The sequence below is a fragment of the Carya illinoinensis genome, chromosome 10, assembly GCF_018687715.1.
Source record: "Carya illinoinensis cultivar Pawnee chromosome 10, C.illinoinensisPawnee_v1, whole genome shotgun sequence".
In the NCBI taxonomy this organism is placed as follows: domain Eukaryota; kingdom Viridiplantae; phylum Streptophyta; class Magnoliopsida; order Fagales; family Juglandaceae; genus Carya; species Carya illinoinensis.
In genome coordinates, this window is record NC_056761.1 from 23,488,561 (window position 1) to 23,560,649 (window position 72,089).

Here is a 72,089-nt window from a genome sequence, read left to right on the forward strand (position 1 = left end):
AACAGGTTGGCCAGGGCCTCTCTCTCAAGCTTGGTTGGTGCAAGGGATTTCTCCCACCTCGGAACCATTCAGGTTCGGGCACATCCTCTCTAGCCAAAGAGGAGGAAAAGGGTGCCTAGGTCTAGGGTCCATGTTGGGCCCTACTCGATCTTGACACATCGCTAACATCCTTGATAGTGACGATGATTGTGCTCTAGGGGTCCTTTATAAGGCTGGCTCACCCTATTGACCCTCATACTTGGTGAGAGGGGGTCAAGAGCATGTAAGGGTTGGCTCACCTTGTTGACTCTCGCACTTGGCAAGAGAGGGTCGAGTGGCATGTAAGGGTAAGCTTGCCGAAATACTTCAGTGGAGGTTGAGCAGCACTTAAGCATGAACTTGCCTCTTTGATTCTTGTGCTTGGCAAGAGGGGGTTGAGCGGCATGTAAGGTCAGGCTCGCCCAAATACTCCTATGGAGGTCGAGCTGCATTTAGGCATGAACTCGCCTCGTTGACCATCACGCTTGGCAAGAGGGGGTTGAGAGGCATGTAAAACCAGGCTTGTCCAAATACTCTTGTGGAGGCTAAGCGGCATGTAAGGCTAGGCTTGCCTTATTGACCCTTGCACTTGACTAGAGGGGGTTGAGTGGCATGTAAGGCTGGGCTTGCCCAAATACTCCTATGGAGGCTTGAGTATGCTGTAGAAATCAAACCATTGTATAAATAATCATTGACATTCGCTAAATTGAGCTGTTTGGCTGATGCGTGGTGAAGCTTTAAGTTGTTATCCATCAGAGAAGACGACCTTTCTAAAGTTTTGTTGGGTAGTCTTGGGATTGGCCCACACTTCGTCTAGGGAGGGTTAGGGGTGCCTCAAACCACACCCTCCGCTTTGGCCCCTTGGGAGAGGTAATTAGTCGATAGCCTTAGAGCTAAATTACTCTTCATCGTGGTGAGATGAGGTAAGTTATTCGATCAGTCGCAGGACCGGACCCACTCTCCTCTATGGAGAGGTCAAACTGAGTCGGGGCTAAGTCTACCAATCCCTTATGTGGAGATAGTATGTTTGGGCAGTGTGCGACTAGACCCGTTCTCGTTTGTTGGCACCAAGGGAAAGGTAGGTGAGGGCCAAGCTGGTGTTGTGCCCACTCTTTATCATGGTAGAGGTCGAGATAAGTATTCGGGAGGTCATAGGGCCTAACATGCTCTCCCCTATAGGAGGGTCGAGATAGCCTTTGGCTTATTATGCCCTTTGGTGCCCTGCGGAGAGGTAAGGATTAGGCAGTTTGCGACTTTACCTGCTCTCGCTTGTCAATCCCCACGAGGAAGGTAAGTTGTCAGGCAGCTGAGGACTAGCCTGCACTTCATTGCAAGAGAGATCAAGCAACCTTAGGCATTGCATCCATCCCTTTGGTACCCTACGAGGAAGGTAATGTCGGACAGTTGAGTAGCTAGTATGCAATTCAGCCGTGATGGGATAGGGTAATTCATTCGAGCGGCTGAGAAGCCCAGCCCGCTCTCTTCCGTGGGGGAGGATGGGTCATCGGGAGGGCTGACCCACCTGTTGACTCTCGCATATAGGTAGTCTGTTCAAGCAGTATGTGACTGGATCCGTTCCCATCCGTTGACGCCACAGAGAAGGTAAGTGAGGGCAGGCTAGTGCTATACTCACTCTTCATCATGATGAGATGGGGTAGTTCATTCAGGCAGCTGAGAAGCTAGTCGCTCTCCTCCTTGGAGGAGGCTGGGTTGCCAGGGGGCTAGACGTACCTTGTCGACATTCACAAAGAAGGTAAATGTCGAGCAGTCGAGGGCTGGCCTGCACTCTGCTGCGGGAGGGATAAAGCAGTTACACCTATCCCTTTGGTACCGTGTAGGGAGGTAAGCAGTTGGTGAGGATTAACATTGTGGAGACATTCATCGTCGAGGATTAATGCTGGTGGAGACATTGATCTTACACATTGAATTCTTGGAAAAAAAAATTAACACCTTTTATTAATAGGGTTCATAGTGCAGAAAATGAATTTTACACATTTGTTAGGGGGCTAGTTTGCTCCTTGCTTTTTGTGACGCCCCCAAATTTTGTTTGGGATCTGACAGATATTTGAAGCGTTAAAACATGCAACACAAGGTTATTTGCCCATGTTTATGACATATAAGATGCAATATTCATAACATGTATATAGCATTATGAATTAATCGCAACGTATAATTATTTTTTTCTTGAACAATACTATGCACTAAACTGAAAATATCACAAATATTTGAAATATACGTCACACATATTGACATGATAAACAACCATGATCACAACACTAGTATAAAATGGCTGTAATCAAATAGTACTGGAGATTGAACTCCATAAGTATAAGTAGTAAACTAAGATAACTACTATATGATATCCATTGACATCATATTGTCATCTAGTTGACCGTTTTTAGTTGGTTGATTCATAGTTTGCCTTTAGATCCTTAGATAAGCTCTATCATTTGGTGGGAAAAGTAATTGGAACTACCACGGTAAAATTTGATTATAAATTTCAGTAAGTTAACAAAAAACTTCTACAGTTAATGATGCATGCATGCAGTAAAAGCATGAATGCATAATCAAAGTCATAAGTATGCATAGTATAACTTAACATATAATATGGCATAACTGACATAACTTGAACTAAAACGTGAACTAAAATTGACTTGCCATGATATGAACATGAACATAACATGAATGTGAACTTGAACGTAACATGAACGTGAACTTGAAACATAGCATAAACGTGAGCTTGAACATAACATAGATTTGAAACATAGCATGAACGTGAACTTAATACATAACATGAACTTGAACTCGAACATAATATGGACTTGAAACATAACATGAACTTGAAATATAGCATGAATCTGAACTTGAAACATAACATAGACTTGAAACATAATATGGAATTGAAACATAGCATGAACGTGAACTTAAAATATAACATGGATTTGCATGAACGTGAACTTAAAATATAACATGAATGTGAACCTAACATAACATAACATAAACGTGAACTTGAAATATAGCATGAACGTGAATATAAAATAACATGAATGTGAACTTGAAACATAGCATGAACGTGAACTTGAATATAATATGAACGTGAACATAATATAACATGAACGTGAAATTGAAATATAGCATGAACGTGAACATAATATAACATGAACGTAAAATTGAAATATAGCATGAATGTGAACATAACATAACTTGAACATAAACTTGAAATATAGCATGAACGTGAACATAATATAATATGGACTTGAAACATAACATAACATGAACGTGAATTTAAAACATAGCATAAACGTGAACAAACCACAACATGAATGTAAACTTGAACATAACATAGACTTGAAACATATTCTTGTCCCATGAAATTACCACAATGTTCTTGTCTTGTGGGTTTACCATGATAGCATAGTCTTATTTCATGGGGTTACTGCGATAACGTAGTCTTATCTCATGGAGTTACCATGATAGCGTAGTCTTATCTCATGAGATTACCAATATTTAATAATGAAAATGAACTAAATCATAACTTAATTGCATGAGAAAGTACATGAACATGAAATATGTGAACATGAATATAACATGAACGTGAACTTGAACATAATATGAATGTGAACTTAAAACATAGCATGAACATGAACTTGAAACATAGCATGGATGTGAACTTGAAACATAACGTGGACTTGAAACATAGCATGAACTTGAACTTAAAACATAACATGGACTTGAATTTGAACATAATATGGACTTGAAATATAGCATGAATGTGAACTTGAAATATAGCATGGACTTGAAACATAGCATGAACGTGAACTTATAACATAACATAATATGAACGTGAACTCGAAATATAGCATGAACATAAACATAACATAATATAAATGTAAACTTGAAACATAGCATGAACGTGAATTTAAAACATAACATGAATGTGAACATAACATAACATGAATGTGAATGTGAAATATATCATGAACATAAACATAACATAACATGAACATAAACTTGAAACATAGCATAAACGTGAACATAATATAACATGAGCATGAACTTGAACATAACATGACATGAACATGAACTTGAAATATAGCATGAATGTGAACATAACACAACTTGAAGGTGAACTCGAAACATAACATAAACATGAACATTACATAACATGGGCTTGAAATATAACATGAACGTGAACATAACATAACATGAATGTGAACTTGAAACATAGCATGAACGTGAACATACCATAACATGAATGTGAACTTGATCATAACATGGAGTTGAAACATATTCTTGTCTCATGGAATTACCACTATATTCTTGTCTTGTGGTGTTACTATGATAGCATAATCTTATTTCATAGGGTTACCATGATAGTATAGTCATATCTCATGGGGTTTCCATGATAGCATAGTCTTATCTCATGGGGTTACCAGGATTTAATAATGAAAATGAACTTAATCATAACTTAACTGCATGAGGATGTACATGAACGTGAAAAACATGAACTTGGAATCTTGTTCATTTAATAGAATAAATGTGACCATATTGATGCCTTAAGCCATGCATCCCTACCAATTATCATATCACAATACAACTATCTACACTAGCTATGAGTGCGTTAACACATGTGCCTTAATTGTTGTGGAACACACGTATTATATGGGTGGAGAAAACTATTTAGGGTTTTGGTTTCAACCATGCTTTTGGAGTTTCAATTGAACTCCAACCAGTTAGGGTTTTACTAAGGTTGAAATCCTCTTTGGTTCGGCATAATCTGGTCGGTCGAATGGAATAGGGTTTTGCTTTGGTGGGATGATCTCACGCTTTGATTCCTTCACAATCCATCCAATGGTTCCTCTTTGTGTCAAGTATAAAATACTATTCACCATGTCTAGCTAAGATTTTGCCAAATGTCCAAATAAAACTTCTCTAACCTAATTTGAACATTTTACATTATGATTTTGAAAACACTGCACTTGGTGCGATTACTAAGGTTACTATTTAGTGCAAAGTGAAGAATAAATTTTGCACTGTAAAATCTTAAATATTCATACAAACTTAACAGTGAAATTCATTTATCAAAATTCAATTTTGAAGTGCTCCTAAAAATAAAAACACAATTTTGAATAGGCGTTTTGTCCAAAAATATGAAAATATGATTATTACGCCATAAACTCTTAAATAATCAACTAAGTTTAATGGCGTAGACCATAACGCCTTTTGACACTTCTAACTATCTTAATTAATTAAAATTTCATTTTTGACGCCATAATGAGTGATAACACTAACTATGTTAACAGACTAAAACCTACGAGAATGGTTGATTAATGAAAATTTACAGAGTTTTCACGAGATTCCTAAAACTTATAGAAATTATACCATTGAATTCCTAACAGGCTGTTACACTTTTCCTATATACGCTTTCCTCTCCTTCTCTAGCCATCGCAGGTTGAGTTTCCGACAAAAGCTAGCTGTGGCTTCATGTGTGGCACATACCTGCATTGCTTGTTGGTCTTAATGGGTTGAGGGGGTGCATCGTGGGCAACCCCACCATCCTTCAGCTTCAACTTTTGCATGTAGCACTCTCACGCCAGGACCTGTTCTCTGTAGATTTCTCCTACCCCTTGAGTAGTCGAGAACTTCATCTTCAGGTGGTAAGTGGAAGTGATCACCTTGAACTTGCTGAGGGTTAGTCGGCTGATGATAGCATTGTAAGAGGATGGGACCTTCACAACTAGGAAGTTGACCATAATGAGAGCCGTGTAGGAAGCACTACCTGTCAGGACAGATAGGTTGATCATCCAAGCATGCTTGATTGTCTCTCCAGAGAAGTCTTTGAGCAACATTGGTGCTGGTTGGAGTCAGGTAGTGTCTATTCCCATGCATATAAACGCTTCCCAGAACAGTATGTCTGCAGAGCTGCCATTGTTGATGAGAATTCTCCTCGTGATGACGTTGGTGATTAACATGGTCACCACTAGAGCGTTGTCGTGCGGGTAGAGGACTCCCTCCTCATCATCCTCCCTAAAGAAGATTATGGGTGCAGGTTTGCTTCTCCTGTACTTTGTTCGGCGGTATGCTGCCGAGTACACCTCTCGGTATCGGGCCTTCCTAATGTGTGCCTTCCTCCTAGAGGAGATCGCTCCTCTACTGATGACTCCCCCCGCTATGGTTCTGATTTTCCCTATTAGGGGTATTTCTAGGCACAACAATTAGGGGAACCACGTGGAGGTCTTCGCTCGGCTTCCCTTCTTGCAGGCTTTCCACTCTCCTTTGCCTATAGCCCTTATCGGGGCTCCTTTCTCCTGACCGCCTCCTCCACACTTGTTCCTCTTGTCGGAAAGGGGGATATCTTGGTGCTGCCCAATCTATCTAGTTTCCTTTTTCCCGCATGGAAGGGCAGTCGTTTGTGTTGTGGGTGGTCGATTGGTGGTAGGTGCAGTAGCAGCCTGTTGACCGGTTGTCCTTCTCGGTGGGTTGGCGCTCATCCTTTTGGATGGCGATGGTTGAATGGTCTAGTTGGTACCCTACACTCTTCGAGGAGGGCTCCTCCTTTCGTTTGTCACGCGGCATCCTTTCTTCCTTCTCGCGAGTAGGACCCCTAGTTGAGGCTTTCCCTTCTCGTCCACATGCTTTAACTCCTTCTTCCTTGGCTTGGTCAAGCCAGGGAGCATGTCCTTAGAGTTGTTGAAGTTATCAGCTTCATCCATGAACTTCCACTGGGTGGTGGGGTTCTCTTGGCCAGCTTTGCCATGAATGGGGACCAGGGCCACACTCCCCATAGGAGCGTTGCCTGGGTGATCTTCTCATCCTAGTCCTCCACCGTCATGGGCTCCTTGTTGAACTTGGTCAAGTACGCTTTTAGGCTCTCATCCTCTCCGTACTTGATGGTGAGTAGGAATGCTGCATGGTGCCTTCTTCTCCTACTCTCCGTGAACTACGTGAGGTATAGACAGGTTAGCTCCCCAAAAACTTTTATAGAGTCAGGTGCCAAGGAGTCGAACCACACCCTTGCTAGTCCCTTAAGTCCCTTCAAGGTTAACAGGAAGGCTCTACAGGCCACTTCTCCTGGGAAACCATGTAAAGTCATGTCTACCTTGAAGGTTTCAAATTGCTTAATCAGGTCCCGAGTCCCTTCATACATCTCCATAGGGCGGACCCAAAACTTTGGCAGTAGGGGTACCGCCATTACTTCGGCACTTTACGGCAAGCCTGTGTTGAGGAGCAGCTAGTCTACTGACGTCGAGGTGCCCATTTTCCTCACCATCTCCTCATAATTCCCCTTAAGGTTGCGTAGTTCATTCTACATGTTCTTCCCTTCTTCATCTTTGTCGTCGTCTCCCCTAGCGTTTCTAGACCCATGATACTTACTGTTATTGGGTTCTTCATCCTACAATGGTTCTTGGGCGTTATTCTAGAGAGCCTAGTTTTCTCCTTGGAGGACACTCACCTTAGTGGTCAGCCTCTCTACCAGCTATTCAATTGCTGCTAGTCTAGCTTCTATGTTTGTTGATGTTGCCTCATCTTGGTCTTGAACTGTATGAAAACGGTTTCTCATAGGCATACAAAGGACATGCAAAAATTTCTAAGATCCCATAGATAGCACCACTGTTAATGTTGTATTTCGTATGCCTTTGGACCGATCCCTTGGCAGTCTAGGTCTTCAGTCTTGGGCCTGTAAACACAGAGAGGGGTGGTGGCCCTTGGGTGGCTGAGGGAGCCTCCAATGTCAAAGTTAGTAATACTCGTAGCAAATGTGCAAGAGAGTAGTAAGAGCATAAAGAATTTAGAGTGTAACGAGTACGTAGAGCGTAACCCCCTTTCGATACCTGGGGTTCCCTTTTATACCTAGTTTCAAGGGTCAAGCAGCCATGCCCTGCAGCTAGAGGGAGGGGTGTCCTTTCGAAGTCCCATTCACCATACTCATTTAATGCCGTGTGGCCCTCTAGGGAATGCATTTAATATGGTGTGATCCTCTGCTGAGTGCATTTAATGCAGCGTAACCCTCGTCTTTGTCTTAGAGTTTAGTCATGTCGAGATGGCATGTTCTTCTTCCTTTTTCGTAGGGGCAGATTTTCTGTGCTTCCTTGGTAGTGGATTTCCCTTTGCTCCAAGGCCTCGAATTTGGTTTATACTGGTCGAGAGCCCTCTAGTTGGGTTAATAGGTGGCTCGATTGGTAAGGCCCCTGGGTATTGGGCTGGGCCACTGGGCCTTTTGGGACTAGGGGAAAAACTCCATAATAGTTACCCCTCCAATTCTCATCGAGTTAGGCCAATGGAAATTTTTCCTTCTTCCCTTTCTTCCCATCGCTACTTGTAGCATCATACTTGGCTGGCTGAGGTGTGATGACACCATTGCCCCTTGATCCTTCCATGTGTTGTGTCTCTATGCCCGTTCTTGCCACACGATTCAACATGTCATACTCCACTTCCTAATTTCTCTGACGCAGTTCTCGAAGATTGGATCTCGATACTCGATGATGTGGCAATCCTAGCCCTTGCTTGGGATCGGAAGATGACTGAAATGCCAAGACATGTAACATAAGGCTACATACTTCTCGTACATGATAGATAACATGCAATGCTCCTAGTTATACTAGCAGTATGCAATAAACATGCAGTGAAAAATAATAATAGGTATATTATGCAATGCCGTAGGCAATTGCATAGCACATGGTACTATACCTTAAAACTTTTTCCCAAACATTATCAAATCATCCATAAGAAACATAGTCATCAAAATATAGCAACGAGTTTTAATCTCCCAAAAACACGGGACCTTCTTCCAAAATACGTTAAGTCTCAAAATATCAAAACATTTCCTCTTATGGGAAATGGGGTTCCAAATTCTCTCTTTTTTTTTTTCCATCATCATGAGGGCTCATCTTTCACTTGCTTCTCCAATGCACGATCCTTGTCCCTATTATTGAGTCGCCAAGACTCCTCAACAAACTGAAGTATCCAAGTGATCTCCCAATCTATAGCCTCAAGATGCTCCAAAATGGAGGGCTCGATCCTACTTATGTCCCTCTTAGGCACGATCCTTTCTGGAGGAGGTGCTGCTCTCTTTCGCTTGGCCGTCCGCGTCTCCTTCAAATCTTACTACAGCTTTTACCATTCTAGAAGGGGAATTGTAGTGAAAACTACCACAATGAGATTTCAAAAAATCTCAACAAGTAAACACACATCATACAATAGTTAGCACAAGCATACAAAGGTATATTATGCAATGCGTGCATGGACATGTACTTGACATATGACTCAAAACTGAACTTTGACTTATACACTGACCCCTTTCAAAGTGGACAGAAGAGTTCCACTAGGACACTCTCCCGCCCTAGCACTTGTGGGCGTGATAAAACTTTTAGACTCATTTTATCTCAAAACATTTTTAAAAACACATCTCTTTTGAAAAACATTTCTCTCAAATGCATATGACATGAGACTTAAGATATGCATGCTTATACTTGACATATGAGATATTAGATACCATGCATGAAATAACCAAGCATAACATGTTCAATTCATGGCATGATAACATAGAACTCACAAGATGTTAAAACACAAACATGTAGCTATGAAATCTAGCTTTGGCCAAAACTTAGAGGTGCAAGAACATGGAAGATCATCACTTAAACGTACTCTAAACTCAACCATACTGCTTAGAAATCAAAGCATAGTAAATCAAAATATAAAATCATAGCATTTGAACAAGATCAAAAACTACCAAGACATGATATAGCCGAAACTCCAAGTTCCTCAAATTAACAACATTATTTTTCTTAAAACCAAAACATGCAAAGGACATTCTTGCCATTTTTATCTTGCACCGAATCATGTTATTCCTTCCATATTCGTATTCCAAGTTCATGTAAAAGTATTCAACAAACAAACAAGAAATAACAACCAAATAATAGAAACAAACAAAAGGATCTACATAAGTATATATGTGTATTAACCAAGAACAAGTTGAGTGTATACTTACAAAAAGCCACAAAATGAATTGAAAAGCAAGCTGTAATTTAAAATAAAACCCATTAGAAAGAGTATCTCAAGACCCTAATTCATGTTCTTGAGTGTGTGAGGGTTTTTCTAGGGTTACAAATTTTGGCCTCTAGGGTTTTTAGTCAAGAAACCCTTTGCCTCACTTATAAATTCATACAAGACTCAAAATAGGATAAGAATACATGTTGGGGGTCGAAAATAGGAAGGCTGAACACCTTCCACCAATTGACTTCACGTGTGTGTTTCACAATTTTTGAACTCTTTTGAGATTTGAATCTCATCTTTGAGTTAGAATGATGAAGAGCTAGTGCAAGAACTAAGAGAAACCGTGTCTTACCTTGGTCTCTCTCTTGAAGGTGCCAAAACTACTTCTTGAATAAACTTCCCTCATTTGGTCTGAGAGAACACGTGAAAAAGCGTGGGAACCTTCAATTGAAAGTGTGAGAATGGTTTGGAAAGGATGAGGGCATATGAAAATTCGAAAATGGGCAAGAGGAAAAGCCCATAGGCGTGTACTTCTTTGCTTTTATACTTGGTCCCTTCATCTTCCCTCTTGTTTGCCTCCAAAACCCTAGCATGAGTGCCAAGTGCATAGATTTCTTCTTCCCTCTTCTCCATTGCTGAGTTAGCATCTTGGTACTCCTTCATTGGAGTGCATTGGGAATGGGCAAGCATGGGTGGCGTGTAGATGTCCCCTTTTTGGCCAAAATCCACTTCTTTCCTTTTATGCCCTTCCCTCTTCTAAAACATATGAATATTCTTCAAGGGTATTTGTGTAAAATGACTTATGCCTCTTCCTTTTCCCAACAAGTAATCTCTTGGCATGAGTGACAAGTGGCATACGCGTGTGCCTTACCTATGCTGCCCACTCTCTCTCTCTCCCCTTTCTTCTTGTTGCTTCATCTTCTCAAGATGACTCTTCATGTTCCATTGTCCAAATTAGAAACTTAGTGACAAGTGGCAAGTGATGGTTGTGCTTAGACTAGTGGTGGCCAAAATTACAAGGGTAAATTAGTCCATTGTCCAAATGTCTCTTCATCAAATATTCTAGAAACTCATGGCATGGTTGACACTTAGCAAAATCTGACAATATCTTGAGTGAAAGATAAGAAATTCAAAATCCCCTTATGTCCCTTCAGTTTTTCCATGCAAATCACCTAGAAAATCTACTTTTAATCTTTCTTAGACTCTCTTCTCCATCGCATCAACATGGAAAGTAAAAATTGTGTCAAACCAAAATGTGTAGGCGTGTGGCTGGGGTTTGGCCGATTGTCCCTTAGTCTTCCCTAGGTCATCTTGTCATTTCCTTCTTTTAGAAGCCTCATGCATGTAGGACAAGTGTCAATCCCACTAGGGTAGGCATGCAAGCCATCCCTTGGCTTTCCCATACTTTTCTCCCCCCCCCCCCCCCCCCCCTAATCCACTAACCTGACTAGATACATAGTGCCTCATATTCAAAACACATGGCACTAGTGACAAAGGGTTGGGTCATGGGTTTTGGACTATTGGACTTAGGCTTTCTTGTAGGGCCTAATTACACTAGCATTCTAGGGCTAGTTCTCTCTTGGGCTTAAGTTTCACACTAAAATTTCAAAGGCTTCTTCTTCACTTAAAACACTAAGGCCCTTAAAATGATATGGCCACTATAAATAACGATGAACCATGCTTAGCCAAGTTCGGGTTATTATAGGTGATGATCATTTTTTCTATTCTACAATGATGGTTGTCAGATGGTTTCTTCTTCTTCACGCTATGCCGTGCGTACGCATAGTGGAATTTGAATTGTTTCACCTTTCACATTAGCTTACAGAAGTTGGAGAGTCAACCATTGCTCCTCTTATATAAATTCAGAGTCATTTGGCACAGTTGTGGGAAAAACTCAGAGAAGTAAAAAGTCTAGGTAAGCGGGTTCCTATACTAGACTTTACATAAAAGAAAAGGATTGAGGTTGATTTTGAAAATATGAATGTTTGTTTTAAAAAGAAATGTAAAAATAATCTCAGTAATGTGTTCTGCATTACTCATAAAACTTTATATAAGAAGGTAGTATTTTTCTGTCATGATTGTGTAGACATGAGCCTATTTTATCATTCTCTTTCTAAACTGTGAAAAAGAGCAAATATGAGATTTGAATAGTTTTGTGTTGATTAAGTGAAGACGTTTTGAATCTATTTTTGAATAAGTGAAATGATCTAAATCTATTTAGTACTCTATTTTGATTTAATGTGGCATTTGAAAACCTTTGACATGACTTTATGATTCTATATCTGTATTTCATTCTATTTTGTTTATGATCTGTTTCTATTAAGGCCTTGCCACAGGTATAATAGTGCTTTATAACCCAACCATGGGATTTAAACATGGTCTCCATTCTGATGTGATGCTCTGATATGATATGAAGATAATGTCTTAGATTATGATATGCTAAAGGATTTTTGAATAAGAATGTTTTCTAAAAATTTCACACTAATAATTTGATAACATGTTTCTGATTCTGCATTTTGAGAGTAAAAGTGATGGGCCCTAAGGTGGACCAAACCTTAGAGATCATTTGCAAATTCCAGATGAGGCAATCATAGGATCGATAACTAGGAAGAGCAAGGAAGCAATGCAAACATTGGTGCAATCCACTTGGGATGTGTCTAGTAAGAGCCCAACATTCAAGATGGGCTTAAAGGAAGAAAATCCATTTTCATTCATGTGATACAACAAGCTATGAAAGACATGACTTGGACATATTGTTATTGAAGGCTTTAGACTTGTTTATTTCATTAAAATTGCTTATTTTTTACTCATATGAATTAGTCTAGAATAATTGGGTTTGAAGATGTCCAGCCCATACATGTCTTATTTCTAATGAACTAGAGTTTTTGAGAAGGCCTTGTATTTTGGCCAAGGGGTTATTTGGAAAGTTATTATTTTATTTGAATTAGAGTTTTAAAAGTTACTGTAGCACAACACTGTTCACGCTACAGTATGAGTGACACTATTCGCTAGGATTTTTTGGGATAGTTTATTTAAATCACTTGTAGCCTCATTTGAGAAAGGCAGACGATATGAAATTTTCATTGTGAGTTGAGTTATCTCCTCTTGTTTTTCTTAAATCACAAGTTTTGTGGCGTTCCTCCTTTGTAGTCTGGGTTCTTGAGATGGTTCTTTAACAGGTCTAGATTTAATATAATTTAGGTTCTTGAAATGAGTTCTCAACGGGTCTAGATTCTCCATCCATAGACTTGAGTTTGGCTTTCTTGTGTGAGTTTTCAAATTGATTGTGGGTTCAAGAGATTCTCTTCCTGCGGGTTCACATCATTTGGTATTTAGAACTCGGTTTCCAATCAGGTCTGATTCTATCTTTTAATTTTTGCATTACTTATCAAAAAAAAAAAATTGCAGAAATTCCATCTTATTAGGGCTGCTGTGTTCTTCCTCATCTGGGGTTTCATTATTCCCTTGTCAATGTTTACGTGTTTGAATTCAATTGTTTGATATCACAATTGAAGATTGTTGTTTGTGATTGAATTGGTAGCAAAAGAAAAGAAAAGAAAAGAAAGGAAAATAAAAAAAATTCAAAAAAAAAAAAAAAGAAAGAAGAGAAAGAAAAGGATTTTGGATATAGTTGTTTGAAATACTTACAATCTGAAAATTGAGTATTTGGCATTGATTGAAATTTATCATCAAATGGGCCGAATACATCTTTCTAGTTGGTACATTGTTTTGTAATTACTCTTTCCATCGTATAATTTCTTTGAGTCTCGTGTCATTTTATTCCTTCCTTGTTTTTTGTTTTTGTTTTTTAGACCTAATTATTAGTTGGAATAAAACAAGGGTTGTATTGTCTTGATTGAGTCCAATTAGTTCTTAAAAAACTTGAGTGGGAAAACTCTTGAAGTAAAAGGCAAGAGTGTGAGATCATTATTGGGAAAAAGCCAATTAAGAGTGAAACACGAGTGAAGTGCCATTATTCGAGCGTAAACACTTAAGGGAGTGTGTGAGGTTTTTACTACTAATATTCTTTTGTGCAATGCATTACGATATCTCACACATCACTGAAGGGGATGGTAGATAATTCATACTTTGTGTTGCAGTCCATGCAACAAAAGTCTGAAAGGTTGAATTTGGCATTGGGCGAAGTGAGGGATAGAATGGATCAATGATGTGCAGTAATTAGAAATTTGTAAGGTATGAGAGATAGGAGGAGACGTGAGTCTAGTAGTATTGAGAATGAGTATGAATATGAAGAGTATGGTGAGTCTCTTATTGCCAGATGTGCTGTCAATGCACAAATTAAAATAGATGATACAGAGCAGCAGAGAGGGAACTTTTTTCATACTAGATGCTAAATCAACAACAAGATATGTAGTATGATCATTGATGAGGGAGTTGCACTAATGTGGCTATCACTACTTTAGTTGAGAAATTGAATTTACCTACCTTGAAACACCTTAGACCATACAAGTGCAGTGGTTGAATGATTGTGGGGAGGTTAGGCTAAATAAGCAAGTGCTAGTTTCTTTTTCAATTGGAAAGTACAAGGATGAGGTGCTTTGTAATGTAGTGCCTATGCATGGTGGCCATATTTTGTTGGGGAGGCCGTGGCAGTGTGATAAAAGAGTGATCCATGATGGTTTCAGGAATATGTATAGTTTTGAAAAGGATGGAAAAACAATCAAACTTGCTCCTTAACTCCAACACAGGTCCATGAGGACCAACTGAAGCTGAAAAGTGAAAGTGAGCCAAAAAGAAAGAGTAAAAGTGAGATTGAGTAAAAAAGAAAGAGTGAAATAAACAAAGAGAGTGAAAATGAAAAAGAGAGTGAGATTTCAAAAAAAGATGAGTGAAAAAAAAAAGTGAAATGGAAAGAGAGAGTGAGAAGAAAAAAGAGAATGAGGCAGAAACATTAAGAGAAAGAGGGACTGAGAGAGTGAAAAAGAAAATAGAGAGGTGGCTGAGAGTCAAGAAAAAAGAGTGGAGCCACGAGATAAAAAAGAAAGATAGATTGTAGAGAGAAAAGGAAAAATAAAAGTGAGTTTTTATGCTAAGGCAAGCTTTTATACTAATGAATTTAACGACTCTTTGCCTAGTGTTGTTGTTTTTTATTGCAGGGATATAAAGTTGTGATTCCTAGTGGTGTGTTTAGTGAATTGCCACCTATTAGAAAGATAGAGCATTACATTGATTTTGTACCTGATGCGACAATTACTAACCAACCTCTCTTTGAAGAACATGAGTCCTTGACATACTTGAATGAATAAGGTAAGTTGTTGACTAGAATGCATGCTAAGTGAGAGGACTGTCTTGAGACTTTTCCTCATTTAATCACATACATACATAGTGAGGAAAATTTTTCTGATTAATACATTAATAAGAAGGTATGTCCTTATCTTTAATTTACATGCAAAGTTATTGATATTTGAATATGAAAAGAAATTACATGCTAATGATTATGACTTTGCTAGTGTGTGTGGAGTATGTGAGAAAACATCGTTTGATAAGTTCTATAAAGATTGATACTTGTTTAGAGAGAAAAGACTTTGTGTGCCTACTAGTTTTATGCATGAGTTGCTTGTGTGTGATAGACATGGAGGTGGAGGTAGTTTGTTGGTTAACTTGGGTGTGATGAAGATTTTAGACGTGTTACATGAGCACTTTTGAGCGTATCATTTACCATTCATTGATGTGTTGCATGAACATTTGTGGTAGTATCATTTGCCATTCATTGACGTGTTGTATGAACGTTTGTGGGAATATTATTTGTCATTCATTGAGGTTGCATATAATCAGAGTTGTCATTTTGGTGTAAGAAAGACTTTAGATGTGACGCCCCCAAATCCCCACGCACAGACACGGGGAAATCGAGACGTCCGGATAGTGACAACCCGGGTCACCACCCTATCGACGAGTGCCAAGTGTGTGCAAAAGCAACATATGTGCACGAAGAAACACGCAGCGGATAACGAAAGTCACAATTAAGTACCAGAATTTTTCTTAGCATAAAATAAGCTGTTTAAAACATACATAAATAAAATATTACAAAAACACAAATATAGTTTTAAACCAAACTATAAAGCATAACTTCGACTCAAAACTCCGGCGGAGCCGCATCCTCGGGCTCAGCCTCCTCCTCCTCCTCGAATCCTGCACCAAAATCTACAGAACCAAAAATGGTACCGCAGGTAAGTAAAATCCAAACACCACCAGATAAAAGCATATAGAACTCAAACAATATGCATGAAGTGATGCTAAAGCGCAAACACATAAAAACATACTTTTCCACGCACGCCAAAAATCCCATTTGGCCCAAAAACATATCCTTTCCAAATATCATGCCAAAAGTCATATTTGGCCCATATCCATCTCAAACCATTATCCAGTTTATCCGTATACACCATGACCTCCCCTAGGGGTCATCCGCACACCCTGGCTCCAGTGCCACACCGCAGAGTACCACCACGCATGTGACACCTAACAAGCGATGCCTAGTTCCGCGCCCTGCGCGTTCGTAGCCAAGCATCCTCTAGCCCTCGCCAGCGAAGGGCCACGGAGTCGGTGCGTAGAGCGATGCCCGGTTCTGCGCCCGGTGCGTTCGTAGCCAAACATCCCCTAGCCCCCGCTCCCGTCGTCGCCCAGCGACAACCCAGGGGACATCACTCAGTTTATTATGCTCCCGAGTGACCAGAGGAGCTCCACCGAGATAATACCCCATCCCGACTTGGGGTCGTGATACACACGCACCCGTAAGTCCACTTACACCAATAAACAGGCTTTTCTCAATTAAACAAAAACACACGTGCATGCACCATGTAAATGCAATATCAATGCACAAAAATAACCAACCAACATAAATTAATAAAACAAGCAACTCCATCATCCATCCATCCGAGCCCCGAACTCCTCGGACTCAGTCCGGAATCAACCAACCAGCATATAAAATTATTGAATGAGTAATATATATTTAAATCTGAAAATAGGGTTTGGAAAATACTTACAGTGCTATATGGTATTTTTAGAAAGCTTGCGGCATTGCAAACGGCGGAGAAAAAGTAACGTAATAGTGAAAATTCACTTCGGCCGTGGGTTGTAAAATACCCACTTTTGAACGGGGACAAACCAAGGCTTGGGATTGATAGGGAATGGTCTAATGATGATTATGAAGCTATTGGAAGTGGTGGTTGGCCGTGGGTGGCGGCGAAAACGGTGGAGGGAGGCCGAATTTTCCAAAATGGAAAGCTAGCTCGTGGGAGCTGTTCCGGTGGCTATTAGGGGCCGGAAATGGGTGGGTTAGGACGGCAAGGGACTGGTGATGAAGTGGTGAAGAGGTGGTGGCCGGAGGTGGAGCGACGGCGGCGGATCGGGGCAAAATCCGTGGGGCTTAAAGGGCGTTTTCCGGCCAAACGGCTGGCCGGATGGGGCTGAGATTCGGTGGGGTGGTGCACCGGAGGGAGAGGCTTCGACCGGTGGGGGCGGTGTGCCGCACGGCGGCGGGTTGAGGGGCTGAGCTGGGTTACGACGAGAGAGAGAGAGAGAGAGAGAGAGAGAGAGAGAGAGAGAGAGAGAGAGAGAGAGAGAGAGAGAGAGAGAAGAGAGAAAGAAAAGAAAGAAAAAAAAGAAAACAGAAAAAAGGAAAAAGGGAAAAAGAGATGTAGGAAAGAAATGAGGTCCAATCCTCATTCCGGGAAAACAAAACAAATCCGCCGAAACGAGATTAAAAACCATAAAACGACTAAAATAAATTAAACACCACCTCAAATAAATTAAAAATAAATTTTAAAATGCAATAAATTAAAATAAATAAACTAATATATTATTTAAAATAAAAACAACCCTTCAGTGAAAATACACGCAAAAGCGGATCATCACATTAGATGTGATTCATGAACATTTACGGGAGTATCATTTGCCTTTCATTGACTTGTTGAATGAACATTTGTGGGAGTATCGTTTTCCTTTGTTAGAGTTTGCATGTAATAGGACCATGCATACTACCATTTTTTATTCTCATCTTGAAATTGTATATGGTTTTAATCCACTTACTCCTTTAGCATTGATGTTTTTGCTCGTTGATGATAGGAGTGGCTTGGATAGACCTTTTCACATTTTTGAAAAAATTAATGATAATTCATATCAAGTGGATCTTCTAGGTAAGTACCATATTTCTGCTATTTTCAATGTTTCTGATATTTTTCCGTTTGATGCAGGTGGAGATTCGAGGTTGAATTCTTTTGAAAAGAGAGGGAATGATGGACTCTAAGGTGGACCAAGCCTTAGAAATCCTTTGCAAATTCCAGATAGGGTAATACATGATTGAGAGCTAGGAAGAGCAAGGAAGCAATACAAATATTAGTGCAATTCACTTGAGACGTGTCTAGTAAGAGCCCAACATTCAAGATGGGCTTAAAGGAAGAAAATCCAATTTCATTTATGTGATACAACAAGTTATGAAAGACATGACTTGGGCCTAATATTATTGAAGGCCTTGGATTTGTTTATTTCATTAAAAGAGCTTATTTTTTTAGTCATAGGAATTAGTCTAGAATAATTGGGTTTGGAGATGTCCAGCCCACACATGTCTTATTTCTAATAAACTAGAGTTTTTGGGAAGATATTGTATTTTGTCCAATGGCTTATTTGGAAAGTTATTATTTTATTTAAACTAGGATTTTAGAAGTTACTGTAGTGCATCATTGTTCATGCTACACTACTTGCAGTACTATTCACTAGGATTTTTTGGGATGGTTTATTTAAACCACTTGTAGCCTCATTTGAGAAAGGCAGACAATATAGAATTTTCATTGTGAGTTGAGTTATCTCTTCTTGTTTTTCTTGAACTTTTGAACTTATCAAAGGTAAATTATAACATTTATGGCGTTCCTTCTTTGTAATCTGAGTTCTTGAGATGGTTCTTCAACAGGTCTAGATTTTAATATAATCTATGTTCTTGAAACGAGTTCTCAACGGGTCTAGATTCCCCATCCATAGACTTGAGTTTGGCTTTCTTGGGTGAGTTTTCAAATCAATTGTGGGTGATTCTCTTCCCACGGGTTCACATAAAAAAGTTTTGTTTTACACTCTAAAATCTATTAATGCTCATATTTACATACTAATATAAGTTCTCTGCTTACTGAGTTGTTAATAACTCACTCTTTATCTCTATAATATTTTTTAGATAACTTTAGAATATTTCAAACGACGATCAAGATTATGGAGCATAAGTGAGATTTGATGATCGTAAATGAATAAGTGCCAAAAGGTACAAGTAATTATTGGAGAGTCATATTTAGTAGCTTTATTATTTTTTGATGAATTGGGTAATTTGAGACATGGATATTTTTTTTTTTGGCCTTATGGATGTTTTACTTTATTATGTTGATGTTTATATCTAATGTCCCTGTGTTGGAACATATATATTTGGTTTGAACAAGTAAATTTATATTTGATGGAGTTTTTTGAGTATATATAATTATGACACGAGAGACGGTTTTAGATGACATGAGCTAACTCCCTGGACCTTTGGGACCGGAGCGTTACAACAAATCTTGAAATAACAAAACAATATACCTCACATTCAAGTTCTAACTTGATCTAAATATCAAATCTAGCATGTCATAGTAATAATTTCATCAAAACCAACATCAAACCCAAGAGCTTCTATGTCATGTTTAAAATCAATCTCTTGCATGTAAATCAACAATCCAACAAAGATCTAAGTCATAAATCTTTAAAAACTCATTCTTAACCTATAGATTTAAGCTTTAAAAACATGATTTACGAACATCATAACCATTGAATCGAGGTCCTAAAGCTAAAATCACCAACTAAACCAACAACAACTCATTTTAAACCAATCTATTTCAACTACTTCAAAAATCATTCAAAACTATTTTATAAAATCCTGACATGCTTTGAATAAAACCACAAACTTGCATATAATAATGTTAACCAATGTTTTGCATATAATAATTTATATACCGTACCAGATGCCGTACCGGTACCGTTTCGGGATAGTCGATATATGAATAAATTATATATATAAATATATATTAATTATATTCCAAAATAATAATTTATATATGAATAAATTATACATAAATACATATATATATATAAATTATAAATAGACTGGTTTGAATTGAAGTAAAAAAATGAGCTTGTAGTTTAAAGAAATGAAAAAAAAAAATAAGGGCCGAAATACCGGCTGGCACGGGTCGAAATATCAGCCGGTATTTGGACCGGTATGAAACAGGTACAATTTCTGTATCGGACCAATGGGCTGTATCGGCCAGTACGGTGCGAAATTAAAAACAATGATGTTAACACTTCATCAAACCAAGATCTACACAACTTTTCATCAAAATAACACAAAACTCCCAACATTCATTGCAATCACAATTCCACCATCAACACCAAGTTTCATTGAACAAATCTCCAAGAAAAATTTACCAACACACACCCAAGTAAACTAAACTCATTATTTTAAAAAAATGGAAGAGATTAGAGCCAAAGAAAATACTTACAAGGGCTGGAAATTCAAGAAGCAAAATTGCCTAGAATATTTTTCTCTCTAGCCTGCTCGGTTTGCTCTCGAAAATGAGTGAAGAAAATGCTAAGTGTGGGAGGCAAATGGATGAGGCCGTGGGGTATGGGAAGGGGCTGACTTGTTGGGTCAGTGAGTGGCACTTTAAGGTGAGGGTTGCTTGCAAAAGATGGAAAAATCTAATGGGAGTGGGCTGTTGTCTTGCTGCTGCAAAGTGGGTGAGATGGAACTTGACCTTTACTTGTTTGAATTGCTATAAGTGGCACTATTTGGGACTGATTGTGAGGTGGCATGGCCTTGTAAGGGGGTGGAAGCTTGTTGAAGAAGCTTGGTTGGACTAGCTAGTTTCAACAAACTAAAATGATGCTCGCCGAATGCATCTCTTTAGAGTTTTATTTGAGGTTTCGGTTAGAGTTTGGTTTCAATGTAATTTTTCTCGGTAAAATGCAATTATTAAGGTGTAAATAAGTGGTTAAGGGTATAAGATTGCGTAGTTAAGTGGTTGGTTACTTGTGAAAGTGACTTAACCAAGTGAGAAATTACATGGTCAAAACCGGCCATGTTTAGGGTTTAGAATCATTTAGGATTTTGGTTACCTTAAAGGGTTTGGGTTTCAGTTTGCTTCCAATGGTTTAGGGTTTTATTAGTTGTGAATTGTTTTAAATTTTTTTGATTAGTTATTTGGATTTAGGACAAAGTTTATATAAAGAATGTAAATTTTGGTGAGTTTTGAAGTTATGATGCAAAATTCTTAAGTTAGGGGTAAAATACAAAATCTCTCTGTTACATGTCATGCCATATTTTATTTTCAAGTAAGAAATTATCTGTTATCGTTATTTCATGTCATGCCATGTTGTTAGTCATACTTACATATCTCATAATGTCATGTCATTTCATTTCACGCCACATTATGTCACGAGTTTGGAGTTCGTCATGAAAAACGGTATTTTCAAGTTAGTTGAGTTTTTTACATTTATCACAACCCCAAGTGTTAGGATGGGGTAATATCCTAGTGGAATTCCATTGTTCATGTTGGAGTGTTTAAACTGGTGTAAAATTTCATGAGTCGACAAAGTATCGTCAGCAAGTTTTCAATGGGGCCCAACCAACTGGTCGCCAGAGCGAAGTCAAGCACCAATGCCGATAGTGCCAACCTAGTTCATGTTCATGTTATACGCACTGGTGTAGATACCTCTTACGGGATGCGTACATTACGTACTCACAACAGGTGAAGATACCTATGGTGTGATGTGTATGTTAATGTACTCACAGCTGGTCTAGATACTTGTGATATGATGCAGTATCGATAAGGGCACACGGCTTAAGGGGATTTGTGTAGCATCCACATGTTATGTTTAATTAACAGTTTACTTATGGAAACAAGATTTCAAGTTCATGTTCAGTTCACGACATGTTATTTTCCAAGTCATGACATGTTCACTCATGTTCACGTCAGTTTTCATGTCTTTTTACCATCATGTATGCATTTTTAAATTGTTAGTTTAAATTGGTTGTTAACTTGCTGAGATTTGTAATCAAATTTTACTTGATAGTCCCAATTACCATTCTGGAATGTGTCAAAAGTAGGAGGACTCGTGGAGGATCATCTTGATGAGATCGACTAGACTGCAAACCAAGATTTTGTGGATATTGCTAGATAGATATGTGAGAGGAAATAGAGAGGAACTTGAATTATTTTTTTTGATTGTATGGGCGTGTTGGTTTTAAAGAAATCAAATGATTTTTAAAAATGTTGAACCCAAGGTTTCAAGTTTTGTGTAATTATGTATTTACACATGAATTTTGATGATAACAAATGAATTCAAAGAATAAAGAAGTCTCAAGCTCAAGTTGTTTACACAATGGAGTCAAGCACATCAAGAAAACAAGCATGAGCAAGAAGGGAACAAGTTCACATTAAAGTTATAGAGTAATGTTGTAAATCTCTTCAAAATTTGAAATTAAGATTAATGCTCAAAATTAATATTTTATCATAAAGCATTAAAATACATTTTCCACATGTGCATGAATATTTTTGAAAATTAAATTTAAAAATTTTGAAAGATGATTGATTGTCATCTTTTACATGTGCATGCCTTGATTAAAGGGTTGAACTTTGAAAATATTAAAAATAATTGATTGTCATCTTTTACATGTGCATGCCTTGATTAAAGGGTTGACCTTTGAAAATATTAAAGATGATTGATTGTCATCTTTCACATGTGCATGTTTTATTTGAATATTTTCAAAAGTGATTGATACTTTTTTAGACTTATACAAAAAGTAGATGATTTTGTTTGAAAATTTTGAAAAGTAAAATGTGCTCCTTTTGTCATATACAAAAAGTAAAAGATTAGGTTTGAATTTTTTTGAAAAGGAAAGTGTGCTCCTTTTTTCATATGCAAAAATTAAAAGATTAGGTTTAAATTTTTTGAAAAGGAAAGTGTGCTCCTTTTGTCATATGCCAAAAGTAAAAGATTAGGTTTGATTTTTTTGAAAAAGTGAATGATGTTGTCTTTGACATGTGAATCTTTTTAAATTTGAATATGAAGTCTCATATGTCTATAAATAGATCATTTGAGAGTTTCACATTCACAACACCAAGAGTATACAACATTCATTCAAAGCTTTCATTCTCTCTTCTCTAAGCATTGAGCCTTAATCCTTGTTCATTTTGAGAGATATAGTTTGCGCTGTATTGTTCTTATTTCATTCATTGAAGAGTATTTTCTGATAATCTACCCACTATCAACTTTTGTATCAGAAAAAGGGTGTGTATAACCCTTGTGCGTGTAGAAAGTATTCTACACGGGGAATAGTTGAATCACCACGTGTAAAGTAATTGCAAGTGTAGAGGGTGTTCTACATGGATCCTTTGTAGCGGTATTATTCAAAGGTGTAATAGGTTTCTATCTCCACCTGAAGGAGGTTGAATAGTGAATTTGGAAATCCTCAATGGGTAGCTTGAGGCGAGGACGTAGGCAGTGGGGCCGAACCTTGTTAACATACTGAGTTTGCTTCTCTCTTACCCTTTCTCTTTATATTTATTGTTATTTTATATTTTGTTTATATTTTATATTATATATTTGATTTATAATTGTTATTTTTTAATACAACTCAATTCACCCCCTTCTTGTGTTAGTCATCTGGGCAACAAAAAATAAACACTTGACTACTGACCGTGTGATCAACCATGCTCTCTCTATATAGACAACTTTTAAAGAAATAAAAATTGGGACTCTAAGAAGTATCAATAAGTGTTATAGATGGAAACCTCCACCACAAGATGCCATGAAATTAAACGTAGATGAGATTGTGTTTCATAACGAGCAATATGCAAGTGTGGGGATCATCCTTCGCAATGGTTAAGGGGAAGTTATAATGGTAGCAAGCAAAAATCAACAGACAATAAATGAGACCACATAAATAGAACTTCTATCAATGCTGAAGGGTTTGTAGCTGTGTTCTTACCTGGGACTACACGAGCTTATTTGAAAGTGATTCTCTTTTGATGGTCCAAGAAATCCAAGGACTTGGTGAAGCAAGAGCACTGCTAAACAATCTCACAAAAGACACTCGGGAACTGATGTTGCACAATTCAACGCATGAGCAAAATAGACAATGAACCAGCTCATAAGTTTGCTAGATATGCTTGGAATGTGGATGACATCTTTGTATTGTAGGGGTTATTCGCAGAGTTTACTTCTTAAGTCATTTGGACTGATAAACAATTGAATGTAGGTTTTTTCAATGAAGCTGTTTTGATATAAAAATAGTAATAATATTAGAAAATTATATTTTAATAATATTTAAATTTTATAATATTTTTATTTAACTTATTCTTCCTCAATTTTCAAAATTTTAAAAAAAATATATTAACTCAAATTATTTCACAATTATTTATAAATAATTTTATTATTATTTACAAAATTTTCGTATCATTCCCAAACATCCCAAGAATAAAATTGAGTTTCAATTAAAAGCTTGTAATAATATAGAGTGAAATTTCTTTTAAAAAAATGTGGATCTGAGAGTACAAAACATTAGGGTTTGATGAAATATTCCGAAAAAGTAATGATAAGTTGCTGTGTCTTTGCAGTTCCAATTCCACCTCTTTACTCTCTCTCTTTGTTCTTTTTTTTTTTGATAAATAAACTCTCTCTCTTTGTTCTATTAGACATATTTTCCGGCTTTGAAAAAGATAAAAGCAAGCAGCGAATTTTCGAGAAGGGAGGAGAGCAAGAATGGCGGACCAACTCACCGACGACCAGATCTCTGAGTTCAAGGAGGCCTTCAGCTTGTTCGATAAGGATGGCGACGGTACGTCTCTCTCTGCATCTCTGCCGTGTTGATGAATCTGATGGCTGTTTCTTTTTGGTTTGCGTGTCAGATCTAGTTTTTATGGACTAGTTCGTTGTTTCTAACGATTTATACGGATCTCGTTTTCTCTGCGCTTTTGTATCATGCCTCTTTCATTTTTTGTGTTCTTATATTCTTATTTTCTTTTTACCTTAATTTTACGCGGTTCCATGGTTCTAAACCAAGTTTTATTTGCATCCAAGGATTCCTCTCTCTTCGTTGCTTTATGTTTCCCTTTCTGGATACCGTGTATGAACTGAGCCATATGAAATGATAATTATTCACCGTTTACTTGCTGGGGGAAAGAAATTGGGTGGGAAGAAAAGAGATCAACGAGGTAGGAAATTGAATCTCAGATATGTTTATTGTTTGGAAGACAAGGGATAAAGAAAATTCTAAACGGTTTCATTCCCCCTACACTTTGACAATGTTCTTTAGACGAGGAATAAAGTTGCTATCAATCATATGTTCATTTCTTGGAAACTATGCGTTTGTTCTTCATTTCACACTATTTTGTAAAAATCACGCGGCTATAGGAACGTGAGATCTGCCGCTGTGGGGTGTCGCATGTTGTTCCTATGCTGTCGAAAAATGTTGTTTTGCGTTTTATTGATAAATAAATTAGCAACGTTCGAAAATTTTGAAGAACTGATCTGTCTTGTTCTTGCTGCATGTTTTCATTTTTACAGATATTTTTCATTTCCTGCTTTCTATAATACATTTTTTTTTACAACAACACGTTCACGGGCGTGATGTTATGCATACGTAACCTGGTGAGCAATTCAACTACACAGTTTTTGTGAGTTATTGAGATATACTTGGTCAACGAAGTTTACCCTGTTTGGTCCTTGAGATAAAGTATAGTGGAACTGCTTAAAATTTTCGTTTTTTTTTTTCCCATTTTAGACGATTGTTTTTCTTGCTAAATCTCATTTCCATAATGTGTATAAAATGATTGTTTTATTTCAGACAGCCGTGTGTGTATGGTTGGCAAATTTCCTTTCTGAGTTTGTTGGTTGGTTCTCCAACAAGAATAATTTGAAGTTTATGGTTGAGCAGGTTGCATCACTACCAAGGAGCTTGGGACTGTGATGAGGTCACTGGGCCAGAACCCAACTGAAGCAGAACTCCAGGACATGATCAATGAGGTTGACGCCGATGGCAACGGCACCATCGACTTCCCTGAGTTCCTAAACCTCATGGCCAGGAAGATGAAAGACACTGATTCAGAGGAGGAGCTTAAGGAGGCATTCCGGGTCTTTGATAAGGATCAGAATGGGTTCATCTCTGCTGCTGAGCTTCGACATGTGATGACCAATCTTGGGGAGAAGCTCACTGATGAAGAAGTGGATGAGATGATCAGGGAGGCTGATGTTGATGGTGATGGCCAGATAAACTATGAGGAGTTTGTCAAGGTGATGATGGCTAAGTGATCATTTTGCCTCCATCAAAAAATCTAATGAAAATAATCTTTCTATAACCCAAAAAAAAGAAAAGGAGGCAGGGTTGACAAGATGATGGGCGGCCTCCTGGTTTCCTTTAATCTTGATTTTCATCTATCTTTAGGGAGAGTATAGTAGTAGTATGTTCTTCTGTTGGTGGTGGAACTTTGTTCTTTGTCTATCCTTACAGATGGTCTTGTGACGGTGTCTTTGCAGTCTTATTTATTCCCCGTTTATTTCCTTTGTGTTGGCTTGTGAACCTGATCCACCTGGACGATTCAATGTTGATTGAATGACTTGTTATATTGGCACTCGTTTTATAGCTAGGATCCAAATTAAGCAAACCTGCATTAGAAATGTGTCATGAAATGATATTGTTTGTCTTATAATTGGTGCATTTTTAAGCTCGGAGGGAATCCAATATTCCTGGCTTAGCGCCCATGGATTGTGTTCCATGACTGTCGAGGGATTGGTATTCTGGGTAATGATTCTTGGTTGCTTGATGGGCTTGCTAATACGCAATTATGTCAGGTTGGCTGGCTTTTAATACTTCGAAGATTAAGTTTGTTGCTTTCTAAAGGATAGGCTGGCCCTTCTATTAATGGTAAGATAGGTTGTTTGAGCATATATTGAAGATCATAAACAGAAGGGGTTATTTATAGGGGTTATTAACTAGGGGTGGTGCCATTCGGGCCCAGAGGCAATTGGACATGAGGTTGAAGTTGACTTGAAGTTGAAGTTGACTTGAAGATCGTAACAATTTGACTTGAAGTTGCACTTAAGATGGTTTCACTTGTTGGATTTATTTCGTTTGTTCATTAACTGTGGGAATCTGCCTTCATTTACATTAATCGTTGTTCTCCTTGCCATGCCAGATTGGATTTATATTGCTGCTTTTTCTTTTCTTTTTTTTTTAATCAAGCATACATTTCATTAAGATAAGGAAATCAAGATCCGTTAGGAGCGGGTGGAATTCCTTAACAGATACCTCTTTACAACAAACACAATGCGAAAGTGGAAAAAAATTGGGTTTTAGGACAAAAAATTTAATCCCATCCATTCATTGCAAAGAAGATGCCGTCTTAAATAACGGTTTTTTTTTTTTTTTTTTTTTACAACTAGCACATGAGGCAGTGGGTGCTGGTGCTGCATTGTTGTTTGTTGTCCCAAGATGTTCACAAAAGAGGCTCATATTTTTACCTCAAGATCTTCAATTAGGAAAAACGAAAACATAATAAGAAGACCAGCATCGATTGGCCTAGACTGTCCTTGATCGAGTTTTTTCACATGCCGCTTGTGATGGTGCTTGGAATCCATGTGCTAGTAATAATGAGATGAGGTAGGTCAGAACTAAAAGATTTTGGGATGATGAAACTATTAGTAAAACGTGTGTAGCTATCGGATACATTTTAACGCAGCGGCGCATGGTAACCCCACATAGGACAAACTGCACCTGAGGATCAAGAGCTAACAGATGTAATGTTTCATGCCACAACTTTTATAATGTTTCATGCTCCTAATTGTTGAGAGCAGTGACCGTTTGCCCGAGGTTTGGTTGCCCAACTACACCATTCGGGTACGTCCTTGGATTCTCCTATTGTCATCTTGTCAAGTCCATTTGTACCACCCTCTTTGTCTGGGCTTGCCTACTAATGAGATTGGGCCAAACTCTTCCTTTTTCTCCCATCAAGGCCTTGTTATATCCCCCAACAATATTTCCATATTTTTATCATTCAAGAGCATGCGGGAATTTTCAAACCTGGTGAGCTGGTCCCCCATATTCAGGGGTGGTACTGGTTGAATATTCCAGGTATCTTCATTTACTGTCGCATCGCGCACGACCCACGACGATTTTGGAATTGATAGGCGTTGGGTTCAAACCTTTTCCATGCGTCACCTTGTCATTGGACCTTTACTGGACATTTGCAGGCAACGACCGTTCGCAGGCGAGGAGGATAAATGTCACCATCAGGATAGATGTTAGAAAAGTAATATATTTATTGTAAAAGACGTGTCCGACCAATGTAACCACTGATCTACAAAAAAGTTGATAGCACTACACGCCTGCATTTCAATGCCTAAGCCTAAGTCACTAAAAAATAGTGTATAACAACTCTAATATATGATCATGTGTTTTAGAATTACCTCGTACCTATATATAGGCGTAGAGAAATATTAGACTAGATTACTTTCACGTGATACTTATCTGTTCATCTTACCCCTAAATAGTAGGAGTAATCTGTTCGCCATGTTAATACTCATCCACTTTATTAGCTAACGGAATATTAGGCTTTCATGGGTATAAAGTTCATGCAACTTGTCTTTAGTCCAATTGGCAGTCCTTTCCCAAATAAAGGTCTCCAACGTGGCATTGGACCATATCTTTGGATTCAAATGATATAGCCTACAGAGTTTGAATTTTCCTTCCACAAACTTACTCCACAAATGACCTTTCAAGTGGAGTATGGGCCTCTGCATATGACACTACTACCTTCTGAGTGTTTTCTTCTAATCTGAGAAATCCCCTACATCTGCATGGGTCTTGTCCTTGACTGTTGCTCACCTTAGGCTTGCATCTCGCCCTTCACCTGAGCTACCAACCACTTTACCTCTTGTTTCTCACCTTCTACACCAACCTTTCTCTCCTTCGTTCGGTTGGTGCCTCTTCTTGCTTGATCAGTTTCCAGTGATAAGTCCTTTGTTTCACCTTGTGCTGAGGTGTATGAGCCTGGCCTTCCACATAGTGCTACTTGCCTTGTTGAACTAGCTACACTTTGCAAGCCACTACTGTCTCGTCTTCCATCTTTCCAAGGAAATGCTCTCTCTTCTTTACCTTCTAGTTGCCCTTGAAAAGTGATATGTTCCCTTGCTCTAGTGGGGTCCTCGCACGCCTTGCCTCATATAAACTAGCCAACGTTACAGGCTGCCTTCTAAACACACTAGAGCTCCTCATCTCAGGGTGACAGTGTATAATGGGGTTCTCCTTGAGTTCACACTCAAACACCTTGCCTTATGGGAATTCACAAAGTGGCAAGGTCACCCTCAAGCCAGTCTCAGCCACTTCCCCTTAGGGAGCATACGACTTTGTTGTGCTCGAGTTCACACTAAAACACTCGCCTCATATCAATATGTCAAATGATAGGGTTTCCATAAAGCGATGTTTGAGCGCCTCATCGTAACGAGAGACCGTACAACAAGTTGTCTTTGATTGATCCTTAAACGCCCAGCCTCATAAGAATTCACCTATGTGATGAAAAATCACAAAGCTAAGATGAAATATAAATAACAAAAGATTGATAAATAATAGTTTGAGTTACATCAAAGTATACAAAAGATTCATCAAAGGTCAACATAGGCCTTTTGGTTCTCATCAGTAGGAAGAAGAGGATAACATAAAAAGGACATTGGGGATGACATAATTGCCTAAGGCGTCCAACACAACGTGCACCTCAACTGGGGGATGAACCTCTCTCAAATCAAGTTTGGCCAAATCAATACTCAAGTTCACAAGTAGATATATCTAGAAGCATCCTTTGAACCAAATTGTAGGCAATGCCCTAAGCTCAGTTTTAGACCCTTAGAATAGCTAACAGTAGAGGAGCCAAGTGCTCTGCCTCTTCTCTCAACCTAAGCAGCTTCCCAATAATGTTGTTAGTCAGCCTACATGCCTTGTTGGCATGCTCCTCCGCCTTTTTGACAGACACTGCTATTTTCAAAGCGTGAACATTAGCTTTGCGGAGGAGGGCCCACACCTTTTCATTGTCTTCATGAGTGGTCTTCATCTCTTCCAAGGAAATCATAGGCTTAGAGCAATGCTTGGCCCTCTGCTCCTCAATCATTTGGCAAGTGTGCACAAAAGAGTTGTCGTAAGCTTTCTCTATTTGAAAAAACTGAACTGCCTGCTATATGTGAGGTTGAACTTGTGAGGAAGAGCTTGATTGCCTTCAAGGCATCCTCCAATTGGGCACACACACAAAACTAGCTCACTCAGTGTGATATTTGTTCTTTTGGCCAGCTGCCAATCTTTAAAGATAGAGAACCAAAGGTTGGTACCCCCTACTAGTTTCAACCTCTCCACTCACAAGATTTTTTAACTCTAGCCTCACTTCCTTTAGTTCTTTCACAACTTCATCAGTTTTTGTTACATTCTCAGGTTTAGAACCAACTCCCTATCTATCTATGGTTATCTCAGGTTGAGGAACTTCCTTCCCATTTCTCAAAATAAGAACGACATTCGTTGTCTCAATAACGTCCCCTAAGACATTATGTACTTGCTATTGTTGTTGCCTATATACTTGAGGATTAGGCTAAGGCTGTGCTAGAAATTTCCCTTTCTCTAGACTGCTCAATGTCGTGCTCATCTTATTAATGGTGCCACGCAACTCATTTATGGCCTGAGTGTTTTGATTGTTTGTGGTGGTTTGAATCTGTATGAATTGCTGAAGTGTACTGGTCATATGTGTCATACTGTCGTCTAGAGACTTCTTTGCAGATGATGGAGGATGAGAATTCTGTGCAGCTACATGAGGCTAAAATCCAGGAGGCGCTACAAAAGGATAGCTCTGAGAACTCTGATATGGTTGATACTGGTGCTGAGGAGCACCCTAATGAAATGGCTGTTGCAAAAATGGTGGAGACTGGCTAGGTTGAGCATTTCTCCATGAGAAATTTGGGTCATTCCTCCACCCCGGATTATATGTGTTGGAAAAAGGCTGATTATGTGCTCTGTTAACCCAGTTAGTTGATTGCATCTGCTCAGACCCACTTTCTTGAAATACTGGCATAATCGGGCAGTCCTGGGTCTTATGGTTAGAATCAGCGCATATAAAACATGCCTCTACTACTTTCATAGCCTTAACTTTTTCCAATTTCATGACCTCCAGTCTTCTAGTTAATGCAGCTATTCAGGCTTGAACATTAGTATCATCCTTAAGCTAATATGCAGCTTAGTGGCTGTGCTGTTAATGGCACTCGATCAGTCCGAGTATTCCACTGTTGTGTGCTCTTGGCAAGATAGTCAAAAAATGATAGTGCTTCATCAGGTTCCTTGCTAAAGAATTTCCCATTGTACATCATCAGAACAAATTGCTTGCATTATGGAGTGAGACCAGTGTAAAAATAGCTCACCAACCTCCAAGATTTGAAACCATGATGTGGACAGATGTTTACCAAATCTTTAAATTTTTTTCAACTGGCCTGAAAAAGTCTCATTAGCTTTCTGACTAAATTGGCTAATTTGCTCTTGCAAAAACTGAATTCTTTGAAAATGAAAATTTTTTTGTAAGAATTTTCACTGCATATCAGACCAACTAGAGATAGAATTAGGCCTCAAATAATTAAACCAAATCTTAGCTTTATCCTTTAAGGAGAAAGGAAATAAATGAAGTCTAATAAATTCATCAGTAATGGCCTTGGTAATAAAAGTAGTGCAAGCCAAATCAAAATCTGTCAAATGCTGGTAAGGACTCTTAGAATCCATCCTATGGAACTGAGGTATCACTAACATCATGTCATGCTTAATATAAAGATTAGGGGTATCATCGGATAAAACAATGCATGAAGGTGTAGTGGTGCGAGTAGGTCGCAAATAATCCTTAAGAGTGCATGGTACATGTGCAGCCATGGTTTGTTCAATTTCAATATCCTCGCTCATAGAAGAGACAAAAGAGCTATCTATCTCTGAGCTGTGTATACTACACTCAATGCTCGATGCAACTCTAAGCAACCTATTTGAACTGTTTCTCACCTGAGACATGAAACATCAGTCTAAATAGTATAAATAAGGTTCAAGTAACTGAATGGTAGATGACAAGTAAAATGTGTAATCAGAGATAAGATAGTGAAAAGAAAAATAATAATAAAAGAAATAACGAGTTTAAATTTAAGTTAGATAACTCTCCCCTACAACGGTGCCAAAACTTGACTCACTCAAAAATAAGTAGCACAAAGACTATCCCAAGTACAGCAGGATGTCGTGTAATAATTAAGAATAAAATTCATAGATTGTCTCCTCGAAAAAATTTGTTTAAATCTAAACTCGTATAAAATGGTGAAAAGTAGTGGTATCAACAATGAATGGAAGAGTGCAACAAAAATAAAAAGGGCACATGTCATGGACTAGATTCATACTTTTCGATTTTTGTTTTTAGTGTCGAAATGAAACGTAAAAGACTAACAAATTGAAATTAACAATTAAGGATTCAACTACACTAAAAAATTTTAATTAATCTAAAAATTAAATAATAAACTGAAATTATTCTAAAATGTAATTGTAATGCATATTTAATAGAAGTTTAAAGAAACAAGAAAAATAACTAACATAAAATAAAATAAATAGCAAATAAAATGTCCAAACTTTTAATCTAAAAATATCAAGAATATACTATAAACTTCCAATTGAAATTAAATAAAAAGTAGGAAATGAAAAAAGCAAGCCAGATGGATGGTGATGGAGATTGAAGGCAGTGAAAGAGGCTGGACTGTAGCAACAATTGGACCCCTCAAGAAGCTCTTCAACGGTGCTGTAGTTTCTCCAAGCAATATATTGTGTGCAGCGTGTATCAATCCCCCCAAGAGAAAATGTATATTGCGGCGCTAAAATGATTAAATACATAAAGTCTGTGGTCGTCCAGGTCATGTGGGTGAATGAATAATAGAATAAAAATGTGTTCTATGCCCTACTTGAAGTCCCCCTTTCAAATTATGTGCAGCGTTGAATTTAATTGGGTTCCCATAAGCATGAATGAACTAGGCTGGAAAAAAGAAGTGTCCAATGCAAGTCAAAGTCCCAATTGAATAAGTAGTGTATGGTGTCCTTGTTCCAATATGTGTGAGTCCTCTGCAGAATATAATGTAAGTTGTGTGTAAGTTGAATTGGTTGGCTGAAAAGAAGCCGTGCGGCTTTAAAATGCCCAAAGAGAATTATAAGTATGCGGCCCCAGGTCAAAGTCCCATATGCATGTATGTTTATCATCCTAGGTCGTTCCATTGACTTTTCAAATGAAAATAATGAATTTTAAAACCTCCTAAGGGCCCCTCAAGCATGTGACTTTTAAAAGCTCAAAACTCTATTTCTTTTAGCCCATGACTGCATATAAAGATAAATAAAATAAAATAAAAATAATAGAATATATAAAAAAATATATGTTGTGCGTATAATGAAAAATTGCTCAATTAAATCACAAGTTCTAAAATTAAGCATAAACTGTGCTATTCACTAATTCAAATCACAACTTCGATTTATGCATCTTAACCATTTTTTCATCTAAAACCAAAAATAATATAATATAAGGATTAAAATATATTGGTTTTAGATGTATAGAAATATACAATATTTCAACTCAATCACAAGTGGCCAATGGAAAGATGATGCGTGGCATGAGGAAGACTTGCCACCTCAATGGATGTAGTAATAAGTTCTTACCAATTATTGGAAGCTAGATGGACAAGGAAAGGACCAAGTTTACTGAGACTTAAAGGTCCAATCTTATTAAGCTAAGGCGCAAGGAAAGGCCCAAAACAAAGCACAAGGTAAGGCTCAAAGTGAGGCCCAACTGAATAAGCATTTGAGGCATAAAATAAGGCCCAACATATTGAAACTTGAAGCCCAATTTGAGGCCCAAATTAAGGCCCAACTCAAAGGAAACTCAAAGGTTAGCAAAACTTAGGGACCAAACGTGCATTAGATCCCCATCCTACCTATGCTAATCTAACACATATATCACCCACAAGCATATGGGATTGTCGAGCCATCATTTTTCTACCATGCTCAGCCCTTCTACCATAAGATCGGATTAATTTTTTAAAGCATCTCATGATTTCCTAAACTTAAACCTAGCCTTGTCACATTGAAACTACACCAAGCATAGAGAGTCATGTGTAGCTATTTCACTCTAAGTCTATACAATCTGATTGTCTGCAATTTAGCCCTCTTTCATTGATTTAGAGCATCATTATACATACCTAAACATAGGTGTTGGGTAAAAGCACTCAAGGAGGGGAGATGTATGCAACCAATTACATTGAGTCTTCTTTCAAATCTTTTCTCTGCAAACTTAAGCTCCTTCACCATTCATTTTATCTGCAATTCAAGTCTGGAAAGAATCCAACCCCTCCCCCCCCCCCCCCCCCCAACCCCAAACAATCTGATCCCCTAATCAATCGCCCTACACATGTCATGGAAATTGAAAGAAGTGAAACAACCATTGAGAAGGCCATGTGCCTTGTGTCTCAACCGATGCACTCACCTAAATCCTTCCCTCTCTTTTCTACAAATCATATCCATTTGTCCATCATTCAGTGGGTTATCTTCATAGTGAGAGGCGGCATTGATAACACCTGCAAAAGTACGATGCCCCAACCTTTGCTTGGGATTTTACAGAAACTGAAGTGTCAGGATATACAACATAAGGTTACATACCCTCTTACATAACAAATAGTATACAATGCACATAGCATTCATCTAGTAGTATGCAATAATCGCAACGCAAAAATTTCAATTAAAATTTGTACCAAAATAAACTAAAATCCCAATAAAATCTTCATATCATTAAGCATACATACTTGTTCATTTTCCATCAAGAAGACATAAATCTAATCATAAAATATCGCTTTAGAGTAGTAAACTCCTTAATACAACATGCCTTACATTTGCCTCCATAGTACAAACTTAGAATATTAGGTCATAATGAACTGATAACCTCTCTCTCTCTCTCTCTCTCTCTCTCTCTCTCTCTCTCTCTCTCTCTCTCTCTCTCTCTCTCTCTCTCTCTCTCTCTCTCTCTCTCTCTCTCTCTCTCTCTCTCTCTATATATATATATATATATATATATATATGGCACTCCTCTATTCAAGCAAGGACTTTCCTCAACGAGCGCCATCTAATCATGTGGTCTTCTCTTGATTACGACCGAACTCTTCATATCCTGCCACAGACTCTACCATTTAGGGGTGGGAAATGGTAGTTGAGACTACCACAGTGAAATTTATGCAAATCTCATTAAATTATGCAACTAAGCTACCAACATTATATCAAGCATGCATGATAATAAACATGACATGTATGCATGACAGAGCTTTTTATGAACATGGCATGCTTGCTTTCATAAACTGATTTGATCCATTCTTATTCTTGTTCTTACATGAAATGGATGCTCCACAGTTCCTCACAAACCGTGTGCTCTTGCTGGTACTGCATCACATCATAGGTCCTTGTATTAGCAGTGAGTACATCATGAAGGCCTTACCCAAAGGTAACCCCATAGCTTGTAGTTGTAGCATGTTTCAGCACCAATGGTGTTGGGTGCCTTTGGCTTCATTTCAAAATCCCTTTTAGACCCATTCAAAGTCTGATTGATGGTTCTTTGTCAACCTATGGGACTCTACTCCATTTTATTTTCACTCTAGAGTGGATGGATGAGTTCTACTAGGATGATCATTCATCCTAACATTTGGGGTCATACAAATCTTTCCTAACATGGATTTTGTTGCATGATCTTACCATCTTACATACTATAATACACTACAAGTAAGTTAGAAGCTAACTTACTTACAATTGCTAGAGTGCATTTCGCATTCACTTTTCAGCATAATCGTAATTTTAGTGTTTGAACTTAATATTGAAAACCTTATATTAAAAGACAATAAATAACCTTTCCAAGATCCTTGAAGACTTTTCACCGAAAGGTTCTTGGACTTTTACTATATACACAATAACTCCTATACTTGTTGCTTTTTGTAACTTGAACCCATCATTAACCCTTTACATAAACTTCATTCTTTTCTTGTCAAGCTTAAGCTTTCATCAACTTTATCACCATGTACTACACACAGAATTCTCAACATTACTTTTAACCAGATTAGAACAAGACCTAAATCCATTATTCTCCCATCCTCGTCACCCAATAATCAATAAACACCAAGGTACACATTCTAATCATTTACCGCTTAAGCCCAACAAAGATTCATCATACAACCATTGGTCATGCCTAACACACCTAAAACACTGAAATTGTCTCGTTCTTGAATTTGATAGTCTTCATGACATTCCAACCCAAAAAGAATTATGTTAAGGCAGAACTAACAAACAATTCAGCACATCAATATATATGCAATGCACCTAGCATACATCTAACAATATCCAATATTTGTAGTAGATAATTGTTTTCTTTAAGCAAACTATGTACCAGATAAGAAATATCACAATTATCCAAACATATTTCATAATCTTAAGATAACAAACGTTCAAAAGTTACATTGTATGTCCATAAGATCAGTAACATCATGAGTACCGGAGACAGTACTTCTTATGCAAAGACTAATATAACAATTAGGCTAGTCAATCGAGTAGCTTGCGCTACTCAGCTTAGTCGACTCTCCGTTGCATCTATTGATCCTGGCACATGATCTACCATCCAAAAATCACCCACTGAACCTTAATCAGGCCAAAAATAAAATTAGGGCCTAACTAAAATTTCAAGTCAACCTTAATAGATATAATTCATGGGCTCACCCAATGTTGCCCATTAACACTAATTTAGGCCCAATAAAGTTTTCCATCATTCATCTCTAAATATTTAAGTTTAGGGTGTTACAAAAAGCTTCTTGAGAACACACTAAATGGAGTTAAACCGAAAAGGAGAAATGAACTAACTTAGGGTAAAAACTAGCAGTTGCAGCTAGTTTTCCTTGGCAAAACAAAACCCCATCTGATCTTCAAATGTGACCCTAGTTGCCTCTACACCCCTCTCGTTAGCTGAGCTAGTGACCTATGGTCAATAATGTTCATTACCCAAGGTTGCACACATATTTGACAATCTGAAAGTATCATTTAGCACTACTGAGAATCTCTTCAAGTTGATCTTCCTTTCACTTCTAAAAACCGAGCCCTATAACCTCACCCTTCCTTCCTCTCTTCATTTCATGCCATCACACAAGAGTAACACAAATTTCTTATGAGCTAACTCGAGAGCTTAGCCTAAGCACCTTTGGAGAGTTGGTTTGTGTGAGCATCAAAGATTCAGATTGGTGAGCATATCTTTCACACTCTTGCTATTAAAAGTTAGATCATCATGTTAAGCTATAATTTAAATCATGAAACCAAGATTTGAGTTGAGTTTTATGAGTTATATTTTTGAAAGCATGATTTCAGTACAATCTTGAAGTTGGGATATTAGTAGTTTTGGTACTATAATCATGTGATTCACTTATTTTCTACTATGATTATTGCATACTGTTAGAAGCATCGTAGGTGCATTGTATTCTCATATATCATGAACGAGGGTATATGACCTTGTGTTATATGTCTCAACGTTTCAATATCCATCAAATCCCAAGCAAATGTTAGAGGCATCACAAAGTCTGTTGAGTAACGCTACAGAGACCTTTTGTTGCATCGATTACTCCAAAAGACTGTTTATTCTAGCAAAAGTAGTAGACGCGAATGACTAGGACACACTCGAGTCAAACAGATTACTTGCATAGTAATCGAGCATCCTAACTTAGCCTGAAATGATCAAACAAACTCAACCCATACAACTATGCTCCTAAATCACCAGCTAGTTAATCTAAGGTTGGGGTTTCATGCCTATGATGACACATGTTTCCTAAGCCTTTGGGCCTCCTCATCGACTTCTCTCATTGTTAGGGTGTACACTCTTGTTTGTACTGCCTTCCTCTGGTGTCCCCTTCCTCCAATAAGGATGGTAAACTAGAATTGTCTAAGTGCAATCCTTGGCATAATGCCCAGCCTGTCAATGACTGGACACCGGTGCTCTACCTCCCATACATACTCAGGGAATAGATTTTTGGCATCCCCCGTCCTTCTCAAAAATCTTGAACTATTACCTTCTCCCGTGAACGCCCTATGCTTTTGTCCTATCATAACAGCTACTAACTTTGATGCTCACGCTCCATGATGGTGGCCACAATCACAAACCTTTGGAAATCTCATATCTTGAGAAAAGCCAATTGTGTCCATATACAAGACAGTAGTCCATCCTAAAACCGTTCAGTACGCATCTCTTCCATAGCGATAAGGAGAGGGGACAAACTTTCCCAACTCCATAAATTTGGTGTCATATTACCCAACCATCATGTAAGACCTGGGTCTGACACCAAGCTCGCTTTCTAAGTATTTTTGGATTTATAGGTATGAAAAGTCCATTTGGGATTATGAGTAAATTTTTTTGGAAGAGATTATGAGTCTAAGATTTTATTTTGATATCGGATTTTTATTGGATTTGCCATTTTAGTTAAAATCATTAATATTTTGTTTGGATGGAATCTTAGTTTGGGCCGAGGAATTTATGAAATAAGTATTTTCTGTTAAGGATTATTCGAGACCCAAATTTAGGAGAAAAATCACAAGTAGTGAGAAATTGTATCAGACTCCACATTCTACACGTTTCATGTCCGTTTGTCAATGCATGCACGCCTCAATCACGTCTGTTTTCCATGGCTTGCCGGCGCATGTCTCTCTTTCCCGCCCTCTCTAGGGCTTTGTTTTCAATCCTCTTTATATACTTATGCATGTCTCAACCATCCCTCATCCATGAAGAAACCCCAAGCTGCTAGTTTAGTTTTCTTCTTCTTCTCTCAATTTTTTTCACTATCCATGCTGTAACCACCCAGGAATTCGCACCCTCACGGCTTCCTTGCAGCCCACAGCCTCTGTTACGTCTAGCAACCTCACCACCATGAAGCCAAGCCAACCACGTCTCTAATCCTCCCTTGGATCAACACCATACCCCTTACTCAGCCCATTGTTTCCTGTTTTTCCACTCCTGAAATAGAGCAAAACCAAGTAGGCTACAAACTCGGTGATGATGGAAAAATAATTGGGTTAGCCACAGAATCTGTTGGTCGTTGCCTTCCCGTTAGCCTCGAGTAGCCTCAAATCCGCTTTGTCCCTCACAGTGAGCCATTGTCGAACGTTCCCACTGCCTCTCTATCCCTTTCTCTCATTGTGATCACTCTTTCAATCTCTCTCTCTCTCTCTCTCTCTCTCTCTCTCTCTCTCTCTCTCTCTCTCTCTTGTGCCTAGCTATGACACCCCCAGATTCCGTTTGGGATCGGACAAACATCCGAAGCGCAGGACATGCAACACAAGGTTACCTGCCCCCATTCATGACATATAAGATGCAATGTTCCTAACATGCATCTAGCATTATGCAATATTCGCAACAGATATTTTTTTTTTTTAGAAATACTATACACCAAACTTATAATATTCCAAATAGTTAAATCATAATCCAAGCATACTTAACAAAATAAACATCCACGATTTTAGTACGAGTCTTAGAAGATTATAATCTCAAAAGCGTGGGAGGCCAGACTCCATATTTACATTACCAAAATATACTATTGAGGAAGTTCGTCGAGTAACTCATGTAACTAACTAACGGGGCTAGAATACTATCCAAAAACTAACTATGGAAGCTGTAAGCTCCGTGTCGTGTCTGCGGCGTCTAGTCAACCTCCTTCAGTCTACCAATATCCGCTCCCTGCTCTGATTCGGGGGGAATGCTGGTTGGAACTACCACAGTGAGATTTGATTACAAATCTCAGTAAGTTAACAGGAAACTCCCTCACAGGTTATGATGCATGCATGGCAGTAAAAGCATGAATACATAATTAAAGTCGTAAGTAAGCATAGCATAACTTGACATATAGCATGGCATAACTGACATAACCTGAACTGAAACGTGAACTGAACTTGACGTGACATGACATGAACTTGAACTTATAATATAACATGGGCTAGCAACATAACATGAACATGAAATTGAAACATAACATGGACTTGAATCATAGCATGCATGTGAACATATATAACATAAACATGAACTTGAATTAAACATAAACCTTAGCGTAACATGACATAAACGTGAACTTGAGACATAATGTAAATATGAACATAACATAACATGCGTGAACTTGAACATAACATGTACGTGAATATAACATGACATGAACGTGAACTTAAAACATAACGTGAACATGAACATAACATAACATGCATGAACTTGAACATAACATGTACGTGAATATAACATAACATGAATGTGAACTTGAAACATAATGTGAACATAAACATAACATAATATGAACGTGAGCTTGAACATAACATAAACGTGAACATAACATGATATGAACATGAACTTGAAACTTAACGTGAACATGAACATAACCTGTTCGTGAACATAACATAAACGTGAACTTGAACATAACATGTACGTGAATATAACATGACATGAACATGAACTTGAAACATAATGTGAACATGAACATAACATAACATGAACGTGAGCTTGAACATAACATGGTATGAATATGAACTTGAAACTTAACGTGAACATGAATATAACATGTAATTGAATATAACATAACATAACATGAAATTGATCTGAAACTTATTCTTATCTCATGGGGTTAACCATGATTGCTTATTCTTAACTTCTTGACATGAACTTGGAATCTTATTCAATAGACTTAATTAATAACGTGACCATATGGATGCTACACGGGTTCCCTTGAGCCGTTTGTCCCTACCGATTATCGTATTACAACACGGGTATCTACATCAGCTATGAGTGCGTTAATACGTACTCCACAATTATTGTGGCCCCACTTATTCTACGTGCTACAATTGTTGTGTTTCACGTAGTGTATGCTTCACAGTTGTTGCGGCCTTATGAATTGTTTGTGCCACACTTGCCGTGAACACATGTAAAATAAAATATGGCACCATCGGCGTTAGTGCTTGGCACGCTCTGATGACCAGCTAATTAGGCCTCATTTGCAATCTGTTGATTGTACTTCATCAATTCAGGAAATTTCACACCTATTTAGACACTCCAGTATGAACAAAGGAGTTCCATTAGAATATTATCTCATCCTATCACTTAGGGTCGTGATTGACATGAATAATTTAACATAAACGTAATCTGAAACTTGACTTAACATAAACTTGATCTAACTTCTGAATATTACATGATATGACATATATGTAATATGTGGCATACTTAACATGGCATGCTTATAACATATAGCAATACGTGACAGAATAGATTGTGTAACAAATAAATATTCGTGACAGAATAAATCATGCATAATAGATAAACATGTAATGACGTAGCATGGCATGACATATATGATAACATACATACATAAATTGTAATTCCCTTACCCATCATACATACACGGTAAACTGATAGTAAGTTAGAAGCTAACTTACCTCGATCGTTGCATTCTACGAGAAGAAAGTGCGAAACACAAGGAACTGTAAGAGGGTATTCTAAAAGTTAGAAATTTAATTACTATCAATTAGAAACATGAAAACAAACTAACTTAGAATAAAATTACCATTTTATCCTCTAAATGTGGGAAAATGATCATTTTACCCCTAACTTAAGTATTTCACATCTTAACTCTAAAAGATTTTCAAAATTTACATTCCTCAAGTAAATTTTGTCCTAAACTCAAATATCAATTCAGAAAAATTTTAAATAAATCACAACTATGAAAAACACACTATGACCAAAACATCCATAGGCTATTTCTCTTTATTTTTGTTGCAATTCCTTCCAACTTCAAAACTCATTCTTAACCCAAAATTTTGCAACAAACATCTTCCTATCCTAAGTTTAAAACCATAATTAATGCATTCATTTAGAAAAAGCTAATAATCAACACCAAACATTTTGTAAAAAGATCCAAACCCTTGAATCACAAGCTATGACCCCAGATCAAAATATCTCCAAGAATTCTAAAAAATCAAATCTTACTTCTAACATATTCATAACATCATCCTAAGATCAACCATGCTTTAAATCATCAAACTAAAGTCACCAAAATCACAAAATAACACTTAGAGTTTTTGGTTTTACACTTAGTCCAAAAGCAGAAACTTTTTCCTCAACTAGTTTTGAAAAATATCTTCATCAATAGCTTAAGAAGGTAAGATCTTCAAAATAAAGCATCACATGGTTTAAAAATGTGTCATAATGAATATACAACCATCAAACTTGAAATCACATGGCTAAAAACTCAAAAAAACATGGATCTAACCCAAAAACATCAAATCTTAGGCCTAATTGAAATCCTCTTGCATAGAAAACTCATATTTTTAAAACTAATACTAAATATATTTGAAATAATATCCTAACATAAAAATAAGAGATTTAGGATCATCATATAAAAATATCAAAGCCTTTATAGTAAGATCAAATCTCGAAATAGTTAAACTTTCTCCAAATAAAAACTATTTTGCCACTTCCAGTTTTCAAATTTCTAGATCTAAGAAACTCTATCATCAAAAGCTTTATTCATGCAACAAAACCTCAATAAACATTCTTAAACACATGCTAAAAACACTCCATAAAATATTCGGACCAAGATATGTCCATTAGTTTGGTCAAAAACTCCAAAACATAACATACTCTCCAGTTTCATGCTCAGAATAACCTTTCCATGGTTAAAAGTAATTTTGACCAACCAAATGACCATATAATGATACAAATAATATATATACGAAAACTATACTCAAAGAGGAACAACTTTTATGAAGGATTCATCGTGTGAAAATACTTACAAAGGGTCTAAAATATCCATGTAAAAAGATCCAGAAATCTACCCCAGAGAGCTCTTTTGGGTTTTTCTCTAAGAACGGAGTGAACAAGTGATTAAAGGGAAAGAAGTGTGTCTTGAAAGACTCTATACTTCTGGAGGGTGAAGATATGGACTCGAATGACCATTTATTGGAGGTGGATATGTGACATAAAGTAGAAAATAATGAGGGGCAAAGGACTGCCTGCAGAAGCTGTGAGGTATGGAGGTTGATGAGGTGGATTCTCCTTCCCATCAAGATACTATTAGGTGGAGCCAAGGGTAATGGATGGTCTGCCATGTGGGGGAAGAAACTTCTTCAAGAAGCTTTGTCAAGGTGGCCTTGGTGGGCCTCAACCAAGTGGGCTTCAATTTGGGGTTTAAAGTGGGTTTGGTTAGGGTTTGAGATGCTATCAAGCTCAAATCCAATTTTTATTGGCCCAATCAAATTTTCAAGGTTTAAAGTGTTGGATAATGATGTCATAACAAGGATTTGAGAAATTAATAGCATGTGGAAGTGATTTAATCAAGTGATTAAACACAATGCTAGATATTGGATCAAAAAGGGTTTGAAGGCCAATTTAGGGTTTGGGGAAACCGTTTAGGGTTTCGGTTTCAACCAAGCTTTTGGGGTTTCAATTGGATTCCAACCATTTAGGGTTTCACTAAGGTGAAACCCTATTTGATCTGACTCTATTTGGTTGATCAGATGAAAAAGATTTTGCTTAAGTGGCATGATCTTACACTTCGATTTCCTTCACAAATCCATCTAATGATTCCTCTTTATGTCAAATGTCTAATACTATTCACTATATGTGACTAAAATCTTGCCAAGTATCCAAATAAAACTTCTCTAACCTAATTTGGACATTCCACACTTTGATTTTGAAAATATTGCACTTAGTACGCTTATCAAAGTTACTATTCACTAAAAAAAATAAGTAATAAATTTAGTACTGAAAAATCCTAAATATTCATATTAACCTATAGTGAAAATCGTTTACCAAGACTCAACACCAAAGTGCCCCTAAAAATAAATTCACAGTTTCAAACGAGCGTTTCGTCCGAAATTATAAAAATGAGTTATTGGTCCATAAAATCCTAAATATTCAACTGAGTCTAGTGGTGCATACCAAAACATATTCTGACACTTTTAACTATCTCAAACAATTAAAATCTCATTTCTAGCACCACAGTGAGTGATAATATTGATTATATTGACAGACTAAAACCTTTGCGATCAGCCGATTCGTGAAAACTTACGGAGTTTTCACGAGATTCCTCAAGTCTATAGAAATTCTACCATTGAATTTCTAGCAGGTTGTTACATCCTCCTCTCCTAAAAAAAAAAGATTTCGTCCTCGAAATCGACGCAAGTACAAACATAAAACACGCTCAATAGAAGATGTTGCTTACCAAAACTACTGTCCATCACTGGATGTATCGTCATTGGTAGTATCCGATGGAGGTGCATCGATGTCCAACGGCATGGCGTGTTGGGGTAAGTAGTAGAACACATTGTCCTCTTAATCATAGACCACATTGTCGAAATGACCTTGGTCGGCGGCTGCACGAACTCTTCATCGCCGTTTTCTGGCTCCTGACCCTCTACTAGCAAATGTCTGTGGTGAGTTGATGACATAGATGATCCTGATATTGCGGGTTTAGTGTTGGCAGCTGCAACGCGCTCTTCTGCTGCTCTGCTGGACTCAACTCCATCCCATGTTGTCCTCGCTTTGAAGCTATCCCAGTCTAACCACGTAGTCGAGTGGAGTGGCGGGTAACATTCTTCATGAGGTAACTCCTTCCTCTCGTAGTCCACACTAATCTTATCTATAACGATCACAAAGGTTATTGCCTAAACTTAACAAGTAGACTAACCTTCTAGGATACTAAATCCTTGCTTAAGAGAAATCACTTATTTCCTTAATACTCAAAGAGTTATTCACCTTATTTCCTTACGTACAGTTTTGATAAGGAAGGTTAGGTTATGATATTACTATTTTACCCTTTGAGTTATAAGCCTAATATGATTTTTGAATGTGTATTTCAAGTGGGTTTTGTAGTTCATGTTGGGCTTTGGGTGGGCTTGGTCTTAAATTGAAGTTGAGTTTTGAGATGGGTTTTTATTAAGTGGGTTATTTATGTATTTAAAAATAGATGATATTTTAGGGTTACTAGAATTTTAGATTTGTTTTTGGAAAAATACGTTATTTTTATAGCATTTTAGGCTTAATTATCGAAATTCATGCTTGAGTGAAAACTTACATAAGTACGTGATTATTTAATAGGTGACAATTGATTTTCATTCGGTTATTGTAGAAGAATCTTGAAAAGTTGAGAAGTTCAAGTAAATGAGGTTCGTATGCTAGACTTTGCATAAAAATAAAATGAGTTAAGATTAATTTTTGGAAAAATACGCATGTATTGTTATGAAAAGAAATTTGAAACAACCTCAATTATTTGTTCTGCATTACTCATGAAATTTTATATAAAAATAAAGTAATTTCTAGTATGACTGGTGTAGATATGAGTTATGTTTGCATTTTGTTTTAAATTGTGTAAAAGAGAGCGAATATGAGATTTTGTGTATAAATTATATTTTTGTGATCTGATTCTGATATGTTCTAAAAACATAAATTCATATGTTCTTCCACCAAGACACCATAGAAAATACCTCGATAAAATAAACTAAAATCTCCACAAATTCGGACATATCCATAACTTGAAACATAAAAATAACATGAAATGATAATTCCACTAAGACTCTTCAATAAATAACCATGCACTTTTGCATTTATTCATCTATGATCATCAGCCTTGCTAACACTTCCTATTCTTGACTTCTAGCTTAGGCATCAAAATTATCTGAAAAATGTTATGGAGATAAGGGGTGAGTTATTAATAATTCAGTAAGCAAAAAACCTATACTAGTGTGTAAATGTGAATATTTACAAAGTTCAGAATGCAGAACAAAACATTTCTATTTTCATAATGCTGAAGCATAAACATGTTATCAAAATAATAGAGCAAAGACTCAGAAATATTTTCATTCAAAAATATCATTTGGCATAGCATAAATTATCATCATCAGTAGCATATTAGAGCATTATATCAGAACATCATATCAGAATAGAGGCCATGTATAACCCCTGTGGTAGGGTTGTGCATCTGCGGATAGCCAAGTATAACATAAATCACTCTATCACCAAGGTGTGTGCATTCAAATAGAGACCACTATTATAACCCGTGGTTAGGCCATATCTTCTATTATTACCCAAGGTTGAGCTGCATCCACTATTATAACCCGTGGTTGGGCCATATCCACTATTATAACCTGTGGTTGACCATATACATTGTTATTACCCGTGGTTGGGCTGTAACTGAACAGAGCAGAAATAGAATCAAGTTCCATATAAAAAAGTCATGCCAAAGGTTTTTCAGAAGTCACATCTTATCAAAATAGAGCATTGAACAAAATTATATCATCTTCAGCATCAAAATGAATCCAGAGCATATTCAAATAGTCATGCACAAAATTCTATATTTGCTCTTTTTGCAGAATTTAGAAAACAAAATATCAAAAATAAACTCATGTCTACACCAGTCATGACAAAAATGCTTTCTCTTTCGTTAAAGTTCATGAGCAATGCTAAATAAATAACCGAGATTATTTTCACATTTCTTTTAAACAATAAACATGCATATTTTCCAAAATCAACTCCATTTTATTTTCTTTTTATACGAAAGCTAGTATAGAAACTCCGCTTACCTGAACTTTTTAGCTTTTCTGAATTTCCTCACAACACTGTCAAAAGAATATCAATCATCACCTATGAAATTCATGTAACCTGAGTAAACCTTCCATTGAACAAATACCTCATATTTACACATGAAATACCTATTGTAATTCTTCTAAAACCTAAAAATTCTCTTAACCTCAAAAATACCCTCACTTTCTAAATTCCTCAATATTCACGTAATAAGAATTCATACTGAAAAAACATAATTGAATAAAGAAATATTAATACCATTTAAATATCCTTAACATATTTCTTATAATTTCACAACTTAGTACATAATATAATAAAATCTATCAAACCAATCATTTAAACTTGATTACTAAAATATACATAATCAAAGTAAATCGTTTAACCTTATATTAAATATTTACTAGTTACTACTAAAATCAACTTGTAAACTTAATACTAATTCATATAATTTATATACAACCCTTTAATATTTTATGCTAAAATTAAACTTAAGTGCTATTATAATTATCTGAGTGAAAACTATGCTTAATTAAAAATACTAATCACAACCTAATTTAAATCTCAAGTTTACCAAAATAAAGCCCGTTAAAATAATGTTCTTACAATTTGAATAAAATAAAAACTCATCCAGCTTGATTTAAAACAAAAAAAATTTTGAAAACCAACTTGTAGGAAATCGGTCCCACCTCAAAACCCACATGAAACACCAAATAAAACACCTTCTGGAATATAACCTAATAAAGGGCAAAATTGCAAAGTCACTAAGATTATGCCCTGGCATATACAAATAAACTCAAGCACCTTCAAACTTCTTCTTTCATACAAAGCAACACACAACAAAACAGAAAGGTGGCGGCTGCACTTACCCAAAACTACCAGACTGATCAGAAGGAGGAGAAAAAGGCACAACAGAAGCTGAGTTGGGTGTTGCGGCAGTGGACTTGGGCAGTGAAAAAAAATAGAGAGAGAAAGACAAGAGAGAGACCAACTGATGAGAGATAGAGAGATTACGGAAGGAACCAGAAACGTAGGCTGGGCACGAAGGAGTAGGGCCGCTTTAGGTGGTTTTCGTGGTAACGGGTGATCTCAGCACACTGGGCTTCCCGTTCGGGATGTTATGTTGCAAGATGGAGTGGAGTTGCCGCTGAAGGGACTCACGTGTGCGATGGCTATCACGATGTGGAGATGCAGTAGGCTAGAAGCTTCGGCACTATATGAAGGAGATTTAGTGAAAAGACAGGCTGAGGCAACTTTGCAGGAGAGAAATATGTGATTATTTATAGAGGTGAAAGGAAAACCTAGATGAGAACCAAAAAAAAAAAAAAACAGAGAGAGAGAACCGTGCATAAGAGACATGCATGCATGGAACGTGAAACTGGTTTTTGAGTTTTTCACGGTCTTGGGTGTGTAAGGGTTTGAGCTTTTTCCTAAGTTTTGGATCCCGATTTAACCTCTAAAAATAAAATAACTACTCTCACTAATTTCTTAGCCTGAAAAATATTTCACCTAATCTCAAAATATTTAATAATTTATACCTACTTAGCAAGCCCAATAAGAAAATATTTGATATCCGCAAAATAAAATTTGGGCTCGTAATCCATTCTAAAAATACTTGTTAATCCCTATTGGGCTTTTTATTTGGATAAACCCAAAAATTTTAGAAAACAGTTGGATATTGGATTCGGGTGTTATAATTTTATATTATAAAATTTTAAATATTCACATTAACCTAACAGTACAATTTGTTTGTCAAAGTTTAACCCCAAAATGTCTTGAAATAAACAAAACACATTTAAGAAGAAGTGTTCGTCTGAAAATTAAAAATAGGTTTATTGCACCATAAAATCCTAAATATTTCTCTGAGTCTAATAGCCTAAACCATATCGCATTATGACTCTTTTAATTATCTCAAATAAATAAAATCACACTTCTGATATCATAATGAGTAATAACATTGACTATACTGACAGATTAAAACCTATACGATTGGTTAGTTTGTGGAGTTTTCACGAGATTTTTAAAATCTATAGAAATTTTATCATTTAATTTTTAACAAGTCGTTACAAAACATGTCTATAAACCCACATCTAAATTGGCCCACAGACTGGGACACAAGGGGACGCGACATCAATACAATGATGCATCCATCTACAACATGGATGCTAAGATCAAGTAGCTTGTTACCTTGCCGTCTGTTACTTTTGGACTTTGTTGTCCTAGGTGGACAATTTCAACTTATATATTTGTATTGGCACTGTGTAATTGTTTCTCACTGGTGTAAGAACATGCATGTATTTATTGTAGAGCTTTGACACCAATAAAATACAACAATTTATATTTTTATTATGTTATAAATAAAATAAATTTATTGTAGAGCTTTGCGTCTTGAACAATAAATTGAGATAAAATAAGTTAAAATAAAAATTAAAAATTAAATAAATATAATAATAATAATAATAATAATAATAATAATAATAAGATAAAACACATGTTATATTCTAATGATACCTTAGATTATATCAATTGTGACGTAAGATCTGATGAGAGCAACATTCTCCCAATTTCTTATGCAATCACTATCCACAATCCGAAGGGAGGACACATATCAATATCGTATAATTAGGATCTTGCAATGGTTTTATTTCATACCAAAGAAGATCACATTCCTTTTTTGTTTTTTCAAGGCTTCCTTTCGATGTTAAGGGTATATTTGGTAAGTTATCAATTTGTAAGTATTTTTATATATTTGTTTTTTTTAAAATATTATTTAAATACAAAATATTTTTAATTTTTAATATTTAATTTTTTTCATCTAATCATTAAAATTTTTTTAAATTCTCAAATAAAATATAAAAAATAATATAACTCTTTTAATTTTTAAAATAAAAATAATATTTACGTAGTTTTTTTAATTTTATAATATTTCTATTCAATTTTTTTCTCATTTCTTTTAAAATTTTATAAAATATATTTAATCAAACTATTTCATTATTATATATATGTTAAGATATTTTAAATATCTAAAAAAAATGTTAATATTGTTTTAATATTTATTTAATTTTTAAATTATAAAAAATATTTGTAATTAAGAAAACGTTTCATCTTATCTCGTTTAAACATTATAATTTTTTTAAATTTTTATATAAAATAAAATAAATAATTTAATTTTTTAATTTCAATTTAATTTTTTTAAATTATAAAATAATAATATTAAAAAAATAATATTTTAATAAATTTTTATTATTTATTTAAAACCTTCTTATCACATTTTATCCCTGTCCAAACCAATCTAACAAAAATTCTCGAGCAGGTAAATTGTGATAAGTGAGCTGATAAGTGTCTCTCTCCGTTCCACCGGTGAAGGGACAGATACGTCATGTCCAAGATAATAATAGTAGGAGATTCGATAAGGCCGGCTGGGTGTGGCTAGGAATAGTGGGGGACCCTCTCTTCTAGGTGGCAGTCAACGCGACACATAATGAGATCAGACGCCACTCTCTCCGCGTCCAAACCGCGTAACCATCCGCGTATTCATTTTCATTTCCTTCTTCTTCTTATTATTATTATTAAATACCGAAACAGATATACGAATAAATAAAAGGCGCAGCGCGAATTCCTACTCTTCTTTATTTCCACAAAGCGCTAAATTTTAGTTGGACTACTGATACAGCCTTACCCCTATTCTATTATTTTTTAACTATTTTATTTAATTTTATAATTTTATTTTTACTTAATAATTAAAAAAGTAACAATCAATAAAATTATATTTTTTTTAATTTTTTTTTAATGATTAAATATATTAAAAAAATATTTAAAAAAAATTAAAAAAACAAATATACTATAAATAATTTAAAAAAAAGTTGTAAGATAATCATTAACCTTTTAGTTATTATATGTCACAACACGTAGGATATGTTCCTATTTTTATTTATTATAATTTTTTCGAGAGAGAATCTCATTCGTACCCAAGGGTGGACTGCCATCCACGGATTTTAAGCTTTTGGGTCTCTGATCTTCCTTCATTCTTCTACGTGTCAGGATCTTGTAGCTCTTTCGAACCACCCCCATCAATACCTCGGTGATGAAAATGGTGAACTGTCTCTCTGTCCGTTATATAAAACGGCAGCTTTTGTCTTTTAAAGTGAACGCTCTCTCTCTCTCTCTCTCTCTCTCCATCTTTTTAGTTCCGCCTTCTCTCTCTTTGTTCTATTAGACAGCCTCCTCCTTACAAAAGGACAAGAAAGCAGCGAATTTTCGAAGAGGAAGAAAGAAGAATGGCGGACCAACTCACCGACGACCAGATCTCTGAGTTTAAGGAGGCCTTCAGCTTGTTCGACAAGGATGGAGACGGTTCGTCTCTCTCTCTCTCTCTCTCTATCTCTCTCTCCCCTATATTGATGAGTCTGAAGGCTATTTCCTTTATGTTTGTGTCGGGTCTGGTTCGTTGGTTCTAAGATTTATGTTGATCCCGTTTCTCTGCTATTTTGTGTCAGATCTATGTTCTTTTTTAATTTTTCTTCAACCTGAATTTTATGCGGTTCCATGGTTCTGAACTTTTAATTTTTTTGTGTGTCTTAAGGATTTTTGCCTCTTCGTTTCTCTGTATGTCCCTTTCTTGTACCATGTCTGAACTGAGCCATTTCAATTGATAACTTTTCACCGTTTGGTTGCTAGGAAAAAAATTGGGTGGGATGAAAAGAGATCAACGATGTAGGAATTTGAATCTCAGTGTTTATTGTTTGGAAGACAAAATTTCTTAAAGGTTCTAATAACCCGACCCTTTGAAATTTACTTTAAAACAGGAAAAAGTTGCTATCAATTATATAAATATATATATTTGGAAACTATAATGTAGTTTCTGCGTTTGTTTTTCGTTTCATACTATTTTGTGAAGATCATGTGGCTATGGAACGTGAGATCCGTCACTGTGGGAGGTCGCATGTTGTCAAAATTTGTTGTTTTTGTGATTTATTGATAAATTAGAAACCTTCTAAAATAAAAAAGAGACTGATCTGCCTTGTTCTTGCTGCATGTTTACCATTTTTACAGATATTCTTCATCTACTGCGTTCCCTAATATTTATTTTCAACAAGACACTCGGGCGCGTGATGTTATGCGTACAAAAATAGATGTTCCCTGGTTGATTAGGTGTCGCTTTCAGAGGAATAATTCAATTGCACGTGTGATTTTGCACTTTCAATTTTATTCGACAAGTTTGGATATCAAGCATGATTTTTGTGAATCATTGATATGAACGTCTTTGAATGAAGTATGCCCTGTTTGGTCCCTGAGATAAAAAAAAAAAAATTAAAATTTAAAAAAAAATGCAGGGACGCCATAAATATTACCTTGTTTGTCACTTTGGATGATTGGTTTTCTTGTTAAACGTCACTTCTATTGTGTTTAAACTTCTATAATGGGATGAATATGGTTGGCATATTTCAAACAGTGTTCTGTGTGGTTCACAAGTTAGCCTCTGTGAGTTTGGTGGTCGATTCTTGACAAGAATATTTGAAATTTATCGTCTTAATGATTTGCAGGTTGCATCACTACCAAGGAGCTCGGGACTGTGATGAGGTCACTGGGCCAGAACCCTACTGAAGCAGAGCTCCAGGACATGATTAATGAGGTTGATGCCGATGGCAACGGAACCATTGACTTCCCTGAGTTCCTAAACCTCATGGCCAGGAAGATGAAAGATACCGACTCAGAGGAGGAGCTTAAAGAGGCATTCCGGGTTTTTGACAAGGATCAGAATGGGTTCATCTCTGCTGCTGAGCTGCGCCATGTGATGACCAATCTTGGAGAAAAGCTCACCGACGAAGAAGTGGATGAGATGATCAGGGAGGCTGATGTTGATGGTGATGGCCAGATAAACTACGAGGAGTTTGTCAAGGTGATGATGGCTAAGTGATCAGTCTTGCCTCCACCAAAAACCCTAATGAAATCTATCTGTTTCTACAATCGAAAAAAAAAAATGGAGAACAGGGTTGTCAGGTGGCCTCCTATTTCCTTTAATCTCATTTTCATCTGCCTTTACAGGGAATATAGTAGTAGTATGTTCTGGTGGTAGTGGTGGAAGAATATTCTGTGGAATATTCTATGTCTATCCTTAAAGATTGTCTTGTGACGGTGTCTTTGCAGTTTTATTTATTCCCTTTTTATTTCTCTCTTTGTGTTGGCTTGTGAATGTGAACCTGATCTACCTGGACGATTCAATGTTCAATGGAATGACTTGTTATATTGGTACTCGTCTTATTGCCTAGGAACCAAATTAGGCAAGTCTCCATAAGAAATGTGTCATGAAATGATATTGTTATTAGTCCTACAATTGGTGCATTTTTAAGCTTGGAGGGAATCTAATATTTCAGGCTTTAGCACCATGGATTTGTGGTTCATGACTCTCAAGAGATTTATCTGTATTCAGGGCATTATTATGTAATTATGATCCATCGATTTTTCTTCCCCATATGGTTGTAGTTTTCACTTTAATGAGTTGCTTATACATTCTGGGCTTGTCTTTGTGAATTCTTCAACGATTTTGTTCTGTTGGCCAGGGTAGACATAATACGCACAACCAACGGTGAGGAAGGTTGGCATATTCGTGTTTGTCTTATTAAATCACGAATATTTTACTGTATTGGTCAACTACAATAGTATACTAGAGGGCACCAATGAAAGGACAAAAGTTGTGATTTTATTGATGTATCAAGAATAGGGCATTCCGGCCTATTATATACACGAATGAATACAAGAACCGAATGTTGATGTGGTGGACCATCTCGGCTTAGCATGCCAGCTAGGACATTCTATAAGTTGGGCTCGCAAGTCTAATAAAGGAATAATCTATTTATAATCATAGTCTTGGAATCGATGTGATATTAAATTATAATCTGAAATATAATAAATATTTTTCAATCAATCTATTTGTAGGTTGAAATATTATTAACATTCATAGCATAATATCTGGTAAAGAAATTCACATTCTAAAAAGAAAAGATATTTGTAATCGTAAATTGTTCAATCATCAAATAATCGTTTAAAAAAAAGTGAACAAAATATTAGATCTACAAGAAAAAAATTTAATTTTTTAATAGTGAATTTTACTATTTTTTAAAGCGATTACGTGGTGTTTATGCGCTTCACAATTATATATAAAATTTCTCAATTCTAAAATACCTCATTTATTGAAAACATCAAATGAAACAGAACATAACTGTTTTTTAAACAAGAAACTAAAAACATAAAGTAAAAATATAAACTAAACTTACATGCGACTTTTTATTCAAATAACATAAAAGAAAACTAAGTTCTTGCACTAGATCTACTACTGGCCCTTCAGTTCTGCGTCCTCACAATCATCATCTGTGACAGTTAAACATAGAAGAAAATAGAAAAACAAACAAAATGAGTCAAAGACTCAGTAAATAGCACATCATACCATAAAATAAAACTTAGTTTAGCATAGACGTAATTTTTTGAAAGACTCTTCATAACATACATATATCGTCATAGATTCACATAGCATATCTATTCATCATCAACATGAGCGAAATCATACATAATCATTACAATACATGAAACGTGATTGCATAAATGACTGACTCCATGCATTTTCTAACAATCATACATGACTTGTTGTAACACTCTCTTCCCATAGGATAGAAATATTACTAACATTCATAACATAGTATTAGGTAAAGATATTCATATTCTGAAATATCTCATTTATTGAAAATATCACTTAAATTGAATGTAACTGTTTTTGAAACATGAAACTGAAAACATAAACTAAACCTACGTGTGACTTTTATTCTAAACTCAAAAAAGAAAACAAAGTCATTGCACTAGATCTACTCCTGATCCTCCAACTTTATGTCCTCATAGTCATCATATGTAACAGTTAAACGTAGGAGAAAATAGAGAAATAAACAAAAATGAGTCAAATACTCAGTAAATAACACATCATACTGTAAAATATAACTTAGCTTAAGCTTTTTTTTTTTTTAAAGACTCTTCAAACAAACATATCTCATTAATAGATTCTCTTAGCATGTCTATTCATCATCAACATGAGCGGAAACATACAGAGAGTATTCCTTAAAAACAAATGTGAACCTTTTGGTGAGTTTTTCTTCTTGAAAGTGTTCATGTTTGTCATGATCAAGATATTCTTCGACTAGCCTCCATCAAACTTGGATAAAATTACAATAGAGGAAAAAGTGATGGGCTCTTTCTATCCCAGTCTTCCATCAGGGGACATGGATGGTCTAATATTAGCCCGGCCCTAATTGCAGACTAAAGGCCCATAACAACCTGCTACTCTTGAGTAATAGATATCCAAATAAATCGCTTGACCACCCTAGTTACTAGGGTCAATAAGCCATAGTATGGCAATCAGATAATTCTAACTATTTAGGGATAAACCTCACGTTAGATACCACATGAACATAATCTAATTACAATTTTGATCTAATGAACCTCTACGCCTATATATATAGATAACAGGTAACTCTTAATCCATCTGATTATATAGTTGAACTATTATCTATCACTTATCACTGGCTTAGGCATCGAAGTGGCCGCAGGCATCCAATGCCATCCATCTTTGTCTTGCAGGTTAACTATCATGCTAGGTGGTGGGACACGTCCTTTACAGTGGCGCCATCTATGGGATCTATGATCTTTGATTTCAGTTTCTCATTAGACATTAATGTAGTTCATGCATGCCAACCGTGACATGTTCTCAAGCAACCCATGAACCAGAAACAATGCCTACTACCATGGAGGCACAATTAGTTGCAACAAAAGAGAAGCTAAAGATGGCATTAGACGCCATGGAAAATCTGAAGAAAGAAAATGAAGATTTGAAACACCGCAACCTAGAGCTTAGCGACATTACCATGTCTGGCCACACTGAGCAAGGTGAAGGGGAAGCGTATAGCAATGGAGGACAAAATGCTGAGGCTATAGAGAAGAAAAGGCTGCATGACAAGTTGCAAAGCCTCTCCAGAAAATATGAAGAGATGGTAAAGAGGATGAGGGGATCCTCTTCGATAGAACAATTGTAGAGCCAGACTGATTTGCCCTACAACGCGAAGATCATGGTCATGCCACTTCCACCCAAATTCAAGGTGCCGCAGATAAAGATGTATGAAGGGTCAAACGGTCCAGTGGATCATTTGGAGAATGTCAAAGCATATATCACTCTCCATGGCTTCCCAAGAGAAATCACTTGCCAGGCTTTTCCCCTGACCCTGAGGGGAATGGCAAGAGGATAGTTTGGCACCCTCCGTCCAGGATCCATCGATAGCTTTGAGGAGCTATCCAAATAATTCTTGACACAATTCATACCTAGTAAGAGGTGCCGACACCCAGCGGCGTACTTCTTAATGATTAAGCAAAGAGAGGTGGAGAGTCTGAAGGTGTACCTCACCCGCTTTAATAATGAGAGGTTGACAACTAATGATCAAGACGAGAAGATTACTCTAGCCATTCTACTGGGCAGAATCTAGCCGCGCAGTCCTTTCATGGTCGAGTTGGCTAGGAATACCCTTTCCACTCAGAGAGAGTTTATGGATAGGGCAGACGACTTTGTCAATGCTAAAGATACACTACAAGCCCTTGCAGATTTGAGAAAAGAGGAGCCCAAGACAAAACATAAAACCAATTTAGGTGACAAGAAGCCTACATTGACTCATCATAATAGAATATGGGAAAGGCGGCCAAAGCACAACACCAATTTAATGCACAATTATCTAAATGTACAAGAAAAGGAGGAGCCAAATAGAGAACGTCGCCAGCCTAGGACAGGCAACCACTATTGCAAATACCATCAGACAAATTCACAAGGGACAAAAGATTGCACAACCATGAAGAAGAGGATCACTAAACTGTCGGGCACCGGAGAATTAAAGCTTGAATAGTCATAGAACGCTCAAAGGTTAAGTGATGATACGAGCAAGGGCACAATTCATGTAGAAGTAATAGCCCAGACAGGCGGCGAACACACAGTGAAGATACTCGTGGCAACGACAAAGAACGGGCTTAACAACTATGAGACAGGGTGCCCATAAGTGAAATCAAAACGATAGCGAGCGGATTTGCTGGGGACAATGTTTCGTCGTCCAGTCGAAGGGCGCACGCCTGAAGAGCAAGGTATGAAGAAGTTTACGTAGTGAATAGGTCTCCCAAGTACCAAAAGCTTAACACCTTAATAACTATATCTTTCAGGGAAGAATATTGAGAAAGGGTGTTGGACCTGCACAATGATGCATTAGTAACTCTCTTAGTCGCCAACTACAGCACTAGGCGCATCCCTATTGACAACAGTAACTTAGTAGATATATTGTTTTGGGAAGCTTTTGTAAAAATGGGCATAGATGCGGCTAAGCTAAAACCCTCACCGACACCGTTGAAAGACGTAATCCAACCAGTGGACGCCATCACTTTCTTGGTCATAGCACAGAAAGGAACACGTATAGCCACCACCATGACTAATTTTCTGGTCATGAAGGCCCCCTCATCATATAACACTATATTAAGGCGATTAACACTCAACAATCTCAGAGCAGTTACATCTACATACCACCTTAAGATGAAATTCACAACCGATGGCGGGGTAGGAGAAGCATGTGGTGAGCATACTCTAGCACAAGAATGTTATGTACATGAGTTGAAGAGCAATAAGGACAAAGTATGTACTATTGAAAGTAACAACGAGCAAGTAGCTTAAGAGGGCCACCATGAGACTATACAACCACCCTTACCTCCACCCCTAGCAATTTCTCTGGAAAGGGTTGTGGAGGTTAGGGACAACTAGAATTTGCAACAAACGAAAGCCAATGAACCTCTAGAGATTGTGACGTTGTACCCTAATTGCACGAATGCCACAACACAAATCAAAACTCAGGTCCTCCTAAAAGATCAAGAAGCCCTAAAATAGTTGCTAGTAGAGTACCGAGATATATTCGCATGGAGTCATGACGATATGCCAGGAATTGACAATAGCATTGTTGAACACCACCTCTATGTAGACCCTCGCACAAGAAGGTACGCCAAAAAAGGAGATCATTCAGTACTAAAAAATATGCAACCATCGCTGACGATGTAGAATGCCTGCTAGCCGCTAGTTTCATCAGGGAGGCTCGTTACCCTAAGTAGTTATCCAACATTGTCCTTGTGAAAAAAGCAAACGGGAAATGGAGAATGTGCGTAGCCTTCACCTACTCGAACAAAGCATACCCAAAAGATAGCTTCCCCCTACCATGGATCGACGTCATTATAGATGCAAGGTACAAGATGTTGAGTTTCATGGACGCCTACTGAGGCTATAATTAGATCCAAATACACCCAATGGATGAGAAGAAGACGTCGTTCATCACATATCGTGGATTGTATTGCTACCAAGTTATGCCATTTGGCTTGAAGAACGCGAGAGCAACCTACCAGAGGCTGGCTAACTGAATGTTTAAAGACCATATAGGATGGTCAATGGAAGTTTATGTAGACAACTTATTAGTAAAGAGCAATGAGTGATATGAACACACGGGAATGGAATCCCTTGAACCCACAATCAATTTGAAGACTTACCCAAGAAAGCCAAAATCAAGTTAATGAATGGAGAATCTAGACCCGTTGAAAACTCGTTTCAAGAACCTACATTATATTAAAATCTAGATCCGTTGAAAAACCCGGATTACAAGGAGAAACACCACAAAGGTTGTGATTTACCTTTGATAAGTTCAAAGTTCAATAAAAAATAAGATGAGTTAACTCAACTCATAATGAAAATTTTAATATGGTCTAAACTTGAAGTGGGCAGCCAAAGATGTTTAAATACTCCGCAACAAAAATAACTCTAGGCCAAAATAAGGCCCCATCTTCCAAAAATACCCCTGAGTGAACAGTGTCGCGCTACAGTTTGTGAATAGTGCCACGCTAAAGTAACCTACTTGAGACCCTAGTTCAAAAAAATAATAAGTTTCCCAATATGCCCTTAAGTCCTTCTCATAATAAACCCAATTATTCTAAATTAATAAAATAAGTTATTTAAATAAATTAAACAAGTTGAAAGCCTTGAAGTGCCCAACGCCTTCAAGTCATGTTATTGCCCTCTTCTAGAGCTTGTATCAAATGAATCAAAACTGGTTCTTTATCCTTCAAACCCATCTTGAATGTTGAGCTCTTGTTAGACACGTCCCAGATTGCACTAATCCTTGCATTGCTTTCTTACTCTCCTTAACTCTCGATCTTGTGATTACCCTATTTGGAACTTGCAAGCAATATTTTGAATACCGTACCAAATGCCGTATCAGTCAAGGCACTGGAATGAAATATTTCGGTACCGATACCGTTTCATGTACCGTTTCGGGATAGTCGATATATAAATAAATTATATATATTAATTATATTCCAAAATAATAGTTTATATATGAATAAATTATACATAAATATATATAGATTATAAATAGTCTGGTCTGAATTGGGGATCAAAAAATGAACTTATAGTTTAAAAAATGAAAAAAAAAAGTAAAGGCCGAAATATTGGTCGGTACATAGGTCGGTACAGGCCGAAACATCGGCCGATACGAGTATGGCCGGTATTTGGACTGGTACAAAATAAGTAAAATTTCTGTACCGGACCAGTGGCCGGTACAGCATGTACCTGTCGTACCGGCCGGTATGGTACAAAATTTAAAACACTGCTTGCAAGAGATCTTTAAGACTCGGTCCACCTTGGAGCCCATCATTCCCCCTCTCCTCAATGTTATTTTCAATAACATTGAAAAGAGCAGATGCATGATACTTACTTGGAAGATCTACTAAATATGAAGTATCATTAATTCTCTCAAGAATTTGACAATGACTATCCAAGCTACTAGTGTCATCAACAAGTAAAAGCATCAAAGTTAAAGAAGTAAGTGGATTAAAACCATGAACAACTTCAAAATGAGAATATTAAGTAGTAGTATGCATGGTCCTATTATATGCAAACTCTACAAATGGCAAATAATACTCCCACAAACGTTCATGAAACACATCTAAAGTCTTCTTTACACCAAAATGATCATTCCAATTATATGCAATCTCAATGAATGGCAAACCATACTTCCAAAAATGTTCATGCAATACGCGTAAAATCTTCTTTATACCAAAGTGATCACTCCAACTATATGCAAACTCATTGAATGAGAAACAATACTCCCACCAATGGTTATGCAACACGTCTAAAGTCCTCTTTATATCAAAATGTCCCAACAAATTACATCCATCTACAACCAACTCACACATAAGACTAGTATGCTCACAAAGTCTATTCTCTATAAACAAATACCAATCTAGTCTATAGAAATGAGCAAATGATGCTTTTTCACATACTCCATACATACTAGCAAAGTCATCATCATTAACATACAATTTCTTATCATATTCAAGTCTCAATAACTTTGCATCTATAATGATGACAAAGACATACCTTCTTGCTGAAGCCTCAACAACAAAATTTTCTTTACCATGTGTGTATTTGATTACATGAGGAAAAGTCTCAATATAGTGCTCCCACTTAGCATGCATTCTAGTCAACAAGTTACCTTGTCGCTTTAAGTATGTCAAGGACTCATGTTCTTCAAGGAAAGGTCGGGTAAGGATTGTCACACCTGGCACAAAACAATGTAATCCTCTATCTCTCTAATAGGTGACAATCTACTAAACATACTTCTAGGAATCATGACCTCATATCCCTGCAAAAAATAAACAATAACACTAGGCAAAGAGTTGTTAAATTCGTTAGTATAAAAACTTGACTTTGCATAAAAACTCACTTTTCTCTTTGTTTTTCTCTCACTTTTTTCACTCTCATCTTTCTTTTCACTCTCTTTTTTTTCTTGAGGTTTTAGCCTCACCCTTATTTCTTTTCTCTCTCATTTTTCTCTCTCTCTCATTTTTGATCTCACTATTTCTTTTTTCCACAATCTCACTCCCACTCTTTCTTTTTGGCTCAACCTCACTTTTACTCTCTCTTTTTTGATCAACCTCACTTTCGCTCTTTCTTTTTTTATCAACCTCACTTTTGCTCTTTCTTTTTTTATCAACCTCACTTTCACTCTTTCTTTTTTTATCAACCTCACTTTTGCTCTTTCTTTTTTTATAAATCTCACTTTCTCTCTTTCTTTTTTGATCAACCTTACTTTTCAGCTTCAGTTGGTCCTCATGGACTTGTGTTGGCATTAAAGGAGCAAGTTTAATTATTTTTCCATCCTTTTCAAAACCGTACATGTTCTTAAACCCATCATGGATCACTCTCCTATCACACTGTCACGACCTCCCTAACAAAATATGGCCAGCGTTCATAGGTACTACATCACAAAGCACCCATCTTTGTACTTTCCAATTGAAAAAGAAACTAGCACTTACTTATTTACCCTAACCTCCCCACAATCATTCAACCACTACAACTTGTATGGTTTAGGGTGTTTTAAGATAGGTAAATTTAATTTCTCAACTAAAGTAGTGCTAGCCAAATTAGTACAACTCCCACCATTAATGATCATACTACATACCTTGTGGCATTTAGTATGAAAAATATTCTCTCTCTTCTGCTCCGTATTATCTATTTTAATTTCTATATCAAGAGCACTTGTGGCAATAAGAGACTCACCATACTCTTCATACTCATACCCATTCTCAATATTAGACTCACTTCTCCTCCTATCTCTCACACCTTGCAGATTTCTAATTATTGCACATCGTTGATCCATCGTATCTCTCACTTCCCCCAACACCATGTTCAACCACTCAAATTATTGTTGCATAGCCTACAACACAAAGGAATTATCTGACATCCCCTTTGGTGATCAGTCACTTTTATGAGACATCGTATGCGCTGCATAAAAAAAAATGTTAATGGAAAAAGACCTCACATGCTCTCCCTTACGTGTGTTTACACTCAAATAATGACACTCCACTTGTGTTTCAACTCTTAATTAGCTTTTTCCCGATAATGATCTCACACTCTCTTACCTTTTACCTTAAGAGTTTTCTCACTCAAGTTCTTTTAGAACTAATTGAACTAAATCAAAACAATACAACCTTATTTTCTTCTAACTAGTAATTAGGTTCAAGAAAACAAGAACAAGAGAAACACGAAAGGAACAAAATGACACGAAAATCAAGAAAATTATACGAGGAAAAGAGTAATTACAAAACAAGATATCAACTATAATGATATATTCAACCCCTTTGATGATAAGTCAATCAACTTTGTTTTTTTTCCAACTTTTCTTTTCTTTTCTTTTCTTTTCCTTTCTTTTCTTTTCTTTTCTTTTCTTTTACTTTCCTTTCTTTTTTCTTTTTCTTTTTTTCTTTTCTTTTCTTTTCTCACCAATTCAATCACAAAAAAATTATTTCAATTGTGAAAATCAAACAATTGAAGTCAACACACAAGAATTTATAGAAATTTGAAGGGAATCAATGAAAGCCTAAGATGATAAAGAACACGGCAGCCCTAATAAGATGAAATTTTGGCCAACATAAAAAGCCTAATGAACAAGATAATCTCAGTAGCCTCAAGATAATGTAATTTGGCCAAAAAAACCCTAAGATAAGCAATATAGTCAAACCCTAGAAAATAATGAGAAATTCGCAGCACCTATGTTTTTTTTTTCTGTAATCCTAAAACAATGAAGCCCTAGAATTAAAGTGCAATAAATAAAAGATAGAATCAGACCAGATTAGAAACCTAGCTCTGAATACTAAATGAATAAACCTGGGGGAATGGAATCCCTTGAACCCACAATTAATTTGAAGACTCGCCCAAGAAAGCAAAAATCAAGTCAATGGATGGAGAATCTAGACCAGTTGAGAACTCATTTCAAGAACCTAAATTATATTAAAATCTAGACCCGTTGAAAAACCCGTATCAAGAACCTAAATTACAATGAGGAACGCTACAAAGGTTGTGATTTACCTTTGATAAGTTCAAAGTTCAATCAAGAACGAGAAGAGTAAACTCAACTCACAATGAAAATTCAATATTGTCTAAACTTGAAATGGGTAGCCAAAGATGTTTAAATACTATGACGCCCCCAGATTCCCTTTTGGGATTGGACAGACATACGAAGCGTCGGGACATGCAACACAATGTTACCTGCCACCATTCATGACATACAAGATGCAATGTTCATAACATGCATCTAGCATTATGCAATATTCACAGCAGATAATTTTTTTTTTTTAACAATACTATGCACCAAACTTATAATATCTCAAATAATTAAAACATAATCCATGCATACTTAACAAAACAAACGTCCATGATTACAGTACGGGTCCTAGAAGACTGTAATCTCAGAACATTGGAGACTAAACTCCATATTTACATTACCAAAATACATTATTGAGCCAGTTCATCGAGTAACTCACGTAACTCAACCAACAAGGCTAGAATATTGTCAAAAAAAAAAAAAAACTAACTATAGAAGTTGTAAGCTCTGTATCATGCTCTGACCCTGACACATCGCTATCATTTGGGGGGAATGGTAGTTGGGACTACCACGATGAGATTTGATTACAAATCTTAACAAGTTAATAGGAAACTTCCACACAGGTTAATGATCCATGCATAACAATAAAGGCATGAATGCAAAATCAATAGTAAACATAACATAACTTGACATAACATGGAATGAAACAATAAGCATAACGTGACTTGACATAACATGGCATGAGTTGACATAACTTGAACTAAAACTGAAACTTAGCTTGACGTGACATGAACTTGAATCATAACATGGACGTGAGCTTGAAACATAACATGGACGTGAACTTAAAGCTTAACATGAATGTAAAAGTGAACATAACGTAATGTGAAACATGACTTGAACGTGAAATAAATGAACTTAGAATCTTGTTCAATAGACTTAATTAATAAAGTGACCATATGAGTGCTACACGGTCCCCTTGAGCCGTGTGTCTCTGTCGATTACCGCATCACAACACCGGTATCTATACCAGCTGTGAGTGTGTTAATATATATTCTACAGGTGTTGTGGCCACATGTATTCTACGTGTCATAATTGTTTTGTCTCACGTAGTTTGTGCTCAATAGTTATTGTGGCCTCATACTTCATGCTTTACAGTTGTTGTGACCTCATGAATTGTTTGTACCACACTTGATGGCATAAACTGTAGTTCTCTTACCCATTACACATACACAGTAAACTGATAGTAAGTTAAAAGTTAACTTACCATATTTGTCGCGTTCTATGAAAATAAAGCGCGAAACACAAGCAGCTGTAAGAGGATATTCTAAAAGTTAAAAATTTAATTACTAACAATTAGAAATGTGTAAAATAGACAACTTAGAGTAAATTTACCATTTTACCCTCTACATTAGGGAAAATGACCATTTTACCCCTAACTTAAGGATTTCACATCCTAACTCTAAAAATTACAAAATTTTGCATTCCTCATGTAAATTTTATCCTAAACTTAAATATCAACTTACAAAAATTTAAAATAATTCACAAATATGGAAAACTCACTATGACCGAAATATTCATAGGTCATTTCTCTTGATTTTTGTTGCAATTTCTTCCAACTTTAACTCATGATAAAATCAAAATTTTGCAACAAGGATATTCCTACATATCCTAAGTTTAAAACCATACTTAAAACATCCATTAAGAAAAGCAAATCATCAACACCAAACCTTTTGTGAAAAGACCTAAACTTTTTAACAAATAGCAAACCTTTGAATCACAAGTTTTAACCCTAAATCAAAACATCTCCAATAATTCCAAAAAAATCAAATGTTACTTCTAACATATTCATTGTGATACCCCCTTTTTACATGTATTTTCACTGAAGGGGTATTTTAATTTAATTTATATATTAGTTTTTTTATTTTAATTTATTGTATTTTAATTGGATTTATTTTAGTTTGATGTAGTGTTTAAATTATTTTAGTCATTTTATAGTTTTTAACATATGTTTTCATCGGATCAGTTTTTGAATTCCGGGGGTGAGGATTGGACCTCATTTCTTTTCCTCATCTTTTCTTTTTTCTTTTTTCTTTTTCTTTTCCTCTTTTCCTTTTCTTTTTCTTTTCCTTCTTCTCCTTTTTCTTCTTTTTTTCTTTCTTCTTCCGGTTCTCTCCCGTGCACTGCGTCCTCTCTCTCTCTCCTCACTATCGCCGTCCAGCTTCTGCCGCCTAGAACTGCCGCTCACCAGCTATGTGGCCGAAACCACCCACCCAGAAACTTTCCCCTCCAGCCGGCGCACCTCCCCACCAAATTTCACCTCCATCCGAGCCGTCGTTTGCCGCCGAGAGCCCATCTAAGCTGCACGGTTTTTGTACATCTCCGCCGCCGTCGCTCCACCTCTGGCCACCATCTCTTCACCACTTCATCACTTACCTCTTGTCATCCTAACTCACCCATTTCCGGCCCCGATCCGTTGCCGAAGCAGCTCCCACGAGCTCAACTCCGATTTGCCCTTTTTTTTCGCATCCACCGCCATTTCCACCACCACCCACGGCCAAAACTCACTTCCATTAGCTTCATAAACATCTCTAGGCCATTCCCCATCAATTTTGAGTCTTGGTTTGTCCCCGTTCGAAAGTGGGTATTTTACAACCCACGGCCACAGTGTATTTTATACTGTTACGTTGCTTTTTCTCCGCCGTTTGCAACGTCGTGATCTTTCAAAAATTATCTTATAGCGTTGTAAGTATTTTCCAAACTCTATTTTAGATTTAAATATATTATTACCTTTACAATAAATTATTTGACTGGTTGGTTGATTCCGGACTGAGTCCGAAGAGTCGGGGGTCGGATGAATTGAGGACGGAGTTGTTTGGTTTTGATGATATTGTGATTGGTTGGTTAAATTGTGTCTTGAGGTGTGCATTATATGGTGCATTCATGTGCATGTTTTAAATTGAGAAATCTGGTTTTATTTGTGTAAATGGATTTTCGGGTGCGTATGTATCACGACCCTAAGCCGGGATGGGGTATTATCTCAGTGGAGCTCCTCTGGTCACTCGGGAATGGATAATACTAAGTGACATCTTCTGGGTTGTCGTTGGACGATGACCGGATCGCATGATACGGTAACGCTGTCATGTCGATTCCATGGTTCCTAGGCTGGCGGGGACTAGAGGATGGCCTGGTCCAGGTACGCACTGGGCGCTAGACTGGGCATCAGTCGTTTAGGTGTCACACGCGTAGTCGTTACCTGCGGTGTGGCACAGGAGCCAGAGTGTGCGGATGATCCCTAGGGGAGATCATGGTGCATGCAATAAATTGGAATGGGTTTTGGATATTGGATACAGGTCATTTTCTGGAAAAATGGCAAGGTTATATTTGAGGTTTTGTGATCCATTTTCTGGAAAAATTGTGATTTCTTGATTTGGGCCATTATCTGGGACAATGGCAAGGTCTAGTTTTAAAGGATATGTTTTGGGCCAAAATGGGTTTTTTTGGCGTGCGTGGAAAAAATGTGGATTTATAGAATATGTGCATTTGACATTCTTTCATGCATATTGTTTGAGCTTAATATGTTTTTATCTTGTGGCGTTTGGATCTTTACTTACCTGCGGCACCATTTTAGTACCTTAGATTTTCATGCAGAGGTCGAAGAGGAAGAGGAGGCTGAGCCCGAGGAGGCGACTTCGCCGGAGTATTGATTTGGAGTTTTATGCCTTGTAGTTTGGTTTGAAATGATACTTGAGGCTTGTAATATTTTATTATGTATGTTTTAATCGGGTTTGTATTAAACAAAAAATTCTGGTACTTAGTTATAAGGCTTTTATTATCCGCTGCGTGTTTTCGTTGTATACTTGTTGCATGTACACACACTTGGCACTTGGCGATCGATAGGGTGGTGACCCGTGTTGTCATCATCCCGACGTCTCGATTTCCACGTATCCGTACGTGGGATTTGGGGGCGTCACATTTATAACATCATCCTAAGATCAACCATTCTTTAAATCATCAAACAAAAGTCACCAAAAATCACAAAATAACAATTGGAGTTTTTGGTTTTACACTTAGTCCAAAAATAGAAAATTTTTTCTTAACTAGCTTTGATCAATCTCTTGATCCATGGCTTAAAAATATGAGATCTTCAAACTGAAACATCACATGGTTTAAACATATGTCCTAAAGAAGATCCAACTATCAAACTTAAAATCACATGGCTAAAACTCAATAAAACATGGATCTAACCCAAAAACATCAAATCTTAGACCTAACAGAAATCCTCTTGCTTTCAAAAATCATATCTTTGAAACTAATACTAAATATCTTCAAACTAACATCCTAACATGAAAATAAGAGACTTAGGATCATCATATAAAAATATCAAAGCTTTTAGAGTAAAATCAAATCACGAAATATTCAAATTTTCTTCAAATAAAAATTGTTTTTCCACTTCCAGTTTTCAAGTTTCTAGATCTAAGAAAATCTATCATCAAAAGTTTTATTCATGCAATAAAACCTCAATGAACACTCATAAAAACATGCTAGAAAAACTCCATAAAAGTTTCAGATCAAGATATGTCCATTAGCTTGGTCAAAAATTCCAAAACATAACATACTCTCCAGTTTCAGGCCCAGAATGATATTTTCATAGTTAAAAATACTTTTAACCGACTAAGTGACCATGGAATGAGACGAATAATATATCTACTGAAACTATACTCAAAGATGAAGAACTTTTATGAGGAGTCATCATGTGAAAATACTTACAAAGGGTCTAAAATCGCCACACAAAAAGACTAAAAAATCTACCCTAGAGAGCTCTTTTGGGTTTCTCTCTAAGAATGGGGTGAATAAGTGATGAAAGGGAGTTAAATATGTCTTGCACGACTCTAGACTTCTGGAGGGGGGATATATGGGCTTGAATGACCCTTGATTGAAGGTGGCTATGTGACATAAAGTGGCGAATAGTGAGAGGCAAGGACTGCCTGCAGAAGCTGTGAGGTATGAAGGTTGATGAGGTGGATTTCTCCTTCACATCAAGACACTATTGGGTGCAGCCAAGAGTGGTGGATGGTCTGCCATGTGGGGAAGGAAAATTCTTTAAGAAATTTTGCCAAGGAGGCCAAATTCATGGGCCTTGGTGGGCCTCAACTGAGTGGGTTTCAATTTGGAGTTTAAAGAGGGTTTGGTTAGGGTTTGAGATAAAAGGTTAGATAATGATATCATAACAAGGATTTGATGAATTAATTGAATGTGGAAGTGATTTAATCAAGTGATTAAATACAATACTAGAAATTGGATCAAAAGGGGTTTGGAGGCCAACTTTAGGATTTAGGGAAACCGTTTAGGATTTCAGTTTTCAACCAAGTTTTTGAGATTTCAATTGGATTTCAACCATTTAAGGTCTCGTTAGGGTTGAAACCCTCTTTGGTTTGGCACAATTTGGTTGGTCAGATGAAAAAAAGTTTTGCTTAGGTGGCATGATCTCATATCTTGATTTCCTTTACAAATCCATCTAACGGTTCCTCTTTGTTCCAAATGTCTAATACTATTTACTATGTGTGGATAAGATCTTATCAAGTGTCTAAATAAAACTTCTCTAACCTAATTTGGACATTCCACACTGTTATTTTGAAAACACTGCACTTAGTACATTTATCGAAGTTACTATTCATTCCAAAAAATGCATAATAAAATTAATACTGAAAAATTCTAAATATTCATATTAACCTATAGTGAAAATCGTTTACCAAAACTCAACCACGAAGTGCCCTTAAAAAATAATTTCACAGTTTCGAACAAGCGTTTCGTCCGAAATTATGAAAATAAGTTATTGCGCCATAAAATTCTAAATAATCAACTGAGTCTAGTGGCGCAGACCAAAATATGAGCGCCTCCCGAAGGTTTGCTTCCAATGTGGACGTATCCTGCATGAAAGTCAAGGCTGCCGTATACCTGCTTCTTCAGCTTCTTTTGGGGAGCAATATGGATCATGGATGCGTGCAAACATTACTAGTAGACGTCGCTGGGAGGGACTTGGCAGTAGTCAGAATTTGGGGGGTTCTCAATGCCGCCGGGACAAACATCAGCAAGAAGGTGGTGGAGATCAAGTAGAGCAGTTCCAAAGAAGCAGTTCAAAACCATTAACTGCAAGAGATCAAGGTGAGATGTCAGGAGGTAACCTCGGAGAGATTCAAATTTCAAACGGGCCACAAACTGATGCTTTCTTTCACCAAAAAGAGGCAGATTTATTGGATAACTATGCTCTTGTTATTTCAGGTGGTGATGTTGCAGTTATGGTTAGTGATTCCATAGCAGTTAAAACCGTTAAGGGTGATCTGGTCATTAGTCCAATAGAAGAGTTAATGGGCCAGAGTCAATCTAGGTCTCAGGATGATGTGGTGTTGGCCCAGTCTATTGATACACATGCTAATGTTGTGCCTTCGCAGGACAAGTCTCCACAGGTTTCTAATCAAGCAAAATGATGGAAGGTTAAAGCTCACTCTTCAGTCTCTTCATCTGTTACTAGATCCTCTATTGGAAGTACAACGCGTGCTGTTGCCTAGTTCAATCTAGAAAGCGTGCAAAGAGAAGGGGTTAAAAAAAATTAAAATGAATGTGACTACTAGTCATGAGGGTGTACCCTTACCTGTTGAGACAGGTATTAACCACTATGTTCACAATTTGGTATCAGCAGAGGCTGGATCACAGCCTTGCTGGTCACCATGAATATTGTAAGCTGGAATGCCCGCGAGCTTGGGAACCCACAAGGAATTGGTACCCTTTGTGATTTAATATGAAGAGAAGATCCCAACCACTTGTTCTTACAAGAGACCCATTTAAATTTCAGTAGAATGGAGAGAATAAAGTTTGGTTTTAATTTTGTAAACTATTTGGCTGTTAGTAATGAAGGTAGAGGGGGTGGATTGGCATTGTTATGGAAATCTCATATTGATCTCACAATCCTGCAACATTCAAAGTCCTATATTCATGTTGTAATTAGTAGTGAAACTCAAGACAATAGGCACATAGTTGGTTTTTTTCTGGAATTTATGGGCAGCCTATTGCTACTAGAAGAGTTGGAACCTGGGATTTGCTAAGGTCTCTTCCGGTGGATGTAGGCCAACTTTGGTTAATAGCAGGAGATTTTAATGAGATTCTCCATGATGGAGAAAAGAGAGGGGGAAGATGTAGAGATAGCAAGCTGATGGAAGATTTTAGAGATGTTCTTCAGGACTGTGATCTCACTGACTTGGGTTTTAAAGGGCCTCAATTCACATGGTGGAATGGAAGGGACAATTCAAATAGTATATCAGAAAGATTGGATCATTTTTGATCAAATATGGAATGGAGAGAAGTCTTTCCTTTGTGGGGTGTGAAACATGTACTAGTTGCTTATTCTGACCATTTAGCAATCTCTATGAAACAACCAGTTGACAGTCCAGATCAGTGCAATCAGAAAGTATTTCGCTTTGAAGCAATGTGGACAAGTTTTGATAAATGCAAACAGGTAATTGACGAGGCTTGGAATGGTGAATCTAGATTCTTAGGTTTGCAATTAGTGATGAAGAAGATCAAGTCTTGTGGGGGTGAAATTGCAGTTTTGGAATAAGAGATGTTTTGGGAATGTCAAAAGAAAAATTGAGGCTGCTAGGAGTAGGATGCAATCACTTCTAATCTCAGAGCCTGATTGTTTACAATCTTCCTTGCACAAAGCAGCTAGAACAGAAATGAATAAATGGTTGGAAAGAAATGAAATAATGTGGAGGCAAAGATCCAAAGTCTTATGGCTTAAGGATGGAGACAAAAATACTAAGTTCTTCATCATAAAGCTTCACAAAGGAGAAAGAGAAATTTTATTGCAGGAATCAAAGATGAAAATGAAGTTTGGCATACGGGTGCTATAGTAGAGATACTAAAATTGTCAACTATTTTCATACTCTCTTTACTACATCTTCCCAACAAGGTAACATGGACTTTTTAGAGGTTCTACATGGAAAGGTCTTGGATAACATGAATTCTGATATGCTAAGAGAGTTTACAATTGCAGAAGTTAAAGAAGCATTGCTACAAATGAATCCTACTACAACTCCTGGTCCAGATGGCATGCCTCCTCTCTTTTACCAGAAATACTAGGAGGTGGCAGGAGGAGATGTTACTCAGGCAGTTCTTCATGTTCTTAACATAGGGCAAATGAAAAGACGGTAAGAAGGCTTATATGTCTTTAAAACTTGATATGAGTAAAGCTTATGATCGAGTATAGTGGAATTTTTTGGATTGCATTATAGCTAAGATGAGTTTTGCATAAAGATTCCAGAGGTTGATTATGATGTGTGTTCAATTAGTTTCTTTTTCAGTTTTGGTCAATGGGGTCCCAAAAGGCCCTATATTTACGACTAGGGGATCCTCTCTCTTCTTATATTTTTCTGCTATGCACTGAGGGGCTTATTTCTCTATTAAAGCAAGCTGAAAATGATAGAAGGGTGGAAGGCATCTAGATTTGTGGAGGTTCTCCAAAGCTGAATCATCTTCTATTTGCATATGACAGCTTACTTTTTTGTAGGGCTACTTTGCAAGCTAATCTCAATATCCATCATATTCTTGAGGTTTATGAAAAAGCTTCTAGTCAAAAAGTGAACAAAGCAAAAACTGTTATGGTTTTTAGTAAAAATGTGGAGCCATTCCAGCAAGCTGAGATTTTATTTTTTGGGGGGTTCAGCAGGTGCAACACTGTGAGAAATATCTAGGATTGCCACTAATGGTTGGGAAGAACAAAAAACAGTCTTTTGCTGATATTAAGTCTAAAGTTATTGTCTCGAGGGGGTAAGGAATTCTTATCAAAGATGTTGCATTATCTATTCCCACCTTTTCCATGAGTTGTTTTAAACTACCTGTTAGTTTATGTGTGGAATTAGAGAACATGATGGCTAAATTCTGGTGGGGTCAGAAAAAGAAAGAAAACAAAATAAGATGGGTGAGTTGGAGAAAGATGTGTGTTGCTAAAAATAAAGGAGGGCTTGGCTTCAAAGATTTATAAACTTTTACTATTGCCTTACTAGCCAAACAAGGATGGTGCATTATAAATGAGTCAGATTCTCTTCTACATTAGATTTACAAGTCTAGATACTTCTTTTCATGTGTTTTTAAGGATGCCAAGCTTGGTCCTAACCCCTCTTTTGCTTGGAGAGGTATTTGGGAAGCAAAAGCTTATTTGATGAAATGGTGCAAGTGGACAGTAGGGGATGGCAAGTCCATTAATATTTGGTCTAACTCATGGTTGCCCAATTAGGATTCAATTCCTAAGCCTCAACTTCCTCATATTAATTTGGATGTGGAAACTGTGGATACTTTAATTGATGACACTACTTGT

General features: G+C 36.9%; 2 protein-coding genes across 3 annotated transcripts; both read left to right on the forward strand.

Annotated features, from left to right (window-relative positions):
* The first annotated feature begins 24,552 nt into the window (after positions 1–24,552).
* LOC122280107 (calmodulin-7) lies at positions 24,553–26,663 on the forward strand. 2 transcript variants are annotated; one of them, XM_043091081.1, is made up of 3 exons: positions 24,553–24,674; positions 24,712–24,877; positions 25,976–26,663. In XM_043091081.1, exons 2-3 carry the CDS (start codon positions 24,802–24,804, stop codon positions 26,347–26,349), a joined length of 450 nt encoding a protein of 149 aa, XP_042947015.1. In that variant the 5' UTR covers positions 24,553–24,674; positions 24,712–24,801; the 3' UTR covers positions 26,350–26,663. The 2 variants fall into 2 exon arrangements, with proteins under 2 accessions (XP_042947015.1, XP_042947014.1); XM_043091080.1 differs by having other exon boundaries at positions 24,659–24,877.
* A 24,190-nt stretch (positions 26,664–50,853) lies between these two features.
* LOC122280106 (calmodulin-7) lies at positions 50,854–52,987 on the forward strand. Its single transcript, XM_043091079.1, has 2 exons — positions 50,854–51,086; positions 52,277–52,987. Exons 1-2 carry the CDS (start codon positions 51,011–51,013, stop codon positions 52,648–52,650), a joined length of 450 nt encoding a protein of 149 aa, XP_042947013.1. The 5' UTR covers positions 50,854–51,010; the 3' UTR covers positions 52,651–52,987.
* The last annotated feature ends 19,102 nt before the right edge of the window (positions 52,988–72,089 follow it).

Excerpts from the sequence above, each read along its gene's own strand:
- LOC122280107 (XM_043091081.1), top strand. The coding sequence starts at position 24,802 with ATGGCGGACCAACTCACCGACGACCAGATCTCTGAGTTCAAGGAGGCC. Across the intron at positions 24,878-25,975 it reads GTTCGATAAGGATGGCGACG|GTTGCATCACTACCAAGGAG; the intron begins GTACGTCTCTCT and ends ATGGTTGAGCAG.
- LOC122280106 (XM_043091079.1), top strand. The coding sequence starts at position 51,011 with ATGGCGGACCAACTCACCGACGACCAGATCTCTGAGTTTAAGGAGGCC. Across the intron at positions 51,087-52,276 it reads GTTCGACAAGGATGGAGACG|GTTGCATCACTACCAAGGAG; the intron begins GTTCGTCTCTCT and ends AATGATTTGCAG.